Source organism: Arachis duranensis, chromosome 7, assembly GCF_000817695.3.
Source record: "Arachis duranensis cultivar V14167 chromosome 7, aradu.V14167.gnm2.J7QH, whole genome shotgun sequence".
Classification (NCBI taxonomy): domain Eukaryota; kingdom Viridiplantae; phylum Streptophyta; class Magnoliopsida; order Fabales; family Fabaceae; genus Arachis; species Arachis duranensis.
Genome location: NC_029778.3, coordinates 62,955,271 through 63,015,006, shown reverse-complemented (window position 1 = coordinate 63,015,006; position 59,736 = coordinate 62,955,271). Strand labels below are relative to the sequence as shown.

The 59,736-nt window shown below is 35.0% G+C and overlaps 2 protein-coding genes and 1 non-coding gene across 3 annotated transcripts; 2 read left to right on the top strand and 1 right to left on the bottom strand.

The window, feature by feature from the left end:
- The first annotated feature begins 1,243 nt into the window (after positions 1 to 1,243).
- Positions 1,244 to 1,351, top strand: LOC127740968 (small nucleolar RNA R71). Its single transcript, XR_008001823.1, has one exon. It is a non-coding gene; the product is annotated as a small nucleolar RNA R71 (small nucleolar RNA).
- Positions 1,352 to 27,483: 26,132 nt separating this feature from the next.
- Positions 27,484 to 33,503, bottom strand: LOC107459320 (protein NETWORKED 2A-like). Its single transcript, XM_021128049.2, has 4 exons — positions 33,417 to 33,503; positions 32,443 to 32,459; positions 29,267 to 30,980; positions 27,484 to 28,539 (listed from the first exon to the last, which is right to left on the bottom strand). Exons 1-4 carry the CDS (start codon positions 33,501 to 33,503, stop codon positions 27,484 to 27,486), a joined length of 2,874 nt encoding a protein of 957 aa, XP_020983708.2.
- A 12,952-nt stretch (positions 33,504 to 46,455) lies between these two features.
- LOC107459322 (probable indole-3-pyruvate monooxygenase YUCCA11) lies at positions 46,456 to 48,484 on the top strand (the record flags this gene model as incomplete). Its single annotated transcript, XM_016077531.2, has 4 exons — positions 46,456 to 47,082; positions 47,362 to 47,595; positions 47,884 to 48,009; positions 48,293 to 48,484. Coding segments are annotated over 4 exons (1,179 nt in total), but the record flags the coding sequence as incomplete, so codon positions are not given.
- Positions 48,485 to 59,736: the final 11,252 nt, after the last annotated feature.

The following is a 59,736-nucleotide window of genomic DNA, read 5'->3' as shown; positions in this document are numbered from 1 at the left end:
CCTCCCAACACCAAACTTAGAGTTTGATTGTGGGGGCTTTGTTTGACTATGTATTGAGAGTAGCTTATCGTGCCTCTTTTCTATGTTTATAGAAGGATAACCTTGAGCTTTAAACACAAGGTAGTCTCCATTCAATTGAAGGACTAGTTCACCTCTGTCAACATCAATCACAGCTTTTGCTGTGGCTAAGAAGGGTCTTCCAAGAATGATGGATTCATTCTCATCCTTCCCAGTGTCTAAGATTATGAAATCAGCAGGGATGTAAAGGCCTTTAACCTTTACCAACATGTCCTCTACTAATCCATAAGCTTATTTTATTGACTTGTCTGCCATCTCTAATGATATTCTTGCAGCTTGTACCTCAAAGATCCCCAGCTTCTCCATTACAGAGAGTGGCATAAGATTTATACCTGACCCCAGGTCACACAGAGCCTTCTCAAAGGTCATGGTGCCTATGGTACAGGATATTAAGAATTTACCAGGATCTTGTTTCTTTTGAGGTAGAGTTTGCTGAACCCGTGTATCTAGTTCACTAATGAGCAAGGGAGGTTCATATTTCCAAGTCTCATTACCAAACAACTTGGCATTCAGCTTCATGATGGCCCCTAGATATTGAGCAACTTGCTCTTCAGTTACATCCTTATCCTCTTCAGAGGAAGAATAGTTCTCAGAGCTCATGAATGACAGAAGGAGGTTTAATGAAATCTTTATGGTCTCCATATGAGCCTCAGATTCCTTTAGGTCCTCAATAGGGAACTCCTTACTGTCTGGGAGACGTCCCATGAGGTCTTCCTCGTTGGGATTCACGTCCTCCCCTTCCTCTTTGGATTCGGCGATCTTGATAATATTAATGGCCTTGCACTCTCTTTTTGGATTCTCTTCTGTATTGCTTGGGAGAGCACTAGGAGGAGTTTCAGTGATTTTCTTACTCAGCTGACCCACTTGTGCCTCCAACTTTCTAATGGAGGACCTTGTTTCATTCATGAAACTTAAAGTGGCCTTAGATAGATCAGAGACTATGTTTGCTAAGCTAAAGGGGCTCTGCTCAGAATTATCTGTCTGTTGTTGATAAGATGATGAAAAAGGCTTGTTATTGCTAAACCTGTTTCTTCCACAATTATTAAAGCCTTGTTGGGGCTTTTGTTGATCATTCCATGAGAAATTTGGATGATTTCTCCATGAGGGATTATAGGTGTTTATCAGATAGACCATCATAGAATATATCCAAAATGGTCCACTCTGAAAGCATGTCAGAAGGACACTTTTTGGTCAACTACTTGTATCTTTCCCAAGCTTCATAGAGGGATTCACCATCTTTTTTCTTGAAGGTCTGAACATCCACTCTAAGCTTGCTCAGCTTTTGAGGAGGAAAGAACTTGGCCAAGAAGGTCGTTACCAGCTTATCCCAAGAGTCCAGGCTATCTTTAGGTTGTGAGTCCAACCATATTCTAGCATTGTCTCTTATAGCAAAAGGAAAAAGCATGAGCCTGTAGACTTCAGGATCTACTCCATTAGTCTTAACAGTATCACAGATCTGTAAGAACTCAGTTAAAAACTGATAGGGATCTTCTGATGGAAGTCCATGAAATTTGCAGTTCTATTGCATTAAAGCAACTAGTTGAGGCTTCAGCTCAAAATTGTTTGCTCCAATGGCAGGGATTGAGATGCTTCTTCCATAAAAGTTGGAAGTAGGTGTAGTATAATCACCAAGCATCCTCCTTACATTATTATTGAGTTCGGCCATGTCTCCTTCTTTTTCGAGATTCTCTGTAAGGTTTTCCCTAAATTGTTGTGCTTTAGCTTCTCTTAGCTTCTTCTTCAGAGTCCTTTCAGGTTCAGGATCTGCTTCAACAAGAATGTCCTTGTCTTTGCTCCTACTCATATGAAAAAGAAGAGAACATAAAAGGAAGAGGAATCCTCTATGTCACAGTATAGAGATTCCTTTATGTGAGTGGAAGAAGAAAAGAATAGAAGAAGGATGAGAAAAATTCGAACACAGAGGAGAAGAGAGGGTTCGAATTTTGAGATGAGGAGAAGTGTTAGTAAATAAATAAAATAAATAGAAAGAGATGAGAGGGGGAGAATTTCGAAAATGATTTTTGAAAAAAAAGGTTAGTGATTTTCAAAAATTAAGAGAAAAAAATAAAATTAAAATTAAAATTTGAAACAATTAGTTAATTAAAAGAATTTTGAAAAAGAGTGAGGGATTTTCGAAAATTAGAGAGAGAAAAGTAGTTAGGTGGTTTTGAAAAAGATAAGAAACAAACAAAAAGTCAAATAGTTAGTTGAAAAAGATTTGAAAATCAATTTTTGAAAAGATAAGAAGTTAGAAAAGAAATTGAAATCAAATTTTGAAAAAGATATGATTTGAAAAGAAAAGATATGATTAAAAAGATATGATTGAAATTTGTTTTGAAAAAGATTGGATTTTTAAAATTAAAATTGATTACTTGACTAACAAGAAACTAAATGATATGATTCTAGAATTTAAAGATTGAACCTTTCTTAACAAGAAAGTAACAAATTTCAAATTTTTGATTCAATCACATTAATTGTTAGTAAAGTTTTCGAAATTTTGAAATGAAATTAAGAAAAAGATTTTGAAATCACTTTTTCTTTAAATTTCGAAAATATAAAAGAAAAAATGAAAAAGATTTGATTTTTGAAAAAGTTTTGAAAAGATAAGATTTTTAAAATTGAAATCTTGACTTGACTAACAAGAAACAACTAATTTTAAAAATTTTTGACTAAGTCAACCCAAAGATTTCGAAAATTTTGAGTAAAATAGGTAAAAGATATTTTTTATTTTTAAATTTTTAATGACGAGAGAGAAAAATACAAATATGACCCAAAACATGAAAATTTTGGATCAAAACCAATGACGCATGCAAGAACACTATGAATGTCAAGATGAACACCAAGAACACTTTGAAGATCATGATGAACATCAAGAACTTATTTTTGAAAAATTTCAAGAAAAGAAAAACATGCAAGACACCAAACTTAGAGATTTTTCATGTTTAGACACTATGAATTCAAAAATGCATATGAAAAACAACAAAAAACACAAAACAAGAAAATTTAAAGATCATACAAGAAGACTTGTCAAAAACAACTTGAATATCATGAAGAACACATCCATGAATTTTCGAAAATTTTTGAAAAAAATAAAAAAATACAATTGACACCAAACTTAAAATTCTACACTAGACTCAAACAAGAAACACAAAATATTTTTGGTTTTTATGATTTTATTTAATTTTTTTTTTCAAAATTTTTTTTTTGAAAAACGAAAACAAAGAAAAAAATTTTTGAAAAATTACCTAATCTGAGCAACAAGATGAACCGTCAGTTGTCCAAACTCAAACAATCCCCGGCAACGGCGCCATAAACTTGGTGCACGAAATTGTGATCATCAACAATGGCGCCAACAACTTGGAGCTCTCAAACGTGAATCACACTTTGTCACAACTTCGCACAACTAACCAGCAAGTGCACTGGGTCGTCCAAGTAATACCTTACGTGAGTAAGGGTCGATGCCACGGAGATTATCGGTATGAAGCAAGCTATGATCATCTTGTCAATCTCAGTCAGGCGGATTCTAATGGTTATAATGATTTTCAAATATAAATAATAAATAAAGCATAAAATAAAGATAAAGATACTTATGTAAATCATTGGTGGGAATTTCAGATAAGTGTATGGAGATGCTTTATCCCTCTTGAATCTCTGCTTTCCTACTGCCTTCATCCAATCATTCATACTCCTTTCCATGGCAAACTGTATGTTCGGGTTTCACCGGCGTCAATGGCTACCTCCCGTCTTCTCAGTGAAAATGGTCCAAATGTGCTGTCACCGCACGGCTAATCATCTGTCGGTTCTCGATCATGTTGGAATAGAATCCAGTGATTCTTTTGCGTCTGTCACTACGCCCAACACTCGCGAGTTTAAAGCTCGTCACAGTCATCCCATCTCAGATCCTACTCGGAATACCACAGACAAGGTTTAGACTTTCCAGATCTTAGGAATCGCCGCCAATAATTCTAGCTTATACCACGAAGACTCCGATCTTTCGGAATGGAGGCTAAGAAATACGCGCTCGATCTACGGTAGAACGGAAGTGGTTGTCAGGCACGCGTTCATAGGTGAGAATGATGATGAGTGTCACAGATCATCACATTCATCATGTTAAAGTGCAGCGAATATCTTAGAATAAGAATAAGTTGAATTGAATAGAAGAATAATAGTAATTGCATTAATACTCGAGGAACAGTAGAGCTCCACACCCTAATCTATGGTGTGTAAAAACTCCACCTTTGAAAATACATAAGTGATAGAGGTCCAGGCATGGCCGAATGGCCAGCCCCCAAAGTCTAAGAACTAAACGTCCAAAGATAGATACCAAGATGTCTAATACAATAGTAAAAAGTTCTATTTATATTAAACTAGTTACTAGGGTTTACAAAAATAAGTCTAAGTGCAGAAATCCACTTATGGGGCCCACTTTGGTGTGTGCTTAGGCTGAGCTTGAGATTTACATGTGCAGAGGCTTCTCTTGGGGTTAAACGTCAAGTTGTAACATGTTTTTGGCGTTTAACTCTGGTTTGTGACGTGTTTCTAGCGTTTAACTCCAGAATACAGCATGGAACTGGTGTTGAACACCAGTTTCCGTCATCTAAACTCAAATAAAGTGTGAACTATTATATATTTCTGGAAAGCCCTGGATGTCTAATTTCCAACACAATTAAAAGCGCACCATTTGGAGTTCTATAGCTCCAGAAAATCCATTTCGAGTGCAGAGAGGTCAGAATCCAACAGCATCTGTAGTCCTTTTCAGCCTCCTATCAGATTTTTGCTCAGGTCTCTCAGTTTCAGCCATAAAATACCTGAAATCACAGAAAAACACACAAACTCATAGTAAAGTCTAGAAATGTGAATTTTGCATAAAAACTAATAAAAACATCCCTAAAAGTAGCTAGATCCTATTAAAAACTAACTAAAAACAATGCCAAAAAGTGTATAAATTATCCGCTCATCAAGCTACGCGAAACCCAGAGGAATGAGAGACAACCATTCAGAAAAGAAGAGGACAAGTCTCATACCAAGGATTCTAAAAAACCCTTTAAGCTAACTCCAAAGTTTGATTCATACACCATGTTCAATACCAAAAGGGAAGACATACTTAAAAAAATATTACGCAATAAGCTAATAAAGCCACCGGGCAGAGCCGGTTCATACCAAGACCAGAGGTATGTCGACAAGTCAAAACACTGCGCCTTCCACCAAAAGTTCGGTCACACAACCGACGAATGCGTGATCGCCAAGGACCTACTAGAATTTTGGCCAGACAAGGACACCTGGACAAGTACATCAGTGGTAAAGTAAGACCAGCGTCGCAGAACACAAGCGACTGGCAACAATAGAAAACTCTAAATACCTCGAGAAAAATCAGATTTCAACCTCTACCAACAAAAGGAGTTATCAATTGCATCTCTGAGGGTTCGCGAGCGGTGGACAAACAAACTCGTCACGAAAGCGCAGTTACCGAGAAATGCTAATGGTCCAACGGACGAACGAGACCAACATTTACAGACCACGAACATCCCACATATCTTTTGAGCAATCCAATTACCAAGCAAGGGCCGACAACCTAGATGACCCTGTCGTCATTTCTATCTAGGCGGGCGACCTCCTGGTAAAGAAGGTTCTGCTCGACCCTTGTAGCAGCGCTGACGTCCTCTTCTATTCTACTTTCAAGAAAATGAAACTCAGTGAACACACAATGCTACTATCCTCAGGGGAGCTAGTCAGATTCTTGGGGGAACAAGTGTCTATCCTCGGCAGTGTATGGCTAAAAATAACCATAGGCAACCATCCCTTGAGTAGAACAAAAGACGTGCAGTTTCTAGTCGTCGACTGCACCAGCCCTTACAATATCATCCTGGGCACACCTTTTTTAAATTCCTTTGGTGCTATTGTATCCACTATCCATCTATGTGTTAAGTTTTAGGTACAGCACGACCAGATAGCCACCATACACTCCGACCATATCGAAGCTCGTCAATGCTACAACGAAAGATTGAAAATAAGATCAGAAACCAACCAGAAGGCAAAACCAAAGAAGGGAACCTATGATGTCACAAATATCTTGAACACTGCCCATTTTGATCCAAGACGAGATCTCCACGACAGGCCTGCACCAACAGATGACCTTGAAAAGGTAAAATTAGATGACAATAACAATCATTACACTTACATAAGTTGTTCTCTTCTTTCAGGGACTAAACAACGAATCATCAACCTACTTTGAAATAATGCCGATCTTTTTGCGTGGACGGCAGCAGATATGCCCAGCATCGAGCCGAGCCTTATATGCCACAAATTACAAATCGACCCTAATGCTCGACCTATATCCCAAAAGAAATGAAACATGGAAGATGAGAAAAGAGCAGCATGTCTCGAAGAGACCCAAAAACTCCTACAAGTAGGATTTAATGAGGAACTACGATTTACAACATGACTCTCTAACGTGGTTATGGTAAGGAAGGCCTCAGGTAAGTGGCGAATGTGTGTAGACTTTACTAACCCGAACAAAGCATGTCCTAAGGACGCTTATCCCTTCCCATGTATAGATAAACTGGTCAATAACGCATCAGGATACAATATCTTAAGTTTTCTAGATGCATACTCTGGATATAACCAGATTCTAATGCACCCACAAGATAAGGATAAAATAGCTTTCATCACCGAACTCGGAAACTATTGTTATAAATTTATGCCTTTTGGACTTAAGAATGCGGGTGCTACTTATCAACGACTCATGGACAAGGTCTTCAATAAGCAAATAGGAAGGAACCTTGAAGTGTATGTTGACGACATGGTCGTCAAGTCAAAGCAAGCCCACAACCATGATGCGAACCTGGAAGAAATATTCAAACAATTAAGACAACACAATATGAGGCTCAATCCGGAGAAATGCGCTTTCAGAGTAAAAGGAGGAAAATTCCTTGGCTTCATGCTGACCTCCAGAGGCATCGAAGCCAACCCCGAGAAATGTGAAGCAATCATCAACATGAGGAGTCCTCGGACAATCAAGGAAGTCCAACAATTAAACGGCAGGCTAGTCGCATTATCTCGGTTCTTACCAGCAATATCCACACATTCACAACACTTTTTCAACATACTCAAGAAGCAACAAAAGTTTAATTGGGATCCAGAGTGCGAAACATCTTTCCAGAAACTGAAAACAATGCTATCCTCTCCCCCGATCTTACAGAAATCAAGCTCGGGTAATCCTTTATTTCTATATTTATTTGTTTCTTCTAACGCTGTCAACTCTGTACTTGTCACATAAATAAAAGACAAATAAGAACCATTATATTTCAAAACCAGCTAACCTCTACGGCAGATCCTCACAAGGCCTGAGGTTTCGGGAAGGCTCATCAAATGGTTGATAGAACTATCCAAATTCGACATAACTTATGAACCAAGGACAACTATCAAGGCTCAATTCTTAGCAGATTTCTTAGCCGAGCTAACAGACCAACCACAGCAACACTATACCTGGGAGCTATACGTCGATGGGGCCTCAAACGCAGAAGGATCAGGAGCAGGTGTCTTACTTACAAATAAGCACGACCTACAAACTAAACAGTCGATTATATTCACATTCCAAACAAGTAACAATCAAGTCGAGTATGAAGCATTGCTCGCTGGATTAAGACTAGCTCAGTCACTAAACATAACAAACCTGCAAGTATATTGCGACTCACAACTCGTTATACAGCAAGTAATAGGACACTTCCAGGTAAAAAATCATTTGTTAGAAAAGTATCATGCAATGGTAAGAGATCTTATCCCTTAATTTCATTCACTACAAATCACACAAATAGCTCGGGAACAAAATACCCAAGCAGACGCCTTGTCAAAATTAGCAACAACTAGGAAGAACATGAATGAATCTATTATATCTCAGTTAACTCTTGCTGAACTGAGCTTCAGCAACAAAGCTATCTTATCTATATCACAAGATCAGGATTGGAGAGCACTATACAAACAATATCTACAAACCGGGGATACACCAACAACAGTCGCAGACCCTAAAGCATTCCAGAGGCGCACCATGTCCTTCACATTAATTGGGGCAAACCTATACAAAAGAGGTTTTTCCCAACCACTCTTACGCTGTCTAGGCAAAGATGAAGCTAAAGTCGTCATGTACGAGGTCCATGAGGGAGTATGTGGGAACCACATAGGTGGAATGAGCTTAGCATAAAAGATAGCCCGAGCAGGATATTATTGGCCAACAATGAAATAACACTACATTGAAAAAGTAAAAAGATGCACTGGTTGCCAGAAACACTCCCCACTAATACACAACCCAGCCGAGCTCTTGCACACCTCAGAGATAAGCTAGCCATTCTACAAATGGGGGCTCGACATCCTCGGTCCATTCCCTAGATCCCCGGGCAGGTAAAATATTTACTTGTAGCAATTGACTATTTCTCAAAATAGCTTGAAGCCATACTCTGAACAAAAATAGGGGTTGATAGGCGATAAGGTCCAATCATTTATTTGGAAAAATATTATTTGCCGTTTCGGACTTCCTCATGCTATTATTACTGACAATGGTCAACAATTCACCGACCAAAGCATCTCAGAATTTTTACAGCGATTTCGGATTAAACACCATTTCTCATCAGTGGATCACTCACAAACAAATGGACTCACTGATGCTGCTAAAAAATTCATTCTCAATGCACTAAAGAAGAAGCTCGGCGACTAATGAACTAATTTTTGCTAGTAAATAATTTCATAAAAATAATCGCGTTGTAAGTATAGCTTCTAAACCAGCAAAGAATCCTTTCGTACAAAAGTTTGGTTGTCACAAGTAACAAAACCCAATAAAATTTATAACCAAATTATTCAAACCTTAGGTCGTCTTCTCAAGGAATTGCGAGGAAGTATGATTTATTATTGGTTATGAAAAAATGTATATTTTTGGGTTTTTGAAATAGGGAACATGTAATTTAAATGGCAAGGAAGTAAAGTAATTATCATGAACACCAGTGCAAGGTATAAGAACTAGAAATCCTATCCTAAGTATCCTTATCAGGTGAGATGAGAATTGTTTATTGCTCCCACTTAGTTAATCCTTACTAAATAAAGGAAAGTCAAGTGGACTAATCAACTTGATTCCTCAAGTCCTAGTCAACTCCTATGGAAAGACTAGCTTTAGAGGGATCCAAATCAATCATCAATTTCCAATTTTCAATCAACCGGTGAGTTTGACAACTCAAGTGTTACCAATTACTTAACCAAAGAAAAGGGGGAAATCTAAATTAAATTAAAAGCATTAATAACATAAATTTGAAGAAAGCAATCTTTAGATCTGAAATACCTCAATTTATATTAAATAAGAAAATCAATTCTAACATGGAAAGTTCATAAGCCAAATTGAAAAGATAAATAACAATTAAAGTAATAGAATAAATAAAGTAGAAAATAAATTAAAGGAACATTGAACCTGAAATGAAGAAATAGCCTAAAACTAATAGAAATCTTAAATTCTAAAACCTAAGAGAGAGAAGAGAGCCTCTCTCTCTCTAGAAAACTACATCTAAAACCTAAATTGTGAATAATGAATGTTGTATATGATGAATGAATGCATTTCCCCACTTTATAGATTCTAATATATATTTTCTAGGCCAGGGTCAAAAACAGCCCAGAAATTGTCCCAGCGATTCATGTTAATTCTGTAGATCGCGCATGTCACACGTACGCGTCGTCCACGTATGCGCGTCATTCAGTGTTTACCTTGCCACGTGTACGCGTCGTCCACACGTTCGCGTCATTCGTGCAGATTCCAATCCACGCGTTCGCGTCAGGCACGCGAACGCGTCACTGCAATTTTCTCCATTTCGCGCAGTCGCGTGAGCCATGCGTCCGCGTCGGTGTTCGCTGGTCATCTCCTTGGTTTCTTGTGTTCCTTCCATTTTTGTAAGCTTCCTCTCCATTATCTAAGCCATTCCTGCCCTATGAAGCCTGAAATACTTAACACACATATCAAGGCATCGAATGGTAATAAGAGATGATTAAAATACACAAATTAAAGACTTTAGGAAGCAAATTTTCAACCATAGATCAAGACTAGGAAGGAGTTGTAAAGCCATGCAAATCATATGAATAAGTGGGTAAAGACTTGATAAAAACCACTTAATTAAACACAAGATAAACAATAAAATAGTGGTTTATCAATCTCCTCACACTTAAACATTAGCATGTCCTCATGCTTAGCTCAAGAGAAGCTAAAAGAGTTAAGAGGAATGGTAGGATGCATGAAATGTAACCTATTTATATGAATGCAACTACATGCAAAATATTTTTACCTACTTGGTGAAAAGTGATTAAGCCTTTCAAGAACAAATATGAACTGGCTTTCACTAATTCAAATCATAAAAATAAAGTACAAATAGACTTGCAGAAGAAAATAGCTCATGAAAGCCGAGAACAAAGAATCGAGCATCGAATCCTCACCGGAAGTGTATACACTCTAATCACTCAAGTGTTTAAGGTTCGATTCTCTCAATTCTCTACTAATATTGCTTTCTAAGGCTTGATCCTCATCTAACAATCAACAAAAATTTAATGCACCAATACACAAATCAAGAGGTCTTTTGAGGGTTGTAATGGGGTTAGGGTCAAGGTAGGTTTGTATTTGGCCAAGTGGACTAAAATCTGAATCCTTAATTAACATAAACTTCCCACCTAACTTAGGACAATCCATGTAATTAAAATGCAACATCTAACTTCCCATTAACTGTGTTTTTCACATATTCATGCATTCAAAATTTGAGTACAGTATATATGCATTGCTATCATTTACTTTGGGGCATTTTGTCCCCTTTTTATTTATTTGCTTTTTTTCTTTTCTTTTTCTTTTATTTTCTTGTATTAATTTTTATTTTTTTATTTTTTTATTTTGTTTTTCCTAATGCATATGATTAAGGTATTGAATGCATAAACTAGTCCTCAACATTTTTCACATTTTCACAAAAGTCTAACATACTCAATTCCCAAACCAAACGTTTCCAAATCCACTTTCCCCACACTTAATTCATGAGCACTCTCACTAGTCTAAGCTAACCAAGGATTCAAATTAAGGACATTATTGTTTTCCGCTTAGAGTTAGTGATGTCGTAAAATAAAGAACAAATGGGATAAAATAGGCTCAACTTTGATTTGTAAAGGATAATGAAAGGGTAAGGCCATATGGGTATGTAAGCTGAGTGAAACTAGGCCTCAATCATGTAAGTGCATGTATACATTAAATAATGAAAATATAGAATTAAGCAAGACAAAGATCACAATTTTAGAGAGAAAAACACACACCAAAAATAAAATATTGGTTGATAAAATGCAACCAATCAAGTAGGCTCAAAATCTCACTGGTTTTGTGTGTTCGAGCTCTAAAACCATGTTCCAAAATAATATTTCTTCAAACAAGTTTTTCAAAAAGTTTAATTCAAATTGGTGAAATGCTATAAAAAAATTTTTGAAAAACAAAATATTACTTCAACCAAGTAGTTGGTAAAATATGCACAAAATCAAACAAACATGCAAATGCAACAACTAATTTAACAAAAAAATTAAACATTGGTGTTAAAATATGAAGTAACTAACCCATGGAAGTCGGTATTGACCTCCCCACACTTAAAGATTGCACCGTCCTCGGTGCATGCCAAGATGTGCAAGCAGACGGGTTGCTATACTGATGCTTTTCTCCAAAGATTGTGCAGATGGAACTTGTTTGTTGCCCCATATAGAAGTTCTTCCTTTCCCTTCTTCGGTGGCCATCCTGAAAGAAGATGAAAGGGAAGAAAAGTAACCCAGAAATAAAGATAAGAAAACAAATAAAGTATGGGTGTTTAATGCCAAATAATAAGGGTCTCAATTACATGGTAGCTACAACATGCAAGTGAGAAAATAGTAGAAGCATATGGCAAATCAAGAGTGCAAAAATTTGCAACAATGGGGGAAGAGTGTGGGCCATGAAAGACAGTGTAAATGCAAAGCAATGCAAATGGAATGCAAGTATCATAAAATATTAGCATTGACTTATGAATAATAATACCCAATCAGAATAAAACAAGTTATGAAGCACCAAAAGAATACCAAAAAAGATACAACAGTTGAAAAAGAAAATTTAACACCAATGGAAAAATAATAAATTTAGAAAAGAAAACAAAAATATGCACAAAATTAAAATGTAATGAATGAAAGTATGCAAACAAATTAAGTAAAACAGAATGAAAGTGAATAAAGATGAGAAGTTAAAGAGATGAAGAAGAAGAAAGTAAGAAAGGAGGAAGAAAGAAGAAAGAAGGAAGAAGAAAGAAATAAGAAGGGAGAAGAAAAGATTAGGATTGGGGAAGAAAAGATAAGATTTCTGGCGCTGATCTGGATAAGCTGTGCGGCGCAGGTGACGCAGACGCGTGGAGCACGCGTCCGCGTGGTTGGCGCTATTTTCAAGTGACGCAGACGTGTTGGTCACACGAACGCGTGACTTAATTTGTGCTAGTGGCGTGAGAGCAGCCTCGCGTTCGCGCAACTCTCTGTCTCAAACGCATATTGCCAAAATTTAGGGTGATGCATACGCGTGGGTGACGTGCACGCGTGCATGGCCTTTCTTTTAAAATGACCCGGACGCGTGGGGCACGCATTCGTGTGGTAGGGCTTGTGCTTCTAGCATGGCTCCAGCCCCACTCCATCACAACTTGCTGCCATACACCCATTTACGTCAATTTCGTAGGGTCACGCGTGCGCATGGGCGACGCGCACGCGTCAGGGACGGGTTCGTGTGGGCGTGTTTGTGCCTAAGGCACGCCTCCAGCCACGCTCCCGCGTGACTCTCTGCTTCTTTTCTTCTTGTTTCGAAAGCACCTATGACGCGGATGCGTTTTTTATGCAATATGCAGAATGCAGAATGCAAATGCTGATACAGGTACTATGAATGAACACTAAGAAAAATAAAATAAAGTAGAACTAAGAATAAAACAAAATAAAATAAAACTAAGTATGAAAAAGAACGATCATACCATGGTGGGTTGTCTCCCACCTAGCACTTTTAGTTAAAGTCCTTAAGTTGGACATTTGGTGAGCTCCCTGTCATGGTGGTTTGTACTTGTACTGATCCTTGAATCTCCACCAATGTTTGTAATTCCAATGGCCTCCGGAATCTCAAACTAGGCGCATACATCCGTCAAGCAATCTAATGTAAGTGACAAAGCCCCAAATGTGTTGACTGTTTGAATAAATTCTGGGGTCCCAAACTTTGCTTTTGCACCCGTCTTCTTGTTGACCATCTTTGTTCCAACCGGGTGGTACACAGTCTAAATTCTCACTGAGACATCCAAACAGCTTCCCAGACCCATTCAATTGAGATTTGTACCAACCTTTGTACTTCAATTTTGAGCATGCAACCATATTGAACTTTGCATGACAATTTCTACCACTAACCATCTCCCGCTTGCTCTTATAGCCACAAAGAGCTCTAAGTTGCCCATCCGTCTCAATCAAAGCATATTCGAGTGGGCTAATTAAGCTTAGAGATAAGAGATTTACCCACTTGAATAAAATGATGGATGGTGATGGCTTTGGGGGAGGGGTCTCCAACAACCTTTGCAAGGTGATCTCCAGCTCCATTCCTTTGGACTCCTCTTTGACAACTTCCACCTCTTTGCAAGCTTCTTCAATATCAACCTCTTCCTCTTGGTAGCTTTCTTCCAATTCGATCTCTTCTTCATTGTTCACCAAGGGCATGGAAGGTTGTGCTTCTTCTTCTTTAATCTCCATGTCAAGTCCAATGGGAGAGGATTCAATTGTAGATAAGAATTCATCAATGATTGAATCCATCTCTTGATCATCCCCTTCAAAGTCTTCAACCATGATATACCTTGGAGGTTGTACACCCTGCTTAACATCAAATTCAAACTCCTTAGACGGGGGTTCTGTGACTTGAGGTTCCCATGGACGTTCTGCATCTCCTAAGTCCTGGACCACTTCTTCCTCTTCAACGATTACGGCTTCCTCTAATTGTTCCAATACAAAGTCATGCTGCTCACTGTCCACCAGAGTTTCTAGCTTCTCCTTCATGCTGCGTTCTACAGTAGATTCTCCACATGAAGCCATGGGGGTTCCTTGAGTGTCTGAACGTCAGAAAGGTAATCGATTGATTGCTTGCTCCAGTTGGTGAAAGGTTGCATGAAATTTTTCCACCGTTTCCTTGAGACACTCCTGTGATTCTCGGGTCGATGGATATGGACATGGTGTATATTGAGGTGATGGTTCTTGGGAGTAATTGGGTTGGAATTGGGGTGGCTCCATGTATGGTTTATACGGTTCATAGGGTGATTGGTATGGTAGATATGGGTTAGGGTCATATGGAGGTGAATGGTGGAAAGGGGCTTGTGAGTTTGGTGGTTCAAAGGTATGTTGGGGAGGTGGTTCATAAGCATATGGTGGGGCTTGTTGGTAACTACAAGGGGGTCCACCATATTCATCATCTTGGTATACTCTCTGGAATGGTTCTTGACCATAGTAATTTGGTGGAGGTGGTTTGTCACGAAAGAGTCCACCATAACTATTGTGTTGATATGCATCACAGAATGGTTGTTGGTTATAGCGCACTAAAGGGGGTTGTTGCCAAGAGGGTTGATCAAATCCTTGTGGCTGCTCCCATCTTTGATTCTTCCAACCTTGATGCCAATTTTTGTTATAGTTTCCATTCCTTATAACAACATTAGAACCAGACTTGAAACCATAGGGGTGAGAATTCATAGTAGCTAAAGAAAATAAAAACAAAAATTAAAAAAAATTAATGAAAATAAACTCCTAAAACTAGAAACATTGACAACAATATAAGATAAAGATTTGAAAAAGGTTTAAATTTTGAAAAGGTTTGATTTTTTAAATTTAAATTTTGAAATTTTGAATTTTGAATTTTGAATTTTGAAATTTAAATATTGAAATTTGAAATTTGAAATTTGATTTTGAAATAAGATAAGATAAGATTTTGAAAAAGATATGATTTTTGAAAAAGATTTGAATTTTGAAATTTAAAACTAAGATAAGATAAGATAAAAATTTTAAAATAAAAATCTGAATTTTTTTTTGTAATTTTCGAAAAAATCAATTAAAATAAAGAGAAAAGATATTTTTGAATTTAATGAGAAAAGAGAAAAACAATAAAATGACACCAAACTTAAAATTTTTAGATCAATACGAAGAAAACAACCAAGAACAACTTGAAGGTCAAGATGAACACAAAGAACAACTTGAAGATCAAGAAAGAACAAGGAACATTATTTTCAAAAATTTTAATAACTAAATAAAAACCAATAACCTCTTAATTTACGAAAAAGCAAAAATAAAAACAAAAATAAAAATAAATAGACAAGCAAAAAGCAAATATTTACAATAACCAATAATAAGGCACACGTTTGCAATTTCCCGGCAACGGCGCCATTTTGACGAACTGATTTTTGCTAGTAAAGAATTTCATAAAAATAATGGTGTTGTAAGTATAGCTTCTAAACAAGCAAAGAATCCTTTCGTACAAAAGTTTGGTTGTCACAAGTAACAAAACCCAATAAAATTTATAACCGAAGTATTCAAACCTCGGGTCGTCTTCTCAAGGAATTGCAGGGAAGTATGATTTATTATTGGTTATGAAAAAAGGTATATTTTTGGTTTTTGAAATAAGGAACAGGTAATTTAAATGGCAAGGAAGTAAATTAATTATCATGAACACCAGTGCAAGGTATAAGAACTGGAAATCTTATCTTAATTATCCTTATCAAGTGAGATGAGAATTGTTTATTGCTCCCACTTAGTTAACCCTTACTAAATAAAGGAAAGTCAAGTGGACTAATCAACTTGATTCCTCAAGTTCTAGTCAACTCCTATGGAAAGACTAGTTTTAGAGGGATCCAAATCAATCAGCAATTTCCAATTTTCAATCAACCGGTGAGTTTGACAACTCAAGTGTTACCAATTACTTAACCAAAGCAAAGGGGGAAAAATCTAAATTAAATTAAAAGCATTAATAACATAAATTTGAAGAAAGCAATCTTTAGATCTGAAATACCTCAATTTATATTAAATAAGAAAATCAATTCTAACATGGAAAGTTCATAAGCCAAATTGAAAAGATAAATAACAATTAAAGTAATAGAATAAATAAAGTAGAAAATAAATTAAAGGAACATTGAATCTGGAATGAAAAATTAGCCTAAAACTAATAGAAATCTTAAATCCTAAAACCTAAGAGAGAGGAGAGAGCCTCTCTCTCTCTAGAAAACTACATTTAAAACCTAAATTGTGAATAATGAATGTTGTATATGATGAATGAATGCATTCCCCCACTTTATAACTTTTAATATGTGTTTTCTTGGCCAAAAACTGGGTCAAAAACAGCCCAAAAATCGCCCCAGTGATTTCTGCAATTCTGCAGATCGCGCATGTCACGCGTACGCGTCGTCCATGCGTGCACGTCATTCAGTGTTTTCCTTGCCACGCGTACGCGTCGTCCACGCATTTGTGTCATTCGTGCAGATTCCAATCCACGCGTTCGTGTCAGGTACGTGAACGCGTCACTGCGATTTTCTCCATTTCACGCGATCGCATGAGCCATGCGTCCGCGTTGGTGTTCGCTGGTCATCTCTTTGGTTTCTTGTGTTTCTTCCATTTTTGCAAGCTTCCTTTCCATTCTCTAAGCCATTCCTGCCCTATGAAGCCTGAAACACTTAACACACATATCAAGGCATCGAATGGTAATAAGAGATGATTAAAATACACAAATTAAAGACTCTAGGAAGCAAGTTTTCAACCATAGATCAAGACTAGGAAGGAGTTGTAAAGCCATGCAAATCATATGAATAAGTGGGTAAAGACTTGATAAAAACCACTCAATTAAACACAAGATAAACCATAAAATAGTGGTTTATCAGCGACGCCAAAGGAGAATGGGCCGATCTCATCCCCGAAATATTGTGGAGTTACAACACCATAAAACAAACAACACAAGAAACACCCTTCCGACTTGTTTACGGGGCAGAAGCCATGAGCCCGATAGAGATCGCCATGACATCCAGACAAGCCGAACTCACATCAACAGCCGAAAATAACAGCATAAGGTAAATAGAGCTGGATACAATAGACAAGGACATACGCAAAGCAAAATTAAAACATAAAGCAATGCAGGTTATAATACAGAGGAAGTACAACAAAAATGTTAAGCCAAGATCATTTGCCGAACAAGACCTTGTCCTCCGACGAACAGAAGAAGTAAGGAAACCACAAGCCCATGGAAAGCTAGCCACAACATGGGAAGGCCCTTATTGAATCTCAAGAATCGTCGGAAAAGGAGCATACAAGCTCCAAACAGTACAAGGGACAGACGTCCCTGGCATTTGGAATGTGTAATCTTTAAAAGGTTACTTACTATAAAATGATACAGGCAAGGGGAGGCACTCTTTTTCCTACTCACAAGGTTTTTTCCACCCTGGATTTTTCTTGGAGAGGTTTTAATGAGGTCCCCCACCTTATATCATTTCCATGTATACAAATCTACAAATAATAATACAAATATTATAATTCCTATTCGCAAAAGCCAAGTTAGAAAATAACAAAAAGTCAATAACACTTAAGTCGTTCACATAAGTTCCATGGAACACAGTCAAACAAAGTACAACTATGATTCAAAAAAGGCCAAAACACAAACATATAGTGTAATATACCCTCTTCTCAACCGTTACGCTTTCATCCTGGTTCTCGGCCAATGTTTCATCGTCCATGAGCCGTCCATCACTAACAATCTTCGTAACATCTAGACAGCTAACATCGACGTCAGGGGCGACAACACCAATCTGGGCAGCAGCCTGATCAAAAAACATAGTAAAGCCCGCCAACATTCTTCTTATAATTCCAGAACTCTCGCCTTCAAGCTTTCATTTTCAGCAATACCAGCCTCCAAATCTCCTTTAAACTTACTACTCCACCTCCAAACTTTTAACCTTTTTCCTTCAAACTCTTAACATCAGCTCTAAGTCTTTCCAACTTAGAATTCCTATGCTACAACGACTCTTTGAGCTTCTTAACAGCAGCAATGCTATCCCCTTCTAAGATGGCATCAAGCTCAGATGTACGACCTATAGACAACAAGAGGGTACCAATAACCTACAACGCAGAGACAACAATTATAACCACAAACAAACTCCTCTACCAAAAACAAAAACCAACCAACCTACAGATACTGCGTGACACCTATCTTCCCCACCTCATGAATAATCTTCACGTCAGCATCAACTTGAGCGACCTCGTTCGCAATAGCCATAAAGGGATACCCGGTCGTTCCTCGGCCCCTCTTTGTAACCATGCAAAACCACTTGGCTTTGGTGAGAAGCTTTAATATCCTCAACTGTAAAGACAGCATCATCAGCCTTTGGACCGGTCAAGTCAACAACCCTCGAGGATCCCCTCTTCCTCTTCAACGGCACATCCTGATCCACAGCACCTCTTCCCTCCTTCGCCACATTAGTTGATGACCCCTCTTTTTCCTTTTTCTTAGCCTCAGAAACAAAGGCCTTCAAGTTTTCCGTGGTCAGAGTTGACGCTTTCTCACCTGAAAACAAGAAACAAATAATCACAAAAGAAACCTCAATACAATAACCAAACAACATCACAGCAAAACAAGGATACTTAGATACTCCTTTAAAGCTTCCATGACCCTTTCAAGCTTCAACAAAATAGGAATAGCCAACAACTCCGACGAAGACATAGCAAACATCAAGAACCCAATAATGTAATCTTCACTTTTTACCCTATCCTCACACTCCAACACTTGCCTCGGTTCAGAAGACTAGACAACAAGAAACCTCTCCTCCATCAAGGAATCCAAGTAAAATGGATAAAAATCCTCACAAACCTAAACCTTTACAAACATTTCTTTAAAGTCCTTAAAAGAAGACTTATACAAGCTGAATACAGCTCGGCCAGGGAGACTACTCAAATTCACCCAACCTCCTTTCCACACACCCTACGCCTGGAATAAGGAAAAGAAAACACCTAAGGAAGGATAACATCCCAAATATTCCATTAAGCACTCAAACACACGCACAAAAACCCACGAGTTAGGATTCAGTTGTGTTGGAGCACAGCTCAATAACGACAAAACACCACATTCAAAATCAGTAAAAGAGAACCGAATCCCCAACTCCGTTAACATACAAGTATACACATAGAAGTAGGCCTAGTCATCTCTCCTCTCACACACTCTATCTTCCTTCCCACACGGTAAAAACCTAACTTCCAACGCCTCATAATCCATTACCCACCTAGCCTCATTCAATTGAGACAACATCTCTGTAGTACTAAAAACGGAAACCCGGGACTGAACATCACCATCAACCCTGCTGTAAGGATCGTTTTCATCCACAGCAACGCCTTTCCTCCCCATAGGTAGAAAACGACAAAGACAAATAGAAGTAAAAACAAAAAATACACTAAAGTACTTACCTTTTTTACTCATTCTTTCCCTCAAAACAACAAACTTCGATGAAGCCTAATAGTCAGGGGACAGGGAGTTACTAGGAAACACAACCCCACGAAGCCCCCCCCCTCCCCTTAACCACACAACTTTTACAACTCCATTTCCCGCTAAAAAAAAAAACTCAAACCCAACGCACAAAATACATCCCAAACTATAAGGCCCGTGACACGAAAGCCTAGCAATAGAAACACGTTGAGCTTGGGGGCTCTCCAGGCAACAAACCGCACTCCAAAAAACATCAAACTTCTAAGAGCCGAGGATATAGAAGCTCAACATATTTCCCATGCCGAGCTTGGGGCCTATGTACCATACTAATATCCTCGGCTAACAAAATAACAACCGAGAACAAGTCAAACAAATACTCTATGCACACCGAGAATCTCGTACCACTCAAAGCACGCAAACTGATCCCTAAAAAATCGAGCACTACTCAAATGTTCACTTAACGAATATTCCTTAGCTCACTATCTATTTAAACAAACGAGCAAACCTCGTCAGGGTATGAGAAAAAAATACACACTAAGATATTCTCGATCAAACGAAGCAACAGCCTCGCCTTTGCAATACTTTATTTCTGTTTCAGCCTTTTTCATTTATTATACTCAGTACTGTCTTGAGCGTCAGACTCTTTTTTGCAGGTTCCATGCCGAGGTCAATGGTTCCGAGAAGAACACTTTCGAGTTGCTGACTTGCCATAGTCCGACCTATACCTCGGGAGCATATTCCGCATGGAACAAAATCTATCAAAAAAGTAACTATCACTCATATTTATATCAATCATGTATTAAGGGTATATTAAAATTAAGAGTTATGCTGCGTGAACACTAAAATTAGTCATCAAAGTTAGTCACCAGTATAAAATATATGCTATAATATAAATAAACATTGAAAATAAATTAAACCACACATGTATTTATACAAAAATACGTTGGTGGCTGATTTTGGTGTACAAATAATATAGCATTTTTATAAAATTAATAACCAAAATCAGTCATCAATATAAAATACACATTAAAATATAAAATATATATTAAAGATAAATTTTATATTTATATACAAATATTTGATAACCAATTTTTGATATACACATAATATTACTGTATTTATATAACCACGGAATGTTTTATATTATTATTTATATATGATAATCAATTTTTTTTAAGATACTTCATCTGTTAAAAAGAAATTTTATGATTTTTCTTTCTGTATTGTATAAAAAATTACACTTGTATAATAAAATTATTGAGACTCATCATCTATCTTTTAATGTTTTGACCGATATTCTGGCTTGCCGTTCTATTCGTTCTACTAGTTTTGTTAAGGGCCAACAAATCTGTATTCCAATGGATGGTGGTAGTTCTGACAATTTAATCCATTTGCGTTTTGTGGCTGTCTTGGCTTTACCTATCTATCATGGTCATCCATTCAAAGTTGAGGTTGGTAGTGGTGACTTGTTGCAATGCGAACGTGTTGTGAAGGATGTCTCAGAGTTAGTACATGGTCGTCATATCCTATGTATCTTAGCTTTTCTCTTACCTATTGCTTCAGAGGAGTTAGTCTTGGGTGATAGTTGGTTGAAAACTCTAGATACACACTTGGTTAACTATAAAGAGAAATTTATCACTTTTATGATGGGGCCAAATTGGTGACTCTCCAAGGAATGAAGACACTTAGTACGGTTCAAGCTCAATTCCATCATCTTAAGCGGCTCTATTCAGTACATGGTATTGCTGAAATTTATACTCTTCAATTACAAGATGCAGGTCTTGATAATGCGGCTTCTCCCTTGGAATTACCCTCCAATATGGAGCCTAAATTGGTGCAGCTCCTTGTCTCTTTTTAGGACGTGTTCTGACCTCCCCATGATTTGCCCCTCCTCGGTACCACGATCATCATATCGAGTTGCTTCCAAATTCCACCCTAGCGAAAGTTCATCCATATCGTTATCCCCACAGTCAATAATTTGAGATTGAAAAGCTTCTGAATGAGATGCTCTCCGTGGGCATTATCTGACCTAGTTACAGTAGCTCGTTCTCATCATCGGTTCTGTTGGTAAAGAAAAAGGATGGCTCATGCTGTTTTTGCATTGATTATCGTGCTCTTAACACAACAGTGATTAAGGACTCTTTTTCCATGCCAACGACTCTTAACACAACATATAGGCTCTGGTACATGCTCTTCCATAGGCTTAAACTCAAAGACCACCTGATCCTCAGGCGAATCAGGGTGCTGATGAGGTATAGGTCCGTCATAGAACGAGTGAAACAGAGTATCAAGATGAAGCCAATGCAACTGAAACTCATAAGGCATATCGGGGTTAAAGAGCAGAGTGTTGATCTGATGACGAAAAGGGTGGTTGCACAGAACGTACATACGGGTCCTAATCTCTACAGCTACTACATAAAATTATGTTATACAGGATCCTCATATATGTAGAGAGGATCCATCTCATAGAACAGGATGCCCATCTCCATCTGATGGAGAAGTATGGAAGGGCTAAGAACTAGGGAGGTTCTTAGTAGGGTATGGGGTAGTTAGTTAAGTCAGGATTATCACAGTTCAATTAATTCACAGTTAAATATACAAGAGTCACAGAGAAATAGCCAGTCGCAATAATTCAGAATACCATTAAGGAATGCACAAACACAAGAAGACAATCACAAACAATTTTACATTATCTAGTAAAATGCAAATACGCAACAAGGATGATGCATGTCTAGTCCTATCGCAGGTAATGAGCTCATTTGTCGGTTTCGACCTGCACCTGATGCAATCCAACTCGCAAGTCGGATAAGGCATTTCAACGACATAACCTCTACAAGTTTCTACTTTTTGCAAGGCGCTGATTCTCCAGCTGAAGTATGTGACCCCTTTTTTTAGAAGTCATTCCATATTTACGGGCGTCCCCGCAAAATCATTCACATACAAAGTCCACGGCTTGTTAACATTTATCCTTCGACACCATAACCATACTATCGTCACCCTCTTGTGTCCTTCTCATAATCACACGTGTCGATCTATCTTCTTTTTTTCTTCCGTCTTTTACTTATTTATCTTTAATAGTTCAAACTATTTTCACACTATTCTCTCATCATCCACTAAATATTTTATAAAAGAAGAATCATAAGATTCTTAAGTTAGCTTTGTGACTCTAAATTTTTTAAAAGGGGTATTCTTTTTTTTTATTATTATGTTCTATCTTACCATTAACAATATCAATAATGATAATATCTTTACTAAATAATATTTTTAATAAATTAATAACAATAATAATAATTTTCAGTAATACAAATAAAATAATTTAAGTAATAAATAGTATTTATAACTTCTTTAAAGATTTAACTCTTATAAACTTTACTTCTAATTTTTTACTAGTTATATTTTAATCTCAAACTTTTAATTATTTTATTTTTAATCTAACATTTTTAGAAAATTTTTAGTTAGCTCTTTATTTATTAATATTTACAAAAGTATCTATGAATTTTTATAAAAATACACATTCATTCCCAAACACTTACTTTTTTCTCAAAATACCTCTAAGCTTATTTATTTATAAAACCAACCTCAATTTTCATCAAAAACACAATTTCATTCTCAAATTAATAATATTATAATAGTAACAAATACAGTTCTTTAAACCCAAAAATATCTTTTTATAATCAATTCGAAAATATAAGTATAACTTTAAATCCGTTTTCGAGCTTTACAGTTACCGATTCTTTATAGCTTTTAATTTAATCTCTCGGATCTCTAATTACACAAAATTTTACTTGATTTCTAAAATAATCCTACTCCCGAATTCATCAGAATAATTTGGTTCTTGGCTGTAGTTAAACCAAACGAACCTCAAATTTATCAGAAATATCAATATATCACAAGAATTTAACATAAATTCAATCAAATCCAATCAACAATCAATCACAACATTAATTTAATTGTCCAAGACAAATTTAACCGGTAAAAAATTATTAAAATTCTACTTCTGTATAAAATCAAGATAACGAAAATTTTAGAGAAATTTTTTTTGACCAAACAACTGAAAAAAAATGTCAGAAATCAACTATACTTTTTAGTATACCAATCGGTTAAACTATGCAAATTTAAAAAAAAATTTCTATCAGTTTTTCTTGAATAAAAGTGACATCAATGTATAAAAGAAAAAGATATAAATATTTTAATTAAATTAAATTTTTTTGAAGAAAATCTCATGCCCTAAGCTGTTCAAGCTGTGATGTTGATGGTTTGATGAATCAGAAGGGATTAAGAGAGGGAGAGAGATAGGTTCTTCTCATTGTTGGAGAGAATGAAAAATCCCCCTTAGAAAATATTTGTTGAGTTATTACACCTTATATACTATGTACCTTTTTTTTTATGTACTCTCACTAAAAAATAATTACAATGGTAAACCTATTATTGATAAAGAAATAATCTAGGTAACACCCTCCCGCAAGCTAGAATTGTGTAAATCTAACAATCCTAGCTTGGAAACATTGGCAAGAAAAGGACCCGGTGGCAGAGCTTTGGTAAGAAAATCAGCAAGTTGATCCTTGGAACGAACTGGCATAAGATGAATGAGACCAGACAAATGCTTTTCACGAACAATGTGGCAGTCCACTTCAATGTGTTTAGTTCTTTCATGAAAAATGGGATTATTGGCAATGTGAATGGCTGACTGGTTGTCACAGAATAGAGTGATAGACTTTTGAAGCGGCAAGCCAATGAAATCCATTAAGAAAGATAACCAACTAGCTTCACAAGTGGCAACAGCAAGAGACCTATATTCAGCTTCTGCAGAGGACTTGGCAACTGTGGTTTGCTTTTTACTCTTCCAGCTAATGAGCGAGTTCCCAAGCATGAAGCAATAACCAGAAATAGAGCGACGAGTATCGGCACAGGTAGCCCAGTCAGCATCGGCAAATCCAGCGAGATGCAGATTAGAAGTAGAGGAGAAGAAGAGACCAGTTGCAGGTCGGCCTTTTAAATATCGGAGTACACGAAAAGCAGCCTGTAGGTGAGAAGTTGTTGCACAGTCCAAAAATTGGCTCAAACGTCCCACAGCATAAGAGATATCGGGTCTAGTATTTGTGAGGTAAAGGAGTCGGCCGATGAGCTGCCTGTAAACAGTGTTGTCTGTTAAAATGGTACCTGATTCCTTTGAAAGTTTCTGACTATAATCAAATGGAGTAGAGAGAGGCTTGCAATCTAGATAACCAAAATCTCTGAGAAGGTCCATGGTGTACTTTCGCTGATAAATGTGAATTCCAGAGTTAGAGCGTGCTACTTCCATTCCCAAGAAGTATTTGAGATCACCAAGATCCTTTATTTTGAATTTGTCATCCAAATCTTGCTTGATGGAATTGATTTCACCAATGTCATTCCCGGTTAAAACCAAGTCATCAACATATACTAGAATGGCAGTGAAGCTTTGAGATTGTTTCTTAATGAAGAGTGAATGATCATCAAAAAACTGCTTATAACCAGCATCCACAAGAGTCTGAGTGAGTTTAATGTTCCATTGCCTGCTTGCTTGCTTAAGCCCATATAGAGATTTTTGCAATTTACAAACCAAACCTGGTTGTGACACAGCCAAACCGGGTGGTATCTTCATATAAACTTCTTTTTCCAAATCTCTATGAAGGAAGGCAGTGTTGACATCCAGCTGTTTCAAATGCCATTTCTTTGCCGCTGCTAATGCTAACATTACTCGTAGGGTAGTCATTTTGACAACTGGACTAAAAGTATCACCATAATCTACTCCTTGCACTTGAGTGAATCCTTTTGCAACTAGCCTCGCTTTGTGCCTTTCTATGGTGCCATCGGGATTGAATTTTACCCGAAAAATCCATTTGTAACCCACAGCCTTCTTGTCTTTTGGGAGTTCAGTGAGACACCAAGTTTTATTCTGATCTAGAGCTGTCAATTTATCTTGTATTGCCTTTCTCCAATATTCATATGCAACCGCTTCAAGGAACTTATGAGAGGTTACGTTCTTTCAAAGAACACTCTCGGTCTCTTTTTTTTTTTTCAAGTTCAGTTTGGTGATGAATGAAGAGAAAATGTAGATGATTAGTGATGATTCATGCTTAAGTGTCACTAGTTAATAAATGAAAGAGGCATGTGTCATGATTATATATATATGTATATATGCATATAATAAGCCACATTTTCGTTTCTTTCTTTTGTTCTCTTAATGGTTTTGGCCAAAGTAAATGGAACTAAGGTAATGACAATGATTAATGGTAATTTATTTATATCGATAAATATCAAATTTAATAATAATAATAATAATAATAATAAAATATTTAGGTTTTATTATAATTATAACATGTAAAATAAATTAATAATATAATAATAAAATTATATAATCATTTATTTTATTTTAAAATTTGAAATTGATTCATCGAAATAAAACTAATAATTGAGAATAATATTTTTCAAAAAACATTGTGTTGGGATATAAAAATTCGGATTGTTACACGATTGGTAAATTAAGGTGTTGTAATAAAAGTTAGTTTAATATTATCGAGGGTTTGACCTTCAGTAAAGGATGTTGTAAAAATATATTAAAAAATTAATTCAATTTTACTGATGACTTAGCCGTGGTAAAAATAAATAAATATGTCTCCTTTTACAAAATTTGTAATTATTGATGTCCTAGACATTGATAAAATGATTTCATTTTCTTTCAGTTCTATTTTATAGGTTTATGATATATATTTTTAGACACTGGTCATAATAATGAATTTTTAAAATAAATAATATCAAAAATTAATTATTCAAAAGATGCTAACAATAAATAAATTCCAAAAGATGCTAACAATAAATAAACTTCTAAAAGATTTAAAAATACGAAAAAAGAAACTTTTTTTTATGTGAAGTAAATTTTTTTTATTTTTTTTTATTATGAATGACTATATTTTTTTTAAAAAATATTTATTTAAACATTAACACAAAAATTTAGATAAAATAAATAAGTCATTTGTCAAATACTAAAATTTTTTTTGTTACTTACAAAAGATATAATATTTATTAGTTATTTTTGTCGCATTTTAAAATTATTCAAAAATTATTTTATGGATAATATTTTTTAAGAATTTTTATCAGCAGTTAAATCTTTCAAATACTAAAATAGTAATCAATCCTTATTCAAAATTAAACAAATAGTAAATGTACAACCTTATTGATATTAAATTATTGAGTCGAATAATAGCAGCAAAAACAGCAGCATACAAGTCCTCCACATGACCCAAATATGTGCAAACTAACTACAAACAAATCAAAATTCATTTAGAACCAAACTCAAAATGTAAAAAATAAGGGTAGTAAAATTGATGGAGAAAACATTACTACCGAAAAAAAATAAAGCCATAAAATCGAAGAGAAGCTCACAAGGAACACAATGGTACTAATACAATGGCACTGATAGAATTTTGCTCATAATTCCGAGGAGGAAGAAAACATAGAGAGAAGGGGAGGGAAGGTTAGAGACGGTAAATTTAGAATAGGGAGAAAGCGGGAGGCGCTTCCACTTTAATTTTCGCCCTCATTTTTACCGAAATGCTCATTAATGACTTGAAGAAAATGAAGCCTTTCCTGCATGTAAAGCCCTTTTTGAGCGAGCAAAGTTCCATGAATAAACTATTTGATATCACGAGAAGACATTGTATTTCCTACTCTTTATAAACAAAAATAATTTCATATAATAGGAATTGAGACAAGTTTGATAATATTTCAAAAACATGAATAATTCATGATCTATTAATTTTTATCATCTTAACTAACCTCATATATTATTATTGCGTATATTTAATTAAAAACAAGTTTAGAAGCTATTCATATCCTAGTTATTTTTACAATACCATTCTAGAATGAAATCATTGTTGCTGTGTATGTATTGGAGATCCAGCCTCATCTTCCATGTCACTCTTATGCACGGTGGGATTTACACATGAAAATAGCGATTGCTTTTGCTTATGCTTCTTCAACTTGGCTCCAAACAACAAAGACTTCAATGGTACTCGAGGTCGCCCCGAATCATTTTTGGAGCTTCCATGGCTACTGCTTTTCTTATTGGGGGCAATAACAAGGTCAAGTTCATCAAGTGTTTTCTCAACATCATTCTTCATCCCACTCACAAGGCTTAGACCTGCTTGAAGCTCACTTGCAACAGTGTTGTTCTGTTGTTTCAAGTTCATAATCTCACCTTGAAACTTAGCAGCCTGATAAGGACTTATCGTTAGCTCTCCCTCCTTCTCTTCTTCTCCATTATTGTTGCTTGCTCTAATTATTTCATCATGCAAGTGGCACAAGGAAGAGTTCCTATCCTGCATCTCAACCTGCAACACCGTGTTGTGTTCGAGCCACAGCGATAACTCCGTTCTTATCTCCCGCAGGTGTTTGAATATCGGCTTAAGTTGTGACTGTAAATGCGTTCTTTTAGAAGAATGTCCTTCCGAGGACGATCTTGTATGACTTTCTTGTATGTGGCATAGGTCGGCTTTTAAGTCCTGGATTGAATTCTGGTACTTTTGAATCTGGTTAATAGAAGTGCCAAATCGGAGCCAGAATTCAAGACTCTTCTCTAGAATGTCATCCATGTCAGACCGGAATTTCTTCTCTATGCTTGATAGCCCTTCCAGCCTTCCCTCATTCATTTTCAGATGTGACGAATCATCTGAAGAAGGACTTTTGATTGGATTCGCATCTGAAGTAATTAATGGCGAATTCTTTTCAAGGACCGTCGGCAAGTTAGCTTCTTGAGCTTCGGCTTCTCGAAGAAGAGCTTCGTTCGGTGTGTATTTATACTCTGTTGCCATGGTGAATGGACTTACATCAGAATTATCACCAGCTGAATTTGGACTGTTAAGCTTGTGATGTAAATAGATTATCTCTTGGTCCTTGTTGGCTAATGCATTCTTCAATTCCCTTAGCTGTTAGCACCAATGAAACCATAAAAGTGAAATAGTTCTATTAATATATGATTACTGGATGCATTAAGTGTCTATCAATCCATATTTTTCTTTGACACAGATCAAAAGTTGCATTTGCTCTCAAAGCAGGCAAGGAATTTTTTTTAATATAATGAAAGAGAAATATTTGTTATCCAGAAATATGAGAGGAAAAAATAAACAGGTTCTTTATTTTTCTTCTGAACATATTCAATTTCTAATAAAAATTAATCACTTATTGGTCTCTAATAATTTACTGTTAGAGATCTATAAATATTCAATCATAATAGGTGTAAATAAAAAACAACTATCAAATCAACTATTTGTATAGAGTATATGTTAAAATATAAAATATAAATTAAAAATAAGTTAAACAACGCATGTATTTATACATAAATACATGATGATTAATTTATTAATTAATTTTTTTGAACACTTGATACTTTTAATAAACATTTAACTTTTATGTGTCTTTATAAAAATAGTTTATGAAATCTCATATATATATATATGTACAATACACATTTAAATATAAAATATATACTAAAAATTAGTTAAACTACATCTATAGTTATGTAAATATAATAGCTGATTTTAATATACAAATAGTATTTTTGATACATATATAGTTACCAATCCCTGAATCTACATCAAATTTATTGATACAACTATTATAAAGAGTAAAATAGTTATATTGAGCATTGCTTACCTGAAGTGCCAATTCAAAAATGCTATCCCGGTTTTTCTTCTCCACATCATTAAGCTTAATCTTTACATCCTTATAGTCCCTTAAAACAGAAGTATACTCCTCCAGCAGAATCTTTTCTCTATCATCTAATCCACTTATATACAATTGCCTCCAGTCAGGTTCATCTCCCTTACCATCAACACTCTGCAAATCATGTGATTCAATTTCACCACCATCACCGCCCATATTCTGAATCCTTTCCGGAGTCACATCTCCGCCATCTTCTTCTTTTAATGCCTTGACATTCTCATCGAAAATTTGGGATTCATTTCCTTGTTTACCATCAAGATCATTATTGTTCTCCTTCTTGTACAGTACCATATTTTCTTCCTCCACATCTGGCTTCATGTTATTCAGTTTTTCAGAAAGGTGTTTAATGTCATAACTAGCCTCAATGAAGTGTGCTTTGATTGTATTGTCTTGGCTTCGGACGCTTCGGTTCAAAAGCTTTACCCTCCTCAACTCTTCCTCCACTTCTTTCAGCTTTTGGTTCGTAACTTCCGAACCTTCTATCAAAACATCCTTCTCCTCTTCCAATTTCTTTATATTTGTCTGAAGTTCATCTGTTTCTGATCTCAATCTCTGCACCAAACCTGTTTGAGACGAAACGGTGGTTTCCAATGTAACAACCTTACTGACAAGCTGATTAATCTTATCGGCCATTTCAGTCACAGTGATGACTTCACTTGAATCTTCCTCCAATTTAGTTTCCTTAACCTTCGCTTGAATCTCAGCATCATCCATGTCATTTTCTTCTTCTACTGGACTTACTGGTGTTACAATCTTGGATTCATCTTGGTTCATATATTTAGAGATGAATTGGTCTCTAAGAGACTCAAACATCTCATGAGCTTCCTTAACTCTTTCAAACTCAACTCTAGCCTCTTCGGATGATTGTGCTTGAATCTCCTGCAACTTAGCTAAAGTAACTTGACAAGACTTTAGAGCAGTGGCCGCCATTAAAGTTCGAGCTTCGTTGTCTTCGATGACGGTTCCAACACCATACTCATCTTGCAATTTGCTGACGCTTTTCTGCATTGCTGTGATCCGATCCTCGATTTCCCAATACTGTGTATAGGCGCGCTCATACAAACTCCTAACAAACTCTTTCTCAGTCTGAAGTGTCAAAATATCTTTCTGAAGCTTGTCAGTTTCACCGAGTGCTTGTTCCTTCGACAGACCGGAACCTGAAACTTTGAAATCTTTTTCGGAAGGGCTTGTAGTCCTCTTTGGCAGTGATCCTTTTCTTGAGAGCAACATGGATGGACTTCTGAAACAACCCTTCTTTGGGATATTTGGAACTTTAGGTATCAATGCTTCATTGTTATTATTATTATTATTAGTGCTTCTTCCATTGTTAGATTTTGGTGATAATGCATCATTTGATCCTTTCTCTTCTTCTTCTTCATCATCGTCTTCGTCTTCTTCTTCAGTCCTATAATGAACTTGATCTGGGAACACACTTGCAATAGTGCGGTTCGCGCTTTGAAGGTCCTTTGAAAGTTTATCATACCGCTCTGCTAAGGCTCTGTATGATCGGAAGCTTTCTTCTACAAAACTCACCAGCTCCGGCCGCTTCTTGTAATACATTTCTGCCCTCGTCGCAAACGAGTCCCCTTCATCTTGCAGGGTTCTGAGGGTATCAAATACCCTCTCCTCCATATCTGTGTTAAATGTTCTTAGCTTTAAATTTGATTATTCTCAGATAAACTAGACTAACTTTACTTGTTACAAAGATCTCTCGCGCTTACCAACACACTTTGGACTTTTAGAAATGATCAAATTGGTCAATTTTCAATTGGTTAATTGATTTTATATTTGTGAAGAGATTAACATGAATCCAAATAATAACACTTGTAGCACTTTAACATTTAGCATTGAATTAATAGCAGTTGAATTAGTGATTGAAGATCACAATTTATAAATCCAGCATTTGATCATTTCGAAAGTCGATCAATAACTATTTTGTGAGCATTGAAAGTATTTGATTTGAAAAGAAAAAACGAACCCTTTGATTAAAATTTGAATAATGTTTAAAAAATTTTGAAACAACATCGCACCGGTTACTTTCTCATTAGTTTACGGAATCATAAAGCATAAAAATACTACAGCATAAACCATTTTAGCAAACACAACATTTGCTTCGATAATGTATTGTTATGCAGTAAACGAGTATCAATGAAACTACAGAAACAACAATAACTCATATTCTAATACCATTAATACATAATAATACTCATTGCATCGTCTTTTAAGAAAATGGTGAACATTAAATATTGAAGAGGAAACATCTACATTTGAATGCAAGTAGGTTAAGCACCATATATAATTTAATTTCTAAATTAGTTTGGAAACTAATAGAAAATAGAATTTTGTGCGCACGTCCTAAAGTTTCCAGAAAATTTGAAAACTATGTTTACCTAATGAGAACCAAAACGTAACATATATGTATGTATAATTTTGTTTCTAACGAGTGATAAAGGTAACAAAAAGAAACGCACAATGATTCTTGAGAAACAACAACACGTGCACTAAATAAACGATACCTTGGAGGCTTTGATCCAGCCATTTTGACTGTTTTGTCCTTATGTGGCTAGCCCACCACCACGAATATGCATTGCTTGCTGCCCTTTGCAACATTTTTTTCTTTCTGAAGGGTAGCAATCGTTTACACTTTCACTACATTGAGGTAAATAATCATTTGTCAATGGAGATTACTGAAACAAACGAAGTTACACAAACAAAATCAAAAGGGCCTACACACAATTTTTTTTCTTTTTTTCCGGATCACATACCAAAAGATGTGATGATTTTCACTGGAAAAAAATATGGAGAAAAGAGAAATTAAATATGTATTGACGAAAATGCCCTTTAGTGTGATTACACAAGGAGAGGAGGAGGATACTTTGCCACTAGCATACGTGTAATGTGTTACCACCCTTTAAGTGCTCAAATGTTGGAGAGATGCTAATTAAGCCAGATGAGAAATTTAAAAAAGAAATTACAATTTCATAGAGGAAAATGTTGCTATGTAATAGAAAAAGACTTTATGTAGAAATTCGGTACTTAAAGTAAATTTTTACTCCCTTTTTAAAGGATACTTCTTTATCAAGGAGGACGGAGGGGCTAGATAAAATTTTAGAGAAAGTAGGAACTTGTTACCAAGTAGACACAAAAAATGAAAAATTATAGCACTTAAATCAGTTTGTCTAACAGGAACCTAACTCTTGGCCTTCTTTTTTGTGGTAGGGGGTAAGTCTTACTAAAGTTGTCACAAACTCACAATAACTTCTACAAAGTACTAACAAATTCCATAACAAATTCTAAACCAAAAATTGGACAAAATTAACTCAAATGGCTACGGCAAAGTTAATATATAATAAATAAATAATAGATCATCATAGACATATATATACATACACACACTAAAAATTGTCAACAAAAAAAAAAATACACACACTAAATATTAAAACTGTTAAATAAAATACATTTGCAAGAATAATTATATATCAGTTTATAAGATTTTAAAACCATTCGTTATATTTTTCCATTTTTATCAGAGTTTATAGAAATAATAGAAAATACGAAATGTATAGAAGAAATGCATGGTATTTTTACCAATGTCTCATTGTTTATCAAAATGTCATTATTTTTAAATTATTTATTCAATTAATGTTATCAAAATTGGAACGGATTAATTGGTTTAATCAGAAAATCAGTGAATTGATGGTCTAGCCAGGTCGGATAGAAACGTAGACACTAAGACAAGGATGCCTAACTGAAACAATGCTTTTTACGTTGGAGGCACCAAATGAAAGAGCACATTACACATGGAAACGCTATGCGCAAAGGTGCCTCTCTATAACAACTTCTTATCAATTTTTTTTCAAAAAATTTCTCTAACCTTTCTCTACAAAAACTAGATTTTTTCAACTTCTTGAGAGTGATTAGAACTTCTTGAAAAATGAGCACCATTAAAGAAACTCTTATCAACTCTAGAAACATCCTTATAAATTGCATCCCACTAAAATTGGTAGATATGATTACTGAAACCATCTGAACCTAGTGTACTCTTTGTTGGAAGGTAAAAACTTTTCCTTCTAATTTATACAACAATCAATCGTTTTGATAAATCCATGTTCATTTCACCAGTGACTTTCCTTTCCAAATATAAAAGCTCATCTGCTGGATCCACCATTATTCTTGACGTGAATGCATATTGAAAGTATGTTTCAAGTATGTCTGAAGTGCATTTTGCATCGTGAATCTAACACCACTTTCATCTTATATTCTCCAAATTATGTTTAGCCTATACCACCTTTTACATTTTCATTTTTCATAGAAAAAAAGTAGTGTTACAATCCCCTAGTACCAACCATTAATACGAGATTTGGCCTTCAAATATTCCTCTTTAGTCCCATAAGCTTCTAGCAACTTTTTCTCAATTGATTTAACGGTTTCCAAATCTAAACTCAAAGTTTCTTTGATCAAAATATGGGCTCGATAATTGTTAATGTTGGAAGTGTGAGGATTGCATGAAGTTAGTCGCACATTATTAAAAACAAAGAAGAGCGAGGAGTTTATAAGATGAGTAACCTATTAACTTTCCGAAATCTCTCAACCGGAGAGCTCTCCATAGTGGCCCAATTTAGAGGCAACTAGCTTTGTATGTAATTAATGCAAATGATCTAGGAAAGCATCTAATCAAGGAGAAGATTCCTCAACAGTCCACCACTGATGCATACAAGCTAGTAGGCACTGAATTCGCCGCATATTCAAGAATAGAATGCTTGAATGCCATTTTGTTTATTAAGTCTAAGAAACTATCCATGATTACTTTTCAAGATTTCAAGAATCAAAGTACAACAATTAAAGTCTCAATTGAAGTCTATCAAAAATCATGGCTCAACTACTGCCACTGAATAGGTCATATTCTTGAAATTTGTTGATGCTATGGCCACTATAAGTCATATTCTTGCTTTGGATGATCACATATCTGCAATTTGTGATGAGCTTATTGAGGAGTATGCCATGTATATATCAAAGATTATGGACAATTCTGGAACAATTTGTTTGATTAAAGCTGAATCTCTCCTATTAGGTCACAAGGATATGCTTGAAAGTTATGGAAAACTAAACTTGGGCCATTAATTAAAGCCAATTGCACTCAAGCATTTTCATATGGCAAAGGAATTTTTGGTGCAAATTTTGGAGGTAGAAGAGGACGTTCAAGAAGATTCATTCATAGAGGTCTCTCCTCAAATCAAAATAATCATCCATAATGCCACGTGTGTGGAAAGCTTGGTCACATTACTTTATCTTTATTTCAACAGTTTGACCATTCTTTTCAAGATTCTTCCCTGAGTTCAACCTCTTCTCAATCATCTTCACTTCCTCCACCTTCTTCATTTTATAATCCTTGAGCCTAATGGCAACTCCTTTTACAATGTTAGAATCTTCATGGTTTCCAATAAGGGTGCTAGTAATCTCCTTTCAACGATTGAATATAACGACCCTGATCAGATTTTATTACGTAATGGTTCAAGTAAGGTTATTTCTAATGTTGGTGAATCTTGCATTATATCTCTTGAAAACAAAAGAAACTTTCTTAAAAAATTATTGCATGTCCCTAAAGTGACTCAAAATCTTGTTAGTGTGCAAAAGTTTGCAGCCGATAACAATTACTTCTTTGAATTCCATGCTAACTTTGGTTGTGTTAAATGTCAGAAAACTCATCAAATCTTGCTTCAAGAAATCCCTAAAAATGGCATTTATGAATGACTCCACTTTAGTTCCTTGCACTTTTAGTACTCTATGTAATAACTATACTGTGTGGCATAAGAGATTGGGGCATTATGCTCCAAAAACCACTCTCACTGTTATGAAATTGTATAATGTACCTGTTCTTTCTCTTGATTCAATAAAATTGCCATTTTATTATTCATGATATTTGGCCAAAATGCACTTAATGCCTTTTGCTCATGATTCTTTTAATTTCATTGCTCCTTTTGATATGATATATACTAACATTTAAGGGTCCTTTCTCCCACTACTTCTTCCCATGGATTTTATTATTACATATGATTCATAGATGCTTATACTCGCTACACTTCTATCTTCTTGCTTCACATAAAATCACAAGCATTACAAGTTTTTGTTCAATTTAAAAATCAAATTGAAACTCACACTTGCTTAAATATTAAAGCTCTTCAAATTAAAGTGACCATGGAAGGGAATATCTTTCTCATGCTTTCACTTATTTTTTAGCTACTAATGGTATTACACATAGATTATTTTTGCCCTTATACGCACCAACAAAATGGTAGAGCGGAGAGAAAAATTAGATACATTTCTAAAATTAGTTTAGCCATGTTATCTAATGCTTTATTTCCCTTGCAAAATTGAGATGATGTATTTCTCTATGTTGTTTACTTAATCACTAGGCTACCTTCTATGAATGCTAAGAATGTATCTCCATATGAACTTACACATCATAATCCATTTGATTATTCTGTTTTGAAATTTTTTTGGTCTGCATATTTTCCATGTTTAAAGTCTTATAATCCTATTAAATTTGATTTTAAATCTACTTTATCAGTGTTTTAGGTTATGCACGTAATCATAAAGGTTACAAATGTCTTCAACCAAATGGTAAAATCATAATTACAAGGCATGGGTTATTGGATGAGAGTCATTTTCCTTATTCAAAGTTCTTTTCATAAAAAACTACATCACATACAAAGCAACATTTTTCTCATAAAACTTTATCTATTCCCATTATTATATTACCACCATCATTTAATGTTGAGTCAGCTTCCTTATCATTACCTTCTACTAATGAGAGTACCTCTACTATGCTTCAAAATTTTATGACTGAAACTAACACGCCACCACCTCTTTTCGTGGCCGACTCCACACAAGAACAACAAACCTCTCTCCTTAAGCCTATACCCTCAGAATTAGTATCTGACTTACACAGCAAGTTACATTCTAATAGTATCCTTATTTCTGGTTTAGAAATTCAATATAGTGATTTTCATCACTCACCAGCTCCCACAAATACTCATCCCATGCAAACTAGCGCAAAATATGTAACGACCCAATTTTTAGTATGTTATGACAAATGCTAATCGCCTGGTGTTACTTACTGGTTAACCTATAGAATTCTATACTTTGTATTTAGTTATATAATATTGAGTTTGTCGCACTTGTCGTAAGCATATTTATGTAACGTTAGGTGTTTGGTTGACCTAGTAAAGCAGATAAATATTGTAAAATCCCTATAATACGCTTTTTTTTTCTTTCCAAACCAAAATGTTAACCCTAACCTTGACATAATACACTCACCAAAATCCTAGCCACCCTTACCCCTTCTAACAACAGAACAAAAGAACAGAAAGGGAAAAGAGAAGAGGGGGAGAACCGGAGAGGGAAGAGAAGAGGAAGGAAGGGAGGTGGCGCTGTTGGGCATCACTGCCACCGTTGCCGCCGTGGTGTCATCACGAGGAAGGCCAGAACCGAGGGAGAGAGAGTCACGCAAGGAGAAGGAGGCGTCACCATCTCGTATCGCCATTGTCACCGTCGAGTTTTTCATCGTTGTCATCCATGGAGGTTTGCAAACAGAGGGAAGACGCGCCGTTCTACCCAAAGCCGCCACGGGAAGGGTCGTCGCCGTCAAGCCCAGCCACCATCGCCGCCGTTCGTACCTCCGTTTTGTGCCGCCAGATATGTCGCCGGGAGAGAAACAGAACACGCGTGGAGAGAGAAGTGGTCGCAGGGAGGTTCTGCCACCGTTGGAACTCCGCTGTTGCTGCTGCTATGGCCACCGTGCCTCTGCCGCCAAGAAACGCCAAGGAGGGACGTCCGCTGCTGCGTTGTTCCTGTCGCCGTTTGGATGTACCTGAACCAAGTCATCGTTGCCACCGGAGCTGAACTGTTCTTGTCGTTATCCCGGTCCAGCCTTTTTCCTTGATTCTGCTCTAGCTTTCATGTCCTATTATGCCACCATTTAATCTGTCTTGTCCTTGTTTTAATTCGATTTTAGTTTTGCCTGTTTTAGATTTTCGGGACTATCTCCAACTCCATTTTGTTGCTACTCCGGTCCAAATTCTGCGCTCATTTGTTTTATTCTACTTCAATCTTTCTTATTTTGAATTCGACACTCTAGGTTTGGTCTCTTCGGTCTGTTAGGACCATGCTGTAAGTAGGCTTTACATTTATAACCGTTAAGCTTTTGGTTTATGCTATTATGAGTTTTTAATTATATTTTATAAAACTATTATTGAATAACTTTGATTTTATTAGAATAATTGATTTATTATAGCTGAATAATTATTTTTATGAAATTCATATTTTAGAGATTTACATGAGACTATATATATATATATATATATATATAACATAGGGAAGAAAGTAAAACCCTAGCCGTCAGTGAATTCACAAACCCAGAAACCCTTAATCCCTCTTCCCTCTCTTCCTCTGAACCACCCACCGAGGCCACCTCCCAACCTCCCACCCGCTCAGTCCGTCACCCATCCCCTCTGTCCGTCTTCCTCACCGCGACATCTCAGTCTCTCACGAGTCACGCACAGACGCACTGTGGATCTCAGTCCCCTCACCGACAGCCGTCACGTCGCGCACACCGGCACACCGCACCAGGAAGCCCGTCGTCTCCGCCGTTGTTGTTTCTTCCCGCGGAGGCATGTTCGTCGGCGTGGTTCTAGTTCTGGTCGCGTTCTAGACGCCTCTTCGCGTAGGTCGCTGGCCGTCGTTCGTCCGCGTTTTGGTTCTTCTCCACGTTGCTGGTATTTCCAGGTATTTCCAGGTCTTCTGTCTGTTAGTTCTCATTGCTGATATGCTGGTTTATGCTATGTATTTGTTGGCGCTCACTTTAAAATTATGAAATATATTTTCATGATTGAGAAAGTATACTTTAAAAAGATTTCTAATAAAAAAATATTATCTGATTGATTTGATTCGATACCTTATATATTTGAGAGATTGAAGATTCATTGTATTTGAAACTATATGTTTTGAATTGGTTTGGGAGGTTCGTATTAGAAAACCGTAGTTAACGGCGGTTATGACGTTAACTTAGATGCATCTGACTCAGACTCCAGCTAGCAGGGGTGTTGCTAGCCTAATGTGTAGGCCACACGTTAGATCTGTTATTCTGTTAGGACACACAAGAGGAAAGGGCTACCCATAGAGGTGGAGTCGCACACGTGTGGACTTTTGATTTGATTTCTGTATAAGAACTCCCTTATTGATTCACTTATTATTATCAACTACTATTTTCTAATTTAAATTACTTTGATAATAATGTTTATATGGTCTCATGTGGATTATAGATATATTGTCTAGTCATTGAGTTGCAAAATTCACCCCTTTTTCTAAAAATATTTTTTAGAAACAAATATTTGACTATGTGAGATTTTCTAATCAAGAGTCACGATCTGCAATGAGTATCTATTTTTGTCGAATTCCTAGATGTATATACTCCATATGTCACAGGCAGGATCCATCCATATTTATTTATTTTATCTTTTATTAAAAATATGTAATTATTCATTTTAAAAATTGTAATTTTCTATTTCAAATATTTGTTATTTTTTTATTCAATTTATCGTTGAGTCGGTTAGGCTTGCTAGGGATTATTTTCCTGAGTGCCGGTCATGGCTCGTTTTGGGCCATGACAAAGTGGTATCAAAGCTTAGGTTTAATCTGTGTAATATGGAGCAAGTGTCCTATGGTAGGATCACAATTGTATAAATAGAAGTGCGCCTATTTGTACAAATTGTGGTACTATCAAAGGCCTATAGGAATGTCCTCTTTGTCTTCTATATCATTGTTGTCTTCTGATTATTGTGATCATCTGTCCTCTGCCGCTTCTTACTACTCTTGTCCTTTTGTACCCAATCTTGCCCTATCCTTTGCTAGATTTTCTCGAACGTGTTCTTGCAATAGTTTCAGTTTCGGTTCCGGTTCGCGATTCTTGTCTTGTAGCTACTTCTAATCTTTCCCCTTTTTGTGAATGCATGCTTTAATCTTTTTCGTCTTTGTGTTGTTCTCTATAATTCCTGATGTCAATATTTCATGAAATACTTAGAAGATCCGATTGGTGTTTGCTGTGAATTATTATCTAATTCCTTTATAGAGCTGTATTTGAAATTTTGGATTGCATGAATTCATTGAGTTACAAAACGAGATGCTTTGTCTTGGACTTGATAAGCGATATCTGAATTTTTATTTTTATGTTGATAATCTTTGAAGTTATGACTAAATTTTGAGTTGCTTGTGATCCTTTCTTTCAAATCAATAATTTTAAAAATTGTTATTCAGTTGCTCAAGGAGAAGAATTATGCGATAAACATATGAATGAAGTGTTATTGTTGTTTGTTAGATTAATGATTTTCTCTACTTAGGTGTAGTGAATTATTTGGGTGATTAATTGGCTGGATTGAAATATTTTTCAATCTAGAAGTTTGGTTGAGTTTTTTTTTAATTTACTGATTTGGTTCTATTATGGTACTATGTTGTCAAATACGGTTTTTCTGTTATGGAACTATTTTTCTGATTGTTCAGGTGATATCTAGATTATGAACGCTTATTTTTTGTTGGTGATTAGATAATGAATTTTGCTCTTGGCTAAGATCTAAAACTTGAGAATTCTCTCAATCTTAGTTTTTTTGAGAATTTTCCTGCTCTTAACTAGTTTTTATTCTCAAAAGTTTAGAGAGATTAATTTTCTTGATTTGTAGTACCTTGTGAGATTGGGATTATAGATCTTGCATATTGAAAAGAATTTTTATTGATTTTCAACGAAAAAAACTAGATATCTAAATCCTCAAAGCTAAACAAAGTTTATATACGTTTTTCTTTTCCTTGTTATATTCTAATGATTATAAAGCATATGATGATTATCTTGAATATGTGTTAAATTGTAGCTTGCATGTGAGAGTTAATTACTAATTTAGATAGTTCTTTGCTGATATACGTTGCTTGATTAGTGATTATTAACAAATAAGTAATCTGAGTTAATTGCTTTTGAGGGATGCATGAGGTTATTGGTTGCTGCTGTAAAGTAGTTTAATAATATGTAAGTGTTGCTTAATTGGTGATTGATGCGGTTGTAACTTGATGAATATTGGTTGAAAATTGCTAAAATAAGTTAATAGTGAGCTAGGAGGTTTTTATATCTTATTTTATTCATAAAATGTTTACGGTTTAAACTTGACTTTCATACTTATGCGATTATTTATTTAGTTATTTTTGTTATTATTCTTCCATGAACAAAGAGTGAAAGAACTAAATTCTAATTGCTCAACTTATATGTCATTGGCTTTATGATATAGTGATGGCTCTTGATTGGTTGATGCTATTTCCTTTAGATATTTCACTTTTAAGATATCAAGGAAGAATTTTTCCTTTTAAATTCATATGATTAGTATGGTAATGCTCACTTGAGAATCATGTGCTTGTACAATTAATACTGTATTGAGTCATAAACTTCTATATGTTTAAGTTTTCTTTCATGATTATAGAATTATGTCGAAAATATTTTAAATTGCCAGCCCATCTGTATTTGACACTTTGCACTGAAATTGTGGGCGATGGAGATTGAAAATTTTCTTGTTTGCAATGTATGAAAATTGGGGAAGTCTATACTCTAAATAAATTGATGAATAAATTTTTGTACTGTGAGTTCTTTTTGAGTTTTTGGGTTTGATCTTGAGTTGTTCCATCATAGCTTGTTAACCTAGAAAATAATGGGTATGGATTGATCACAGTTTGATCTTGAAGATGTAAATTTATCATTTTTTTCTTTCTTTTCATGAGTTTCCTTTTTTAATTGGTTCATTTATTTTGGATTTTATCATACGTTACATTTGGTTGTTTTGAATCTTTCCTTTATCTGTATGCGTTGATTGATTGTGTTTGAATATTTCATTTTGTTATGGTTATTGATGTTTAGAAATAAAAATTTTCAAGTGATACTATTTATATATGCTAGCTTCTAATTTTGGATGCAACATCTATGTCCTTTTCCTAATTTACTCTCTCAATTATTTGCAATACTTTCATTATTTTTGGCCTTTTTAGAGTCTTGATGATGATGCTTATGAGGAATGGTTATAGAATAAGGAATATGGTGAAGCTTTTTCAGTTATTTCAACAATTACTTATGCCCTAAAGCCTCTTATGCTATAATGATATTGTTCTGCTGGACTTTGTTTTCTTTTGTTCACTTTCTAGTTTTGTTGAAAGAAAAAAAATCTATATTCTATCTAGCGTCGTCACATCTTGTGGTATGATTGTTTAGCATGGTGCATACAGAGAGCTAGAAATTATAACTTGCGAGAAATAGTTCTTCTAAACTCTTTCGTTTCTTTTATTTAAGTAATGGTAATCATTAAGTTTGGGAACGTTAGGTGTTCTTCTTGGGATGGTTTGTGTTGAAGTATGTGCTATAATCGTGCCGCGTGATTTTATTTATCGTTCACTCCGCTATATTTCATATCAAGTGTTCCTTGTTTTAATCCTTGTTGAAATTGAAAATTTGATTATTTTGTTTCACGTCCTACATCTTGTGCATATCTCGATCTTATCGTCATGCTTTTGGCTATCCCATAGATTCTCGACAACATAGGTGTTAACGTTGCATTCCTTTACGTGAACTATGTAACTCCCAGATCTTCTTTGGAAAAGTTATTGATTTGATTCTTTTCTTGCCTTATCGTGTCCCTAATCATCCACTTAAATCTTTTAAAAAAAACACTACCATTGACTTTGGTTACCTTCTTTTAGTAACTTTGTACTTCTTTGATCCAACTTAAACTTGTTTTGACCTAATGCACTATCTTTTCTTTTATTGTTTCTATCAAATTTTTTTGATTCAGATTTTCTCGTTAAGATTCAATTGACTCTCTTTCTGGAACACTTCATTGTTTCTGTACATCATTGTTTAATTGCAATCTTAAACATCCTTCCACGTTCGTGCGAACACCATCTGTGATGTTTGCTCTTCTCTTTCTAGGTTTCGAATCCTTTTGAGTAAACTCGTGCTTGTTTCGGTGTCACGTGCGATTCCCAGATAGCAAACGATACGTTAATTCATTAGGACACAGCTTATTCATGCTGAAGTTTGAAAAGTTGTAATTCTAAGACATGACGTAAGACCAGTTGCTTCCATAGATATATACTACAGAACCAAGGAGAGTATGAAGTAAGAATGTATTTTGAGGAGATTGAGAAACAAAGTGAAGAGTGCTATGTACATCTGAGCTGTCAAGAAAATGTGAGTCGGTGAATGTCAACCGCATATTTTTAACAAAAATCTATCTTGTAACTTTTGCATCTCTTTATACTTCTTTCTCATGTTTGGTAAAGTGCTAAAACCAAGTAAAGTCTTGCAGATTATATTAATTTTCGAGGGCAAAAATTTTTTTAAGGAGGGTAGAATGTAAAATCCCTATAATACCATTCTCTTTTTTTTTTCTTTCCAAACCAAAATTCTAACCCTAACCTTGACATAACACACTCCCTCACACACTCACCAAAACCCTAGCCACCCTTACCCCTTCCAACAGCAGAACAAAAGAACAGAAAGGGAAAAAAGAAGAGGGGGAGAACCAGAGAGGGAAGAGAAGAAGAAGGAAGGGAAGTGGCGCCGGTGGGCGTCACTGCCACCGTCGCTGCCGTGGTGTCATCGTGAGGAAGGCCAGAACCGAGGGAGAGAGTCGCGCAAGGAGAAGGAGGCGTCACTGTCTCGTGTCGCCGTCGTCACCGTCGAGTTCTTCATTGTTGCCGTCTATGGAGGTTTGCAAACAGAGGGAAGACACGCTGTTCTACCCAGATCCGCCACGGGAAGGGTCGTCGCCGTCAAGCCCAGCCACCATCACCGCTGTTTGTGCCTCCATTTCGCGCCGCCAGATCTGTCGCCGGGAGAGAAACAGAATGCGCGTGGAGAGAGAAGTGGTCGCAGGGAGGTTCTGCCGCCGTTGGAACTCCGCTGCTGCTGCTGCTATAGCCGCCGTGCCTCTGCCTCCAAGAAACGCTAAGGAGGGACGTCCGCTGCTGCGTTGTTCCTGTCGCCGTTTGGATGTACCTGAACCAAGTCGTCGTTGCCACCGGAGCTGAACTGTTCCTGTCATTATTTCGGTCCAGCCTTTTTTCTTGATTCTGCTCTAGCTTTCATGTCCTATTAGGATTCAGTTGTGTTGGAGCACAGCTCAATAACGACAAAACACCACATTCAAAATCAGTAAAAGAGAACCGAATCCCCAACTCCGTTAACATACAAGTATACACATAGAAGTAGGCCTAGTCATCTCTCCTCTCACACACTCTATCTTCCTGCCACCGGAGCTGAACTGTTCCTGTCATTATTTCGGTCCAGCCTTTTTTCTTGATTCTGCTCTAGCTTTCATGTCCTATTATGCCACCATTTAATCTGTCTTGTCCTTGTTTTAATTCGATTTTAGTTTTGCCTGTTTTAGATTTCTGGGACTATCGCCAACTCCATTTTGTCACTACTCCGGTCCAAATTCTGCGCTCATTCGTTTTATTCTACTTCAATCTTCCTTATCTTGAATTCGACACTTTGGGTTTGGTCTCTTCGGTCTGTTAGGACCATGCTGTGAGTAGGCTTTACATTTATAACCGTTAAGCTTTTGGTTTATGCTATTATGAGTTTTTAATTATATTTATAAAACTGTTATTGAAGAACTTTGATTTGATTAGAATAATTGATTTATTATAACTGAATAATTATTTTTATGAAATTCATACTTCAGAGATTTACATGAGACTATATATATGTTTTATAAAGCCTTATATTATTTTAAAATATTAATTTTATTCGAATATATACTTTTGAAACATTAAAGTATTTGTTGGCACTCACTTTAAAATTATGAAATATGTTTTTATGATTGAGAAAGTATGATTTGAAAAGATTTCTAATAAAAAAATATTATCTGATTGATTTGATTCGATACCTTATATATTTGAGAGATTGAAGATTTATTGTATTTGAAACTATATGTTTTGAATTGGTTTGGGAGGCTCGTATTAGAAAACCGTAGTTAACGGTGGTTATGACGTTAACTTAGATGCATCTGACTCAGACCCCAGCTAGCAGGGTTGTTGCTAGTCTAACGTGTAGGTCACACATTAGATCTGTTATTCTGTTAGGACACACAAGAGGAAAGGGCTACCCATAGAGGTGGAGCCGTCCACGTGTAGACTTTTGATTTGATTTCTAAATGAGAACTCCCTTATTGATTCACTTATTATTATCAACTACTATTTTCTAATTTAAATTACTTTGATAATAATGTTTATATGGTCTCATGTGGATTATAGATGTATTGTCTAGTCACTGAGTTGCAAAACTCACCCCTTTTTCTAAAAATATTTTTCAGGAACAAATACTTGACTATGTGAGATTTTCTAATCAAGAGTTACGATCTGCAATGAGTATCTATTTTTGTCGAGTTCCTAGATGTATATGCTCCATATGTCACAGGCAGGATCCATCCATATTTATTTATTTTATCTTTTATTAAAAATATGTAATTATTCATTTTAAAAACTGTAATTTTCTATTTCAAATATTTGTTATTTTTTTATTCAATTTATCGTTGAGTCGGTTAGGCTTGCTAGGGATTATTTTCCTGAGTGCCGGTCATGGCTCGTTTTGGGCCATGACAAAGTGGTATCAAAGCTTAGGTTTAATCTGAACAATCTTCCTATAGAACTTGAGGAATGGATTGACTATATTTCATTGCATATTCTAAACGTCTATCATGTAGTAGGTCTTATCTGGATGACAGGAGGTAGAGCTTTATGCACATAACTATCTACTAATTTAACTCTGTTAGCCTACCATGCACATTTTATGGTATTCAATTTGGCCAACTTGATGCTATTGGTCTGAGTATTTGGTTGTGCTTTACCTATTTTAATATCTGAGATATTTTTTCTCACCCTTGTTATCGATATTTTTTTTGTAAAGAGGGATAGGAGTTATAATTTATGTAATATTCTCGCTATCAGAGTGGCGCAGCCGGAAGCGTGACATACATTCTGATAGTAAGGATGTTATAAAATGTAACAAATATTATGATGTATGTCTGTACTACGCACGTCATGAACTCACTCATAGATTGACTAGCCGCAACCTGACGTTTTTCGGGACCAAACCTAGATATGGTTTCTTAACTGCGTACACTCAGCATATATGCCTCTTGAGCGAACCATGTGCATTCAAGGCACTTGACAATTGTTGCAGAGCTTGCCGCCACGGTATGCTTTCAGTTGAGAAACAAAATTCATTATATAAGTTAGGATTCTTATATTCATTCCGCACTGGTTAGGCAGGACAAAACCTTAGCTCTGTTAGGCGGACATTAATTCATAAGCATCTTCGAGTTTCATTTTATCGTTTTACAGCTTTTAGGACATCTCTATTTAAGATTTTATTTTATTCTCTATGAAAACATTTGTCCTTAGTCTTTTTACATATTGCCAATTATGCCCTTAAATTCTTTTAAGTTAAACATTGTGTCATTTATTTTTCTAAAATGACCATTACGTCTTCAATATCTCTTTTTATAAAAGACTTCTATATCCTTCTTTCTTCTTAATTACTATTTTCTCTTTGACATTTTATAAAAACCATTTTATCTTTAATGTTCCATTCTTATCATTATTTTAACCTTATATTTTGTCAAAATAATCATTTTATCCCTAAGACTCCATATTTGCCATTTTAACCCCATATTTTTCTAAATTAACCATTTTACTTGTAATATTTTCCAAGTTATCAATTTAATCTTAATTTCTTTCTTAATGACACTTCTGATAGTGATTAATAACTTTAGCATGTATAATCTTAAAACACATGTTAATTAAATAATCTTCTTAAATTATATATTACTCTTATTGTATAATTTTTCCTAAAAATTACTTGACCAACCAGTAACCAGTTATACTATCTCCAAAACATACGCATTGCCCCATATATAATTACAACAAAATAAACAAAAAACTATAAAAAGATCATCACAACTCATGGATGCTTTCAATAATAACAGAACTTTGTAAAACTATAAAAACATCGAGACTAAATTGATTATTAACTATAACAATCAAGTATGCAGATTATTGAAGTACATGTTGTGATTGTAGGTGCAGGACCTGCTGGAATAGCAACCGCAGGATGTCTCAACAAACTCAGAATCTCTAACATTGTTCTTGAAAGAGATGATTGTCCTGTTTCTCTTTGGAGAAAAAGAGCATATGATCGTTTGAAACTACACTTAGGAAAAGACTTTTGTAACCTTCCACATTATCCTTTTCCTTCTTACTTTCCCAATTTTGTCCCCAGGGTTGATTTCTTGCACTACATTGACTCTTACATTGCGCATTTTGGCATTGACATCAACTACAACTGCTCTGTTGACTCCGCTTTCATTGACCAAAGCAGTAGAAAGTGGAGGCTCCTTGTTACCAACAACTCTTCCGGTGCCGGCGAAATCTATGAGGCAGAGTTTCTGGTGGTTGCGAGCGGAGAGAATAGTGAAGAGTACATCCCAAACATTAAAGGGTTTGAGAGCTATCAAGGAGAGTCCATGCATTGTAGCAAGTATTTGAATGGGAGAGAAATGTACAAGAAGAATGTTTTGGTTGTTGGATGTGGCAATTCTGGCATGAAAATTGCTTATGATCTTTCAACTTGGGGTGCATATACCTCTATTGTCATCAGAAGTCAAGTAAATTATTTTTCTGTCAATAGATATGTAACTATTTATGTCTATATCTCTGAAAAAGATGGTTTTATAATTCTTGCAAATTAGAGTGTTAATAAATCACTAATGATAACTAATTAATTGGTATAAATCACAAAACCTGTTAGTTTCCTAGCATTTCTCTTATGTAAATTCTTGTGCTTGCAATCAAATTGCATGTGTTGCATCTATTCTGATATATGAACCCTATGTAGTTCAAAATAACCAACAAAATTTAATAGTGAGTGTATGCTATTCATTCAGGTGCATTATTTTACTAAGAAAATGGTGTATGTGGGTATGTTGATGCTAAAACACTTCACGGTGGAAAAAGTGGACAAGATCATGATTGTTATGAGCAAATTGAAGTATGGAAATATGTCTAAGTATGGTTTGACGAGGCCAAAGGAAGGACCTTTTGCACTCAAAATAAAAGGTGGTACTACTCCTACCATTGATGTTGGTTGCGTGAAAAGGATTAAGAACGGAAAAATAAAGGTAATAAATACATATATACTTGTTTAATGTTAGATAATCAATTTTTTAACATCAGTTAATTTTTTAAAATTATTTTATTTATTTAAAATTTTGGACTTCAAATTATAAATATTTAATCTTAAATATTTATAATTTAAACATTAAAGTCGGTTAATGTTGTTTAAGTAAAAGTTAACTTTTTATATTTTTAATTAATTAATTAATTAATTACAATTTATAAATTAATTTTTTAATTAACAACGGGTTCTATCCAATCAATTAATTATCCTTGTCTTAAATTAAATTTAGGTTTATCCTGGTATTTCAAGTATCAAGGAAAATAAGGTAGTTAAATTTGTTGATGGACAACATGCTCATTTCGATGCAATCATCTTTGTTACTGGATACAAAACCAATGTGCTGAAGTGGCTTAAGGTGTGTATATTTATATTTTTATTTCGAAAACAATATAGTATTTCCTAAAGAAACAAATTTATTCAATGGATAGTGGGTATAGTAGTCTCAAATTCAATTTTAAATTATGAAAATATTTTATAACAAAGAAAAATAAACAAAATTAACCACAATTTATTTTATTTAATATTTATTAATAATAACTTTTGACACTATTTTTTGTCTTTTTAACATTATTGTTTAGATTAATGTACTTAATAAATATGTTTGTATAATTAATTGTGTTACATTTTTTGTCGTTCAGGATTACAAGGGTCTATTCAATGAGAATGGAATGCCAAAACCAAGTTACCCAAATCATTGGAAAGGAAAACATGGAATTTACAGTGCTGGATTTTCGAAAAGAGGATTAGAAGGCATTTCATTTGATGCGATGAAAATAGCAAATGATATCAACTTCACTTTGACTTCAAGGGTCAATCAAATTACATCTTAGTCCTATTTTATAGTGATACATGCAAGCTGATCATGCAAGCTGATCGATTGATTGAAATAAGATGAAAATTCAAGTGCAATTGATTTCTTGTGAAGTTGATAGTTGAAAATAGTTAAATGATTTAATTGATTTGACTAAATTTTTATGAGGAGTTCTAAGGACCAGCAAATTTTGTAATTTATAGCCATCAATTTGTGTTTTTAATGGTGTGAAATTTTATCCAATAACATGGGATTACTCACTTTTGTTTTAGTATTTATCTTGTTTACAATTTTACCCCTACACTTTATTAAGATTATTATTTATGTCTAAAATTTTATTTTAATTATATTTTATCTCGAATCTTTTATATATTTATGTTTTTACACCTAGACTTTCTATATTCATCACATTTATAGTCCAAATATTTTATTATTTATACTTTAGTCCACTTTTTACCCTAAGTTACTTAATACTCATATTTTGGGTGTATTATACAAAAATTATATGTATCAATTCTTTGTTTATGACACTTTTAAGCCTTTAATCACTTTTCTTGAAATCTTTCATTCTTTTACACACTTAGTCACAATAAACATCATCTTATGAGTATTTTTCTTGATTCTCAAGATTATATTTTGCGCCCTAAGTGCACATCACGATCCGGCCATCATCATCAATCATGTTCAACCATCCAAAATTCATAACAAACACTTATAAACTATATCAATAACTCATTCATCATTCAATCATCATGATAAACACTCAAAGGCATAATTTTTTTTCAAATCATCATCAACGCATTACATTCATGAGGAATCTAATTTAATCCTAATCCTTACCTCACTTGTAAGGCTTTTCGATTCATTTGTTAGCACCTTATGACCGCCTCTTCCTCCTAAATCAAAATTAAAATTCATTTTAATCACTTTTAGGCCTTATGGTCGAATCACCACAGAGGAAAAAGGGAAAGATTTTTCACCCTTTGAAGCTTGAAATTTGTGTATGAGCATTTTGAGAATCCTAAGATATAATTCATGAATAAAACATTATTAAAGTTAATTTCTTGGTCTCCAAGAAATCCTTGGGAAAAATTTGAAGAGAATTAAGAGAAATAAATATTCTCACTTTTTGAGCTTGAGAAAGATGTTTTCCTACACTTTGAGGCTTCTAAAAATGATTTCCTAAATAAGAGAAGCAAGAAAATTTTTCATTCCTTAGAGAATGAACCATGATAACTGAATTTTTTGAGGGAAAAAAAAGGATTTTGTTCACAAACCTCAAGGTTTAGGGAAGTGAAAACTTGAGGACCGGTGGAATTTGAAGTGTTCTAGGTTTAGGGGTTAAGATATGGTTTTAGTTTCTCGTAGTTAATGTTTAATGTCACGTGAAAACTTAGGTTAGAAGACTATAAAATAGGAATGAATTGAATTGGTTGTGTACGATGAATATATGAATAATGATGATTATTGATGCGTTGAGAATGGTTGGATTTTAATGGAATAAATGTATATGTATATAATCTAGTCGGCCTTTACTTGCAAGGTCGAGTCTAGATCTTGATTATATGACTATTTTTTGGAACTCTAATTATATATATCTGTCTCTTGATTCTCTGTATAAACTTTCTGTCTTTCGGTTTCTCGTGAGCGTGTATCTTCGATTTTGTTTTTATCGTACTCTTTCCTTTCAAGGCTTCTAGATATATTATTCTTGATATATGTGTGTGTGTGTATCGTACTCTTTCCTTTCAAGGACTTCTAGATATATTATTCTTCATGTGTGTCTGTGTTTTATTTTAGAGGTCGTAATACCACACCACTTTTGATTTATGGCTTAAGCGTAAAGTTTTATGTGATAGAGTGTTACATACTCGATTCTCCGAAGTGAAATGTGACACATTATAATCCCAAAAATAATAAAAGTTACTATTTTGGTAATAAATATTACAAAGGAAGGAAGAAAACACTTTTCAATAATAAATGATCTTACAAAAAGTGGAATTGTAATAAAAGAAAAACGGCACAATAAAAATATAGAAAGAAAATGTCATCGTTTGTGATAGTAAAGGTCAATGGTCACATATTTACCGTACGTCATAGTACTTAATTGAACTTTAACAAGTGTAACACCCTCACCATTAGAATGTCACGCATCCAGCTGCGTCACTCTGATAGCAAAAAGTATTACGATAACTTTATATACTTAATAAATAAATAGGTGCATTTGACTCAAAACTGTATCGCTATTTTTTTCGAAAAGCCGAAAAAATATTATATGTTGAAAACACACAAGCATATACAAATATATAAAAGTTCTTACATAAGTAGCTTATGAATATAATATACATACAATACATACAATTCCTATCTCTCTTATAAAACATAATATTAATAATGACGAGGGATAAATAAATAAAAATTAAAACAACAACATTGAATAAGCGAAACGCAAAAAAACCCTTTGTGAGCCTCTTCATCCGTCTCCTGAAAAGATAAAGCTGTATGGGGTAAGAACCTAACCACACGACCTTATCACTGAGTTTCAGAATTGTCATAAGAAGATATTTAATAAGAAAATCATTTAAGAACTCAGTAATTATGGTTGTCTTATGAATCCTTTGAAAACCGATGGTTTAATCATAAAAAATTCAAAACCTTTCTAAAAGAAATCAGTTAATAATATCCATGGAGTCAAACTCCAAACTCAATAATATTCCATGGAGTCAAACTCCAAACTCAATATTATAATATTCGAAATCCATATATATATGCATGCTCATGGGAGAACCCGAGGAGTTAAAGTGTCCAGTCACATCTTTCGACAAAAGGTCAACAAAGTATCGAGTCTCAACTTGGAGTTAGTAGTGACAAGCCACTGCGTCTATCCAAGGAAACTCATGTCTCAGATCATCAATATAAATATTTCAACCATAGTTCATCAATATCCAGATCATTCTTAATATCATCATCATTCATCAATTCATATCTCATTTCCAAATTCATTCAAAATCATACTTTAAAATCAATCCTCATCATCTTTCATTCAAATTCAATAATCATCATCCTCCCATTCCGTTCATCAACAACCCCAACTCAAAATATAATTTATTCTTTTCTAAATAAATCAAAATTAAAATATATCATCTTTAAAATCAAATCTTTTTAAATAATTACTTCAAACAAAGCTTCCAATTTTTATAAAATTTTCGACAGCATCTCTTAAAAAATTCAAACTCTGTCACCCTTTTCGGGTCCCATCCAAACATTCCTCAAACCCTTTTCAATCATTTCCAAATCTAAATCAATTTCCAAAATTCGATCGGTTGTAATGTCAAATTATTTTCAAATCGAACCAAATCCAATAATAAATCTTTTTCAAAATCAAACCAGCTCCAATATTAAATCATTTATAAAATCTAACTAATACAAAATCAAACTGCTTCCAAAATTAATTCATTTTCATATCTCAAATCATTTCCAAAGCTAATTCATTTACATTATCAAATTGACTCCAAAACAAAGAAAAATTACTTTTCATAATATTCAATTAAATAACTTTACAAACCAATTTCTCGTTAACAACGGCATACCACTCAAGCAGTAATCTAATCCAACAAACGACTACATCCACGAGACAAACATAATCACAGAAATATATTTGTCACACCAATATCTATTTATAACAACTTTGTAATATAAAATAAATTTAAAAAAAACACCTACCTCAACTCTTCGAAACTCGAAAGTTATACAGCGCGTCAAAACCCCTTTTTCTCGGCCTGTAATCCTGGTAGCCTCAATCTCAACTCAACCCACTATCGCAGCAACCACAACAACTCTAAGCACAACATATAATTACCGAAACTCAATCTTATAGCAATTAAGGTAGCAAAACCTTTGCGTAAGTTAACAGAATAGTGACTAAAAGGGGTTTTTAGAACAGAAACGCATACCGAAGAAACAACCATGGCAGATTCGATGGAGGTTCCAGCAGCCACATCGACTTTTCCGGCGACCATACATGACGAGCAACAACCACAGCAGCAGCTAGGAGGGCGGCGGTCATGGTGGCAGCTTCTAACGGCGACGATTGAAGGCTCAACGATGATGGCAACCAACAGCTTCTCCTCTCTCACACGGGCCACTTCTCTCTCTGTGCTACATCGACAGCGGCGGTGGCAACTGACTCTAGAGACATCGATAGTGACGGAAAGCAACAGCTTGGCGGCATCCACGGCAGAACGGTGATGAAGACGCGACAACTGCTCCAGCGGTAGCTCCCTCACGAGCTCTCTCTCCCTGCCCGATCTCTCTCTCTCATCGTCGATGTTGTGTTACGCGCATGTGTATATTGGGTTAGGTGGGGTGTGGCGGTGGGTGAGGTGGTGGCTAGGGGCTAGTGGGTTCAATTTGGAAATTTTGTAGTTTAGGTAATTTTAATAAAATTAGGGGTAATTGAGTAATTGAAAACCACTTTTTAATTCATAAAAATTATCTTTGAAAAAAATATTATTTATTTATAAATTTACAAATTAATTTCAAGAAAACACTCTTATTCAAGGATTAGAGATAATATAATTAATTTCTTTTATTTATAAAAATTAATGTATTAAATTCTAAAATCTCAATTATTTAAATCAAGTCATATAAAATTCTCAGTATTTTACAATTACTAAACTTTATAATTTAAATATGGGAATTATCCAACGATTGTAAAATTAGATAAAAATTTTAATTTAATGATTAAAACTTGATTTAATTAGCTTTAATAAAATAATTTCCAAAATTAAAGTCTTTAATGAATAAATAAATTATAATTGACTCATAATAATATTTTTTCAAAAATTCTGGGTCTTACATTCCACCCACCTTAAAAAAAATTTCATCCTCGAAATTGATACAAAACGAAAGAGACTTCATATCACTTCACTTTTTGAACACATTTAAAGAAAAAAGCAAAAATATTTCAGCATATGTACATACATTTTCAAATTCTAGGATTTTTATATGGCTTAAGGATATAAGGATATAAGTGGGATGCGATACAGAAGCTACAAAACAGGTTTGGTGTAAAAGATCACAAAACAGACTAGCGCTAAAACGTGATTAATGTTCGCACACTGATCTCGCACTAGCTTAAGAGATTCAACTCCCTAACTTCGACATAACTTTTCTTAAATGTTCTCAATCATATTTCATCGAACAATCCATTCGACGGTTCTCAATCTCATGAATCACTTTGGAACACACAACTAGTCACAGGCCTAATATCAACCAAACCCCTTTCGTGTAAAACAAAACTCCACAACATCCTGTGATATCGCACACTTACAAGCTTTACTTTCTGCATCTACTTATTGTGTCCTAAAAACTAACGTATCGCTTGCTATATCTAAAGGTCGCACATGTCACTAAAATAAATCTCGAGTTTACTTAGAAGGGTACTAGACCTCAGGAAAGAAGAACAAGTGACAAGGACATTACTCATAATAATTTGAAAGAATGAATAAAATTGCAGATAAAAAAGGATGCACAAATAATGAAGAGTACCAGAAAGGAATTAATTGGCAACTCCACGGATAACTCTTGAATCAAAGAAATTCGATAGGATCAATAAGAGTACCAGAAAAATAGCGCATTAATTTGAAATAAACTTCAAGCTGAGTTGAAAAGGTATGAGATTTTATAGAAGTGGAATGATTAAAGACAACAGTGACACATCACAATAGAACAACTTCAGATTACTACAAGGGTTTCTTAGCTTGTGGAGAAATATGAGGTTAACAACCGTGTTACAAGAGTTTTAACATAGTTGGAAAGAAAAATTGAATTGTATATAGGAAAAAATTTCGATTTCAAAGAACTTTAACAGAACCCATAGAGGAGAACGTGGCTGATGAGCGGATATTTTATATGCTTTTTGGGGTATTTTCATATAGTTTTTAGTAGGATCTAGCTACTTTTTGTATATTCTTATTAGTTTTATGCAAAAATCATATTTCTGGAATTTACTATGAGTTTGTGTATTTTTCTGTGATTTCAGGTATTTTCTGGCTGAAATTGAGGGACCTGAGAAAAAATCTGATTCAGAGGCTGAAAAAGGACTGCAGATGCTGTTGGATTCTGACCTCCCTGCACTCGAAATAGCTTTTCTTGAGCTACAGAAGCCCAATTGGCCCGCTCTCAATTGCGTTGGAAAGTAGACATCTTCGGCTTTCCAGTAATACATAATAGTTCATACTTTGCTCGAGTTGTGATGACGTAAACTGGCGTTTAACGCCAACTTTCTACCCTATTCTGGCGTTAAACGCCAGAAACAGGATACAAGCAGAAGTTAAACACCTAAACTGGCCCAAAAGCTGGAGTTAAGTGCCAGGAATAGCCTCTACACGTGAAAGCTTTATTGCTCAGCCCAAACACACACCAAGTGGGCCCCGGAAGTGGATTTCTGCACTATCTATCTTAGCTTACTCATTTTTTGTAAACCTAGGTTACTAGTTGAGTATAAAAACTACTTTTAGAGATTCATTCAGTACCTCATGATATTTTACATCTGAATTTGTATCTTTTACGGCATGAGTCTCTAAACCCCATGGTTGGGGTGAGGAACTCTGCTGTGTCTCGATGGATTAATACAATTACTGATGTTTTCTATTCAATCACGCTTGATTCCAATCTAAGATATTCACTCGCACTTAAACATGATCAATGTGATGATCCGTGACACTCATCACCATTCTCAACCTATGAACGCGTGCCTGAGAACCACTTCCATTCTACCTTAGATTGAGTGTGTATCTCTTGGGTTCCTGGTTCACGAGTTTGACTGCCTCTCCTGACAACAGAACGTTCAATCCGTGAGACCAGAGTCTTTGTGGTATAAGCTAGAATCAATTGGCAGTATTCTTGAGATCCGAAAAGTCTAAACCTTGTCTGTGGTATTCCGAGTAGGATCTGGGATGGGATGACTGTGAAGAGCTTCAAACTCACGAATGTTGGGCGTAGTGACAGACACAAAAGGATCACTGGATCCTATTCCAGCACAGGTGAGAACCGACAGATGATTAGCCATGTATATGGACCTTTTTCACTGAAAGGACGGATGGGAGTCATTGACAATGGTGATCCACCAACATACAGCTTGCTATGGAAGGAGCCTTGCGTGCGTGAAGAAGAAGACAGTAGGAAAGTAAAGATTCAGAAGACAGAGCATCTCCAAAACTCCAACCCATTCTCCATTACTGCATATCAAGTATTTATTTCATGTTCGTTTATTTTTCGCAATTAAAACTAAGAACCATTATTGACATCCTGACTAAGAATAATAAGATAACCATAGCTTGCTTCAAGCCGACAATCTCCGTAGGATCGACCCTTACTCACGTAAGGTATTACTTGGACGACCCAGTGCACTTGCTGGTTAGTTGTACGAGTTGTGAAAAGTGTGATTTACAATTTCGTGCACCAGTGGCTGTGTCGTTTACAAAATTCAAGAGAATTAGTAAAATCATAAATATTACGTCATGTTAAAACACATTCAAGTCGAACTAGATTATGCAAGATTTGTAAAATGAAAAATTAGTTAGGCTAAGGATAAAATATTTCCTTGAAAACCTTAAAAGATACTTTAGGAACATAATAAAAAGAATTTGCATAAAAACAGCCGCAAGGTTGGTAGGGAATTAAGTTTTAATCCTAAGAAAGAATTTTGAATCAATGAACTTCGGTAGGAATAACAAGAGGAAGAACGGTACACTAATTTGAACCGACTCTGAGCTAAGTCAAAAAGAATACTAACAGTCAATGGAAGCATTCACCAAGAATAGATAAACTCAAGAAGGAATGAATTTACTTTCTCAAAAGAAATACTAAAGGTTTAAATAAAGTATTGCACCAAAACAACTCAAACTAAAATAAAATATGCAAAGTTTATAAAATAGAATTTAACTGAGCTATGAACAAAAATATTCTCTCAAGAATTTTAAAAAATATTCAAGTAAAAGGAGAATCAAACCAGAATTAATTTGAAGATCCAAAACAAGAATTACAAGAGGATACTATAAGATAGGATGTATTACGACAAAACAGATTCAAATTTTGTAAATAAATTACATCGTTTAAGTAGAAGAATGCAGAACCTAAAACTGTGATATCAAGAATCTATGGGATAGCTAGGAGCATGTTTAGAGTAGAATGTGCATAAGTGCAAAGCATAAAGCTAAGATATCAAATCATAACTTAAGGTAGGAATCTAAATCTAAAAATTTTGCTAGGAACAATAAGAAGAAAGATAATATATTTATTGAAGTAAGTCCCAATTAAATTAGAGTACAAGGTTCATATAGGAGAACGCAAAATTGAGCATAACATCAAGAATAGGAGATGATCAGGAATACAATCTGATAGAAAATCAAACCGCATCTCAAAAAAACAGTGAAACAAGGAATTACAATGCAACTGATAGAGGAAAACACCAAACACAAATAAGGATCATACATCAACTAACTTCAAGAATTAATTTCTAACGCTCCCAAAACCCGTTATTCGCATTACCTATTAATTCTATTTTTATCTATGATAACCCATTAATTTTTCCGTACACATAGACCATCATCATTAAGTTAGCCAGACTTTACATTAGCAGATATGCAACAGTAAGTTAATAGCATTAACAAATATAAAGTCATGTTCATAAAGCTCTAATTCTTGTTATCCAGGATGAACTGCTCTGATACCATAATGTAATACCCTCACCATCAGAATGTCACGTTTCCGGTTGTACCACTCTGATAGCAAAAAGTATTACGATGACTTCATATACTTAATAAATAAATAGGAACCTTTGACTCAAAACTGTATTGCTGTTTTCTTTGAAAAGCTGAAAAAATACTATATCTTGAAAACAAACAAACATATACAAATATATAAAAGTTCTTACATAAGTAGCTTATGATTATAATATACATACAATACATACACTTCCTATCCCTCTTACAAAACATAATATTAATGGTGAGGGATAAATAAATAAAAACTAAAACAACACCATCGAATAAGCGAAACGCAATAAAACCCTTTGTGAGCCTCTACATCCGTCTCCTGAAAAGATAAAGCTATAGGGGGTGAGAACTTAACCACACGGTCTCACCACTGAGTTTCGGAATTGTCATAAGAAGATATTTAATAAGAAAATCATTTAATAGCTCAGTGATTATCGTTGTCTTATGAATCCTTTGAAAATCGATGGTTTAACCATAAAAAATCCAAAACCTTTCTAAAAGAAATTAGTTAATTATCCAGAAATTCAAACTCACTTTTTAGATAAAAAAAAAGTCTTATAAGTTTTCTAACAATATGAATGACCAACCTGTTCCAAACATAGGTTCATTAATTCTATACTAAACCAGCTTGATATTCCATACTTTACTAAACCACAACATAAACCAATCACGACTTCACACCCAAACAGCTCATTCAGCATCCAATTCACTACAACCCAATCGATTTCAGTCACAAGCACAAGTAATGAGGTTCAAAGTTCAAACACAATCAAGAGAAGTTACGTCAAGTATAGTAATTAGCAATTAAACAGAATTATTTACATAGGTAAACCCAAACAATGTCACATAGATGCATATGATGAATAGCTACCCTATGACCAATGAGCTTTTTTGTCGGTTATACAGCAAACCCGACATGTCCTGCTAGCTAACCATTGAATAGTCCCTCTGTATCCCCAAGCTCAAAAATAATATCTATAGAGTCAAACTCCAAGCACAAATATAATATTCCATGGAGTCAAACTCCAAACTCAATATTATAATATTCGATATCCAATATATATATATGCATAACCATGGGAAAACCCGGGGAGTTTGAGTCTCAATTTAGAGCAAGTGGTGACAAGTCACTGCGTCTATTCAAGGAAACTCGTATCTCGATAATTCAAATAAATAAGTCATATGAATATTTCAATCATAATTCATCAATATCCACATCATTCTCAATATCATCATCATTCATCAATTCATATATCATTTCCAAATTCAATCAAAATCATACTTTAAAATCAATCTTCATCATCCTTCATTCAAATTCAATCATCATCATCCATCCTCCCATTTCGTTCATCAACAACCCTAACTCAAAACATAATTCATTATTTTCTAAATAAATCAAACTTAAAAAATATAATCTTTAAAACCATTTTTTTAAATAATTATTTCAAACAAAGCTTCCAATTTTTATAAAATTTTCTACAGCATCTCCTCTAAAACTCGACTCTGCCACTCTTTTCGGGTCTCATCCAAACATTCCTCAAATCCTTTTTAACCATTTCCAAATCTCCATCATTTTCCAAAATTTGACCAGTTCTAATATCAAATTATTTTCAAATCGAACCAAATCCAATAATAAATCTTTCTCAAAATCAAACCAGCTCCAATATTAAATTATTTATGAAATCGAACTAATTCAAAATCAAACTGCTTCCAAAATCAATTCATTTTCATATCTCAAACCATTTTCAAAGTCGATTCATTTATATTATCAAATTGACTCCAAAACAAAAAAAATACCACTTTTTATAATAGTCAACTAAATAACTTTACAAACTAATTTCTCGTCAACAAAGGCATACCACTCAGGTAATCAGTAACCCAATCCAGCAAACAACCACATCCACGAGACAAACATAATCACATAAATATATTTTTCACATAAATATCTATTTATAACAACTCTATAATATAAAATAAATTTTAGGAAAACTCCTATCTTAACTCATCGAAATTTGAAAGCTATACAGTAAGTCAAAACCCTTTTTTCTCGGCCTGTAATCCCGGCAGCCACAACCTCAACTCCAATCTGCTTCCGCAGCAACCATAGCAACTCTAATCAAAACATATAATTATCAAAACTCAATCTTATAGCAATTAATGCCGCAAAATCTCAGTGTAAGTTAAATAAAATAGTGACTAAAAGGGGTTTTCGGAACGGAAATGCATATCGAAGAAATAACTGAGCCAGAACTGATGGAGGTTCCTGCAACCACATCGACTTTCCCGGCGGCCATACACGACGAGCAACAACCACAGCAGCAGCTAGGAGGGCAGCGGTTGTGGCAGCAGCTTCTGACGACGACGATCAAAGGCTTAACGATGATAGCAACCAAAAACTTCTCCTCTCTCACGCGACCCACTTCTCTCTTTGTGCTGCATTGATGGCGGCGGTGGCAACCGACTCCAAAGGTGTTGATGGTGACGGAAAGCA

Excerpts from the sequence above, each read along its gene's own strand:
- LOC107459320 (XM_021128049.2), bottom strand. The coding sequence starts at position 33,503 with ATGGTGGATCCAGCAGATGAGCTTTTATATTTGGAAAGGAAAGTCACT. Across the intron at positions 28,540-29,266 it reads TTTTTGAATTGGCACTTCAG|CTAAGGGAATTGAAGAATGC; the intron begins GTAAGCAATGCT and ends TGGTGCTAACAG.